The sequence below is a fragment of the Phacochoerus africanus genome, chromosome 10 (assembly GCF_016906955.1).
Source record: "Phacochoerus africanus isolate WHEZ1 chromosome 10, ROS_Pafr_v1, whole genome shotgun sequence".
In the NCBI taxonomy this organism is placed as follows: domain Eukaryota; kingdom Metazoa; phylum Chordata; class Mammalia; order Artiodactyla; family Suidae; genus Phacochoerus; species Phacochoerus africanus.
Window position 1 is genome coordinate 66,178,513 of NC_062553.1, and position 72,089 is coordinate 66,250,601.

Sequence of the window (72,089 nt, forward strand, 5' to 3'; positions counted from 1 at the left end):
ACCTTCCTGGATGGAAGGGAAGCTCTGGCTGGAGTGTGCTCTTCACTACCTCTTGTCTAGCTCCTTTAAATAATACACAATAATTATTACATAGTGGACCCCAAAATTGTGATACACATCAAGGAAATGTCTAATATGATCGGTACTGAAAATAGAATTAATCATTATGTTTCTAAGCCCTCAAACAGCATATCAGATTGTGGAACTGAAATTTAAAAAAGCACCAAGACTTTAATGGTAGAAAATTCCATGTATTTATTTATCATAAGAACAGATTATTTTAAATCTCAATTCTAAATTATGTAGCCTCTTTTTGGGTGAGCCTTTGATCTTCACCTGACAAGCTGAAAAGGGGAAAAGAACCTGGAAGAGGAATCTGTTCAAATCAGTGGCCGGATTAATTCAGAAGGATCCTACATTCTTCCAGCTCAATTGTTAAAACGACAATGACAACAATAACCACTACTCTCTCTTTTTCTTCTTTGCAGTTTTACCAAACTTTGAGCAACAAAACAGGAAACATTTAATGACCAGAAATATAATAGTTGCCACACAAGCCAGCAGGAACCCAATCACATCCAGAGAGTGGTACTGGTACCAGGTGAGGTCGTGGGAAGCTGGCCGCAGGTGCTTGGCTCCTTTGTGGCGCATGACAAACTCAATCCAGAAGACTGCTCGGTCCAGGGGCTTTATAGGTTGATCATGGTGAATTCTTGATAACTTCATAGCATTTTCTTTATAGCTAAAATTGAATATATAGATAGCAACTTGAAAAATTCATTATGAACACAATATACTTAAAATTTTGTTATATATTAATAAAACTATATTATGTAATTATATAATGAATTTTCATAAATGACATCACCAAGAGCAAAGAATACACATGAAAGTTTGTTACTATTTGAAATATTTCCATATATGGCTACCTATCACTTGGAATTTGTTGGATGTTTCATAGTCTCAGAAATGATTGGAGGTAGAGGAGGAAATAATTTCTAATTGGAAATAACATTTTCTAGATTCAGAAATAGGGATGTAACCTGAGACAGGATTTTGTCTCATTTGGTGAGTGTGGCATTGAGAACATGATAGTGAGAGGAAGCAACATTGAGGGGCAGGGCTATGAGAAAGGAACCTTCCTCCTGTCCCTCCACACTTCCCCAGGTTAGGTCTGGAGTGTCAGAGTTAATGAGAAGCTAGTTTTCAACAGTAGCTGGAAATGGCTTTGATCTGTGATCTTCATGCCTCTGACATTTCAGAAGAAAAAAAAAATTTCATGTGACCCTATGGGCAAGAAGTAACGCCTGACACTGAGTAGCTGCTGGAATCTTTGATTCAAGATACAGAAGGATGCAAATGCCAGTGGTGAGATGGAACAATGGCAATAGCTAGAATCCTAACCCTTCTAACTTCTGTTAAGGAACAGAAGACCAGGCAGGGTTTTGGTTTAAGGTTTTGACTGATTGACTTAGAAGAATGCTGGGAGCCAAGTTTCAAGAATGGAATCCACCTGATGACAAAGCCCAGGGGACTCTGAAGAAGGGAATCTGCCTGATGACAAAGCCCAGAATATTCTGAAGAAAGGGCTGCAAAACAACAGGCTTGCCAGACCCCGAAACTAGAGGACGTTATGCCTGAGGAAACATACCTTTAAGTTTCTGCTCTTTTGTAAACAATCTGTGCTTTGTTTACTGTACCTAACTCCCTGTCCCTTACCTCAAGAAAGGAATTTATTAACTTTTATTATCTTTGCCTGCTAAACCTCCAACTTACCTCCAGGAGAATAGCTCCCCACTGTCTACATTCAAATGGGTGTCTGATTTGGCTTCTGTTTTTCACAAGATCTTAGATAATATTGGTATGCGTTATTTAGTTAAAATTGTTTTAAGTTTTTAGTAAGTAAATAAGTAAGTTTTAGGAGTTATAGGTAGTTATTGATAATTATTGATTTATTGAATTAAGTATTTTAAGTATAGAAATCTATTAATAATAAAGTTAAAAATAAAATAGTTTTTAGGTTTATAATCAGATGATTGTTCTAAGAAAACAATATATTTGTAACTTTACAAAGGTCATGTGTGGCTTACGTGATTCCTAGTTCCTGCTTGATTGCTCTTTTATGGTGTTCAATTCTGTTTTATGCTTTTAGACTGCACTTACCCAAATCATGTGCTTTTTAATCTTAAAAGTTTATCTATGTTTTTTGGAAAATTTTGAGATATTGATCTTCCATTGTTTATGTCAGTTTTAGCATTTTCCCCTATATAATTCGCTGTTGTCCACCAATAAATTTGAGACTGCTTGAGCACTACTCGAGAGTGTCTGCGTCTCCATTATTCTTCCTGTGCCTGCCGCCCCTCCTCTTCGGGACATCCCCCTGAACGCTGGGGTGGGACCCTGGCAGAAGAAGGGTTTCCTTGGATTTGTGAAGGAGGTGAACGCCGAAGTGGAGTCTCCGTTCATGAAACGTACAAAATATTAAATTGTAGAAAATAGTTGAACAGCATGTGAAAGAGAAATTCCTTTAGCAATAGAAACACTAGGGTAAAATGCAAAGCGCATCATTACATCCATATGAATACAAAACTGAGGCTAAATCACATTGGATATTGTGGTCATGGACAAGATGTGTATGTTCTAAACTTTGATGATATTGTAATGATAAATGAGAAAATAGTATTTAAGATGTGATATTTTAAAAGACATGGACAGAAAGTTGAGAAGTGATTTCATAGTGAAAAGTTATGCAATATTGACAAGAATCATAAATATTTAAAAAATTATTTTAACCTTTAAGGTCAATATTTATTTATACATTTCTGTGAAATTTTTAGTAAGAATTTATATGATATTAAAGTAAAATTTATACAACTGGCAATTCTTTTAATTTTAATGTTGTTTCTTTTTTCATGAATATAAGCATTTAGTTTATATGAAATATAATAACATAATAAATGTAATCATCCTTTTTTGCTTTGTTTTGTTTTGTTTTGTATTGTTTTTGCTTTTTAGAGCTGCACCCACTGCAAATGAAAGTTTCAAGCCTAGGTGTCAAATAGGAGCTATAGCTGCTGGCTTATACCACAGCCACAGCAACAGGGGATCCAAGCTGCATCTGGAACCTACACCTCAGCTCACAGCACCATTGTATCCTTAACCCACTGAGCAAGGCCAGGGATCAAACCCACATCCTCAAGGATATTAGTCAGGTTTGTTACTGCTGAGCCACAGTGGGAACTCCCCGTTGTTGAGAATTTAAAAATTTGTTTATTATCACAGCTAATCGCCATACTGAACAAAATTCCATAGAAGATATTCATTTTATTATTGAAATGTATACCCTTTACCCAAAGTCTCTTCACTCCCCCAACTCCTAGACCCTAGTAAACACCACTTTATGTCTGCTTCTGTAAGCTGACTTTTTAGACTACACATATTAGCGATATTGTGTACTATTTGTCTTTATCTGATTATTTCACTTAGCATAATGATCCATTTTCACAAATGGCAGGATTTCCTTCTTTTTCTTTGCTGAATACTTTATTACATACATATACCATATCTTTTTTTTTCTATCCCTCCCTTTTCAGACACTTAGGTGTATTCACATCTTGGTTATTGTGAATGATGCTGCAAGGAAAGTGGGAGTGCAGGTATCTTTTTAATATTCCATTTTAATTTCCTTTAGACATATACCCAGAAGTGGGAGTACTGGATACGGTAGTAGTTCTATTTTTAATCTTTTGAGGAGCCTCCCTCCATATTGTTTTCCATAGTGGCTGCACCAATTTGCATTCCCACCAAGAGTGCAGTAGAGTTCCCTTTGCTCCATGTGCTTGCTAAACTTGTTATACCTTGTATTTTGATGTTGGCCATTCAAAGATGTGTGAGGTGATACCTCATTGGGATTTTGATTTTAATTTCCTGATGCTTAGTGATGTCAAGACTCTTTTCATGTATTTGTTGGCCATGTGTATGTCTTCATTGGACAAAGATATACTAAGTAACTGTGCTCATTTTAAAAAATGTTTTGCTATTAAGTTACCTGGGTTATCTATTTTGTGTATTAACCTCTTCTTAGATATGTACTTTATAAATATTTTCTCCCATTTTATAGGTTGCTTTTCATTTTGTAGATCATTTCTTTTGCTGTGCAAAAGCTTTTAAATTTGATGTAGTCCCACTTAGTGATTTTTGTATGTATTCCTTGTGTTGTTGGTGTCATAGCCATAAAACTGTTGCCAAGACCCTTGTAAAGGAGCTTTTAGTCCTGTGCTTTCTTATCGATGTTGTATGGTTTCAGGTCTTACATTTAAGTCTTTAATCCATCTTTGGTCAATTCTTATAAGTGATTTCTTACAGGGATCTGAATTTCATTCTCCTGCATATTCCAGTTTCCTCAGTACCATTTATTGAAGAGATAAACTTTTTCCTATTGAGTATTCTTGGCTTTTTTTCCAAATATTAATTAACTAATATGTGAGGGTTTGTTTCAGGGCTCTCAATCCTATCCATCGGTTTATGCATTTATTTTTATGTCACTGTCATACTTTTTGTTTTTCTTTTTTGGTCACACCTGTGGAAGTTCTCAGGCCAGAGATGAAACCTGTGGCACATGAGCCACCCTGGCCACTGCAATGACAACACCAGATCCTTAACCCGCTGAGCCTTAAGAGAACTCTGCCACCATACTTTTAAAATTACTACAGTTTTGCAGCATAGTTTGAAAGGAGAGGTGGAATGTCTTGAGCTTCATTCTTCATTCTCAAGACTGCTTTAGCTGTTTGTGATCTTTTGTGGTTTCATACAAATTTAGGATTGGTTTTTCTATTTCTGTGTCCCCAAAGGCCTTAAAAATTGGCCACTCAGCTCACTCTTCCTTTCCTAGTGAGGAATTCTTTCTAGCTGAGAAGCTCTCTCTTGGACCTAAGCAATGCTCCCTTGCATATAAGCAATGCTAGCTTGGGGACGATGAAGATAAAATAAAGCTGTCTTCATCCTGTTCTTATGCAATTATTCTCAGTTTTTTCCTTCTACTGTGTTGCTAAAAATTTTCAAGTGGTCTTCAGTTTTACACCTCTCTCAGAGATGTTTTTGTTCATGGGCAGCTTTCTAACTGCTGGTCTTTGTCAGGGGACAGGGAGGTCTTCTATGTCTCCATTTGGATCTTTCAGTTATTTATTTATTTTGCTTTTGTTTTGTTTTGTTTTGTTTGTTTTTTAGTGCTGCACCCGCAGCATATGGAAGTTCCTAGTTTCCCAGGCTAGGAGTCAAGTCAGAGCGACAGCTGCCAGTCTACACCACAGCCACAGCAATACCAGACCAGAGCCACATCTGCAACCTACACCACAGCTCATGGCAGTGCCAGATCCTTAACCCACTGAGCAAGGCCAAGGATTGTACCAGCATACTCATGCACACTAGTCAGATTCGTTTCCACTGAGCCATGATGAGAACTCTTTGATCTCTCACTTTTACTTCATTGCCTTTCTCTGGGTTTAAATTAAAATATGCCAGTATGGGAGTTTTTAAATTAACAAGTACCATGATTCCATTTTATAAAATTATTTCTATTTTTTTTCTATTTATAAATTAGCAAAAGAAGTATCTAGTATTTCTATGCTAATAGTTGGTTATAGCTACATGAGGAGAGTTAAGTGATTTTTCATTTTTACTTTGCCGTGTTTTTGTCATATTGCCTAAATTTTTATAGCAGTGATACCAGCAATTTTTAATGAAAAATAAGTATTACCAATGAAAATATTTGTGTCTCTTTAGCATTAGCTTGGTTTCTTTAAATAAATTTAATATTTCTTTGAGGTTGCAATTATTGCCCAGTAATGCTAAGTGACAAAATAGCTTCATAAAATTTAAGAAGTACAAAAAATCTTATTTGATATTATCTATGCTATGTAAAAGTAATCAACTTAAAATTAATGAAACTGATTACTCTTTTAAAATACAAGATGCTTCTTAGAAAATAATATACCCTATACTTACGAAGGGTTGTTAATAACTGCCTCCAAAGCATTAAGCAGATCAGAACTCGTCATTGTGTGCAAGTTTAATTCAACAGCTGCCCCTTTAGCTTGTAGACGAGCAATATTATCATGCTGATCACCAAACATGGGAATTCCCACCATAGGGATCCCATGGTAAACAGCTTCATAGATCCCATTGGTTCCACAGTGAGTAATAAAAGCTCTGGTTTGGGGATGACCTAAAGAGAAAAAATATATCATTATTCTAAGTTTTTAGAGTTTCAGAAACGGAAAATCATGACACCTGTATAACTCATTAATTCAATTAGGTGGCATCTTCTATATAATTCTGTGCCATGAGGCCATTTATAAATTATTATAGGCACTAAAGAAAGTAGCAATTAATTATTATGGGCTAAGCAACAATTAGTGATTCTGGCAATTAAGTCATCCCACATACAATGGAGAAGGTTCCTGCAGAGTATATTATGAAGAATATTTGCCACTGGAAAAGTTATTGGGGTGAGAATACATTAGTTAAAAGGAATGGAGGGATTGACATAACCAAGTGTTTGTGCAGGTGGAGAGGGGGAGTTGAGGTGTGCAAGGTTTCAGTGTGAGAATGCTGGCATAATGGGCTAGAAAGAGAGACAAAGTCAAGTTCATGAAGTACTCTGTTTAAGAAAATGGGATTTTGTACATAATTTTATAGTCATATGGAGCCACTTACAATATTATAGGTGGTGAGATAGTTTACCTGATTTTTTTTTTTCAAATAGTTACTATGGGGAAAAGAGAAGTGGAAGAAAATACATACACAGGGTTAAGAAAGTGCTTCAATATTCCATATAAAAGTTAATGAGAGCCTGATCTAAAGGTACTTTCCTTGACTCTGATTCTGAGGAAGGAGAAACTATATCATAAATAGAACAATTATATATTCCATATTTTTCTCAGAGCTTGACAAATATCCTATCCCTGACCAAACTCTAGTCAGAATCCTCTGAATACCCTACTCAACAAGGCTCTGATCTTGGAGCTTCTTTACCTCTGCATTGCCCAGTTTTATAAACACCCTACTAAGACAGTTGAGCTAGATTCTCTGGGCCCTGCTATCTGATTCCCTTTATGACTGTTGGCTCATCCTTCACTTTCCCTCGAGTGATGTCTGATCATCATAGCCTGCCTTCAGTAAAATCTAAGTTGCTTTTGTCAGGCTGTTCCCTTGTCCCTGACATTTCCTTTTAGTAATTTTCAATCCAGTGAACCCCACTCTCTTCTCTTTGGCTATAAATTTCCCACTTTTCCTTTTTGCCCTAAAAGTTGAGCCCAATCTCTATGTCATACTGTAAATGTCCATTGCAGTAGGAATTATGTTTATCATGATGGTCTTGAATAAAGCTTGTCTTGCAGTCTGTAACAAGTATCATGAATAATTTTTTCTTTAATGCACTCCCGAATAAATGGGAAGAAGACATAAAATTTTGTGGGGTTGTTTTTGCTTATTTTGAAATTAATTTCTAGGATTTATTTGTTATTGAGTAATCATTCAAATTATCTCTCATTTAGTTACATTACTTTTCTTCTCTTTGGTCTTACCAAGAAGATCATTCTGTGGAATCCATTCATATAGCCGAGTATTGGCTCCTAATGTTTCTGGTTTCTTCCCTGTGTACCTCCACAGAACCTGTAAAGATAAAGGCCTTTACTCTATTAGAAGATTTTTAGAACACATCCTCTTGGAAGGAAGCAGTTAATTATAGAATTAATCTAGTTCAATGCCTCCAGGTAACACAGGAGCAAATTGAGGCCCTAAGTGATTAAGCAATGCATGTATTTTAAACCACTGACACGACAACCTTGTTTTTAAATCTTTGCAGTTATCCTAATTGATAGGCTATCATCATCAGGTTATTTATTATTTAGAAGATGAAGAAAAAAAGACAATCTGTATCTTAAATAGTCACATATCAGTGTTACTGGGCCATTCTGGTAAAGGGGATTTTCGAAATAATGTTTTTAGAGACAAAGGAGAAGGAAGTTATTTCCCTCACTAAGAAGTTGTTAGTGCTTTGGCCTTTGTTATATGTTTGACAGTAACACAGAATCGAGCATTGTGTTTTTTATTATAGTAAAAGATACATGATGATATTTATCATTTTAAAGTATTGTAAGTATAGCGTTTAGTGCCATTAAATAATCCGTAATGTTGTATAACCATCATGACTACCTATACCACAAATATTTTCATCATCCCTAAATAAACTCTGCATCATTAAGCAATAGCTTGATCATCTCATCACTCCCTATCCCTTGGTAACCATTTCTAGTTTCTGTTTCCATAACTGTGACTACTCTAGACATCCGATATAAGTGGAATCATATCGTCTTTGTCTTTTTCTGACTTAACATTAATCCACGAGCATTATGTCTTCAAGGTTCATACATGCTGTAACATATCAGAACTTCCCTTTTATTTAAGGCTGAATAATTCTACATTCTCTCTATCTCTATGTGTGTGTATATATATATATACACACATACACACAAAACAATCTCTTTATCCTTTCATTTTGGTATTGTGACTAATGCTGCTATGAACATTGATGTACAAATATCTGTTTGAACCCACGATTTCAATTGCTTTTGATACATACCAAGGATGAGAATTTCTGTATCATATGATAGCTCCATTTTAACTCTCTGGGGAACTACAAAAATTTTTTCCACAGCAGATGCATCATTTTGCATTTTGCCCAGCAATACACAAGTTCCAACTTCTCTATAATCTCACCAACATGTCATTTTCCTTTTTTCCCCCCTGATAGTAGCTGTTATCTCTCTGCGATTTGATTTGCATTTCCTAAGTGATTAATTATATAGAAAATCTTTTCATGTGATTTTGACTTTCCTAAGTGATAAATGATATTGAACATCTTTTCATGTGATTTTGATTTTCATGTCTTTTTTGGAGGAACGCCTGTTCAAGTACTTTACCATTTTTCAATTCGGTTTTTGTTATTATTGTTGAACTGTAGGAGTTCTTTATGTATTGTACACATTAATTTTTTATCATATATAATTTTCAGTTTTTTTCACAATCTGTACATTGTATTTAATTTTCTTGGTAGTACTTTTTGATGTTCAAAAATTCTTCATTTGATGAAGTCAAATTTATTTTTTTTTCTGCTTGTGCTTTTGGTGTCTCACCTATGAAATCATATCAAAATTTAATGTGATGAAGTTTTTCTTAGGATTTTCTTGTAAAAATGTTATAGCTTTCCTTCTAAAATTTGTCTCATATATTTTGAATGAATTTTGGTATATATTATAAGGTAAGTGTTCAACTTCATTCTCTTATATGTGGATATCAATGTCTCTTTTACTCATCTTCTGGTGTTTCTCATCAATAGTTGCTTTGTAAAATCATTGCTCTTTTGGTGTGCCAGAGAGAAAAGGTAAACTAAGGGTCTTCCTACTCTTCCATCTTGGCTACACTTTCATCTTATTTTCTTATAACACTTTTAATCTCTGGAAAGCCATTAGGAATCTCCACAGGGTCATTTCTCATTTTAATTATTTGCATCTACTCATTTAAAAAATCTTTGCCAGTTTAGCTAAAGTTTTGATAATTTTGCTGATTTTTTCAAAGAACCAGCTTTTGGATTAATTTTTTTCCTATTTTTTTTATCTTTTGTTTTGTGTATCTCTGCTCTAATCTTCATTATTTCTGACCATCTGCAAGCTTTGATTTACTTTGTCTTCTTTGTATACTTCTTTAATATTACTGATTTTTAGATCTTTCTTCTCTTACAATGTAGGCACATATAGCTACAAATTTCCCTCTGAGGACTGCTTTCTCTGCATCTCTTGTTTTGATCCCTTGTGTTTTCATTAAAAAATGTATTTTTAATTGCTCTCAAGATTTATTCTTTGATCTATTGATCATTAACTTCAAAGCGTACAAAAACTGCTCCTTTATATCTCCATCCAACTAATTAATAATTTTTGTGCATTTTCTTTTAAATTATTAGGGAAATTAAAATAAATTGGAGTTATGACCAAAATTACTGGCTCTTAAAATTACTTTTGTCTTTACTTTTACTGAAGACCTTTATTTCTTCATATGATTTTGTGTTACTGTCTAACAGCCTTTCATTTCAGCCAGAAAGGCTTACTTTTGCAATTTTTACAAGGAAAACATAATGGTAATAATATCCCTCAGCTTTTGTTTATCAGGGAATCTCTTAATTACTTCATTTTTGAAGGAAATTTTGCCTGATAAAATTCTCAATTTTTTTTCCAGCACTTTGAACTGAATTTATCAACTTTCTGTACGTCAGGTTTTGATGAAAAATTTGCTGATCATCTTACTGAAGATACCTTTTATATGATGAATTTCTTCTTTTTTGCTGCTTTCAAGATATTCTCATTGTCTTTGACTTTCCACAATTTTCTTCTGATATGTCTTTGTCTATGTTGCTGTGATTTTATTCTATTGACTTTCACTAAGCTTCTTGGATTTATAGATTCATGTCTTTCATTAAGTTTTGAATATTTTAAGATTCTTTCTTTCTTTTTCTTTTTTTTTTTTTTTTGGACAGCACCCATGACAAGTGGAAGTTCCAAGGCTAAGGATTGAACCTATGCCATAGCAGTGACCTAGGCCACTGCTGTGACAACACCAGATCCCTGACTCACTGCACTATAACTCTCATTATTTCTTTAAATATCTTTTCTGCTTATTTCTCTCTTTCTGAGATTACCACAGTGTATATGCTCACACACAGGGTCATGTCCCACAAGTTCTTAGGCTTTGTTCATTTTTCTTCATTTATTATTCTTTCTCTTCCCCCAATTTGATAAATTCAATATCTTTTATTCAAGTTTGCTGATTCTTCTGCCTGCTCATGTCTGATTCGGAACCCCTGAGGTAAAATTTTCATTTTAGTTATTGTAATTTTTATAGCTGCACCAAGATATGGAAGTATCTTGGCCAAAGACTGAATCTGAGCTGAAGCTGTGACCTATACCATAACTGAAACAATGCTGGATCATTCACCTGCTGCACCAGTGTGGGGATCAAACCTGCACCACTACAGAGATGACATCGGATCTTTAACTTACTGTACCACAGAGAGAACAGCTAATTATTGTAATTTTTAGCTCCATTTTTTTGGTTATTTTAAAATACATCTTCCTCTTTATCAGCTTTTCATTTTGTTTCTACATAATGTTCTCTTTATTATTATCTTCCTTTAGTCCTTTGTGCATCTTTAAGGCAGTGGTTTTAAAGGCATTTTCCAATAATTCTAAAATCCAGTTTTCCTTAGGAATGGTTTCCCCTCACTTTATTTTGTTCCTTTGATTGGGTAATATTTGATTTAACTTTGTATGCCTATGATATTTGTTGAGAACCATACATTTGATTTTTATAAGGTTCTTTTTTATTTTTTCTATTTTTTATTTTCAGGGCCACACCTGTGGCATATGCAAGTTCCCAGACTAGGGGGAAAATCATAACTGCAGCTGTTGGACTACACCACAGGAAATCTACAGCAATCCTGGATCCAAGCTGCATCTGTGACCTATGCCACAGCTTGCATCAGTGCCAGATCCTTAACCTTTTGAGTGAGGCCAGGGGTTGAACCTGCATCCTCATGGATACTAATCAGATTCTTAACCCACTGAGCTACAATGGGAATTCCTGATTTTTATAATGTTCTAACTCCAGAAATCAGATTCTCTCTTTTGCTTAGGGTTTGATTTTTTTTTTTTGATTGTTGATAGGTTTATCTTTGCCAGAAATTAGACTCTCTCTGGTTAAAGATTTAGCTCTTCTCAATTCTTTTTTGAGCCTGTGTCTTTCACTAGAAATGTGCATAACTTTCTAAATTCCACTTAATGTGAGTTTTCTTTCTTTCCTTTTTTTTTTCCTGTAATTGGGCTATTTCTTTGATGTCTGGGTCCAAATGGAGAAAAAGGAAAAAAAGAAAAAAGAAAAAATACTGTTTAACCATTAAAACCTCTGGAAGTTGCTTTTGCTAATGAGGACTGAAACAACCGTGGCCAATTTCTCTGCCTACACCTCAGTGATCAAGGAAAGTAATCAGCAATAGAATGGTGAACCCCAATATTTGGAGGATAAGGTCTTTATTTCCCACACCAGCTCCACAGCAATGTTGGCTGCCATCAGGTTGGGTGATGGAAATTTTGAAGCTACTGCTCTGCTAAAGGGCTGAGATTTACCAGAATTAACTGCAATTTAGTAGTCTACTTTTTCCCCTGCAAGTTAAAAGTGCTCATACAGACTCACAAGTTCCAGTATGGTTACATGAGGACAGTTTCTGCTTGTACAATTTTATTTAGGTAGACAGATATTGGTGCTTCCAACTTTACCTTGATGTCATCTTTAAGCATTGTATTTTAATGCAGTGGAAAATCCAATATTTTTGAAGATTCTTTATAGATAAAATGTTTAAATGGATGCTGTTTTGACAAAAAAATTTGAAAGCAATTTGTATATAAATACAATAATTATCATAACCATTTGGAACTTAAATTTGCTGTAATTTTCTACTTTAACTGAAGCTAGAGAAAATTTATCCTTTGTTGTTTAAGAACAACCTCACTCAGTCATAAGCTGTAATTATATTAATTAAACAATTAAAAGTTTGTGGGAAATCTTAGAGTGAACTGCACAAATCTTTTACTGTGTAATTAAAGTGTTAGCTATTTAAATAGAAGAATAATTATTTAGAATTATTTCCAGAATCTAAATTCTCAGTTCTAGGATCAACTAGGGCCAGTTTCAAAATTATTAATTAGAAGAAAATATACTCCCAAAGCATCCTGTGAATCAAGGCTAAAATTTTGTATATCTGAACTTTATTCTCTGTCATGTTGGTTGTAACTTGTTTATTTGCCTCAGATTTAAAAAAAAAAAAAAAGAACAACCAAACAAGGTTAGATTACAGGACACTTTAAAACCTAGGCAAAAAGTTGACTGTTTAACAGCACTGAATGATTAAGTTTTAGCTCATTCTTTAAAGAAAATACTGCAATATACATTTTTCTGTTGGTAATGCCAGGTTTAAAGCAACAATCAAATATCCCTTTTAAGATTTATACATTTTCTTTATAGTTCTGTTAAGTTGACACTAACAATACCAATAGCTTTCCCTACATTTTTGAAGTACACTTCTAAGGAGCTCTTCATGGATTTTAAAATACCTGCCCCTCAAAAATAAGGTTACCTACCTTCTGTGGAATCTGGGCAAGGGCTGATGCAATCATATTAGACCTTTCTTCTGTGAGGTTCTTGATCATTGACCCCAAAGTAAACACAATGACTCCATCTTTTCCAGAGCTTTGAACAAACTCTTCTAACTCCTGTGAAGAAGACAGAAAACAGTCTTTGTAATTTGAAAGTTTATAGTTACAAGAATAAGATAGTGGGAATTTCTGTCATGGTTCAGCGGTAACAAAGCTGACTAGGATCCATGAGGAAGCAAGTTTGATCCCTGGCCTTGCTCAGTGTGTTAAGGATCTGGTGTTGCCATGAGCTGTGGTGTAGGACACAGACATAGCTCAGATCCTGAGTTGCTATTACTATGGTGTAGGCCAGCAGCTGCAGCTCTGATTGGACCCCTAGCCTGGGAATTTCCATATGCCATCAGTAAGGCCCTAAAAGGCCAAAAAAACAAAGCAAAACAAAACAAAAAACCCCAAAACCAAGAATGAGATAGTCACACAGTTTTCTCAATGTGACTGAATTATTAGAATAATTCTGTTTATTCATATATTAATTATTTCATAGCATAAGATAGGACCTAAAATCTTTGGTTACTAGGGAAATTAAAAATGATTTAATGTTTTATCAGGTCAGTCTCCCAAGGAAATAGAAATAAAAACAAAAATAAACAAATGAGACCTAATCAAACTTATAAGTTTGCACAACAAAGAAACCATAAAAGAGGACATGAAAGATAGCTCAATATTGCTAATTATTAGAGAAATGAAAAAAAAACCACAACAAAATACCACCTCACATTGGTCAGAATGGCCATCTTTAATAAGTCTACAAATAATAAATGCTGGAGAGGGTGTGCAGAAAAGGGAATGCTCCTAAACTCTTGGTGGGAATGTAAATTGTTAAACTATTATGGAAAACCATAGAGGTTCCTCAGAAAACTAAACATAGAACTACCATATGATGCAGAAATCCAATTTCTGGGCATATACCTGGACAAAACTATAATTCAAAAAGATACATTCACTCCTATGTTCATTACAGCACTATTCATAATAGTCAAGACATGGAAACAATCTAAATTTCCATTGACAGATGAATAGGTTAAGAAGATGTGATACATATAAACAATGTAATGAGACAACCATAAAAAGGAAAAAAATAAGGCCATTTTACAGTGACATGGATGCAACTAGAGTTTAACCATATTAAGTGAAGTAAGTCAGAAAGAGAAGGACAAATACCATATGATATCACTTATATGTGGAATCTAAAATATGGCACAAATTAACTTATCTACAAAACAGACTCGAAGATATGGAGAACAAAGAGACCTGTGGATGCCAAGGAGGAGGTGGGGAGAGAGTGGGATGGGCTGGGAGTTTGGTGTTAGTAAGTGCAAGCTATTACATTTAGAATGAATAAACAACCAGGTCATACTGTATAGCACATGGAACTATTTCCAATCTCCTGGGGTAGACCATGATGGTGGAAAATTATATATACTTAAAAAAAAATATATATATATGTATAACATGTGTGTGTGTGTATATATATATAAAACATGTGACTGAGTCACTTTGCTGTACAGCAGAAATTGGCATAACATTGTAAATCAACTATACTTTAATAAAAAAGTCAAAAAATTATTTAAATTGCACATTACTTTTCAGGATGTTTGAGGTGTGTGTGTGTGTTTACAAATTATTTACTACATGTTATCTTCTGTTACATGTATCATTTAGCTTATATATGGTAACCTTAAGAGATATGTATACATTTGAAAATGAGAAAGCTATTTCAGTAAGACTAAGTAATTTGCCCAAAGCTACACAGCTGTAGTTGGCAGAGCCAAATTTTAAGTTAAACTTGTGGATTGTAAAGCCAGTGATTATTTTCACTATTGGCTTCCAGCACCCTCTCCACAATGCTCCAAAGGAAGAACATTTGATTTCTGTCTTAAATGAAATAGTGCTGTTGCTTTACTTCACCTTTAGCTTTGGATGCCAGTAAGATTATCTTTCACTTTTCTGCTAAATTATGGTCACTGTAATGACATACTTTTGGTATATTTACTTTGTTCTCTTTTCCAAACTTTGATTTTTTTTAATTTGTTATATTTATCTATGTATAAGCTTCTACAAACAGATTTAGAAATGAGGTAGCCACTTAAAATTCCTGGTCAGATAAATAAGGCATAAATATTTATAATGTATATTCTGAGGATGAAAGTAATATAATAGAAATATATGGCTTTGTATCCAAATAAAAGTAGTATAGTTAATAATGGTTAAGTAAAAGGAAATATTTTCATCCTATTTTTGCTACTAACAAAATTAAGTCAATTGTATAAGACAAGAAAATGCATTGTAAGGCTTGAAATTGAAAGCCAGGGAAGAGATTTATTTTAAGTAATTGGCTTACATGATTATGGAGGCTGACAAATTTAATCTGCAGAATAGGCCATCAAACTGGAGACTCAGAAAAGAGCCACTGTTGTAATTCAAGTCTGAAGGCTGTCTACCAGCAAAATTCTTTTTGCTTGGGAGAATTGAGTCTTTTGTTTTATTCAGGTCTTCAACTAATTGGATGAGGCTTACCCACATAATAGAAAACAATTTTTTTACTCAGGGTCCACATATTTAAATATTAATGTCGTTCAAATAATGCCCTCATGGAAACTTCCAGAGTAATGTTTGGCTAAAGAGATGGGTTCATGATCCAAGAGAGTTGACACATAAAATTAACCATTAGACTATGTTTATAGATGGATTGACTTAACATGTAAAGCTATCAATCTCTATAGCACAGTTTATTTATTTTCAATTATAGCACAGTTTTCTTAAGATATTGGAACATATTTTAAAATTTATGTAGAAAAATACATATTCATAAATAATGGATGAATTCTGAATAAGAAAATACTGAGGACTACTTCAATCAGATAATAATACATAAAACAAAATGAAAGCTACTAACCTACTTATTATGGTATACTAGTCTAGGAGAATAATGGACATTAATTTCTGTGTCCATGTTTTCAGTTTTAGGATCAAACACTATCAATAATAAGCTAGAAATCATTTCAAAAGATAAATACTCAAAAAGAAAAATAAAAAGCACATTTAATGACCTTAGGTAAGGGCTTCGCGGGCTTGCAGTGCAGTCCTCCAACAAATTCCAAATTAGGCAAGGAAGGGTAAGGAAATTCAAAATCCCAGGAGGTTCGAATCAACCACATTTCAGCTTTTCCCATAGTCTCACATAATGTGGTAGGTTTTCCTGAATAGAAATGAAGAATGACAGAGAGAAAACAAACTGATATTTTAAAAGTGAAATGTTTCTTCATTAATTTTATAAGAAAAATCATTAATACTAATACTAGGCCTATATAACCCATATTACATGAATTGACCTTTTCCTTCCAAGAGTATGTAATGGTAAGTTTACTAATAACCAAATACTGATTTAAGTATGGAACAAAGTCATAGCTGCTTGTTTTCTGTCAACAGAGCCTTTCTACTTGAACTAATCCTGAGCCCTACTCCATGCTCAGAATGGGCACATGCTCCTAGCAAGGAACAAGAAACTCAACCAGTCATCCTCTCCTTGCTATGGGAGAGTCATCTGCTCTTCTGGAATTTTAATTTATATAATCCTTGTTGCTCCAAAAACTTCTAGTTACCCTAAAAAAGAGCTTTCATAATTTATCCATCTTTTTTCTCTAGTGTTTTCAGGTGTGCTGCCACAACAAGTACATCCTGACTACCTTTGAAAGAATTTTATAGTGATTATTTCCTTTGGTAGAGAAAATGAAATTTCCTATCTTACCGTATTTTATCTTCTTTGTGAAGATACAGCACTGTATAATAATCTATTGGTGAAATATTTGCTATTTTGACATATTTTGCTGACAAACAGTACACAGGAGTAGCTTTCAACTCAGGAGGTGACCAAGTGAACATTAACAGAATAAGAACTCAAATTAGTGATTCTGAATTAAATTAAGAAAGCCAGAGGTTCATTTATAAATTCTGTTCAACTCTGGGGGTCTAAGGAAGCTTATCCAGAGTTTGGAGTCCTTTTGAATACATAATTCAGTTTCACTGATATGAGGAAACCATAGCTATATGGTTTTTCTTCATACGGCTTTTTGAGAATTCACTTTGATGTCCAAAGTAAGCTAAGGTTTGGTTAGAAACTGAGGGATTTTGAACTGACCAGGACAATATATCTGCATGAGAGATCACAAGTAAATTTTAGCAATTTAGGAGTTTGAATGACAAAATCCAGTTTCATACTCAGCACATATTCCATTTTAGAACCTTATTGACATCAGCCATTGAATACTCATTTGCTTTCTCAGGCAGCATACTTCATTTAGAAGCTCTCATGTTGACTGTGAGTTATTGAAGAAATAATTTCTCAGAGGAAATTTAGAACAAATACCCAAAAGAAGGAAAATAGAAGTGGTTATATAAAACAAATGTCATAACTATAAAACACTTTTAAAAAATTTTTAAGAAATTAATTTGTACTAATGATAGGATTTTAGACATACATCTGTTAAAATTAGTAACAGGGAAAATAATTTTAAAATTCATATGGAACTGCAAAAGACCTCAAATAGCCAAAGAAGTCCTGAAAAAAAGGAACAAACTCAGAGATACCATACTTACTGATTTCACGCAATTATAAAGCTGTACTAATCAAAACCATATGGTAAAGGAATAAAAACAGACACATGGACCAAAGGAACAGAACCAAGAGCCCAGAAATAAACCCATGCATATATAGTCAATTAATATTTCACAAAGGAGCCAGAAATAGTCAATGGAAGAAGACAGTCTTTTAAATAATTCTTGCTAAAAAAATTGGATATTCATATGCATGAGAAAGAAAGTAGACCCCAACCTTACTGCACTACAGAAATTAACCCGAAATGAATTAAAAACTTACATGTAAGACCTGAATCTATAAAATTTCTAGAAGAAAATGAAAGGGAAATACTTCTTGACATGGGTCTTGACAATGGATTTTTTAATTTAAAAAAGAATTTTTGGTGTTCCTGTCGTGGCGCAGTGGTTAATGAACCCGACTAGGAACCATGAGGTTGCGGGTTCAATCTTTGTCCTTGCTCAGGGGTTAAGGATCTGGCATTGCCTTGAGCTGTGGTGTAGGTCTCAGACGCATCTTGGATCGGGCATTTCTATGGCTCTGGCACAGACTGGCAGCCACAGCTCCGATTAGACCCCTAACCTGGGAAACTCCATATGCCATGGGTGCGGCCCTAGAAAAGACAAAGAAGACCAAAAAAAAAATTAATTTTTAAATTAAAAAACTTTTTTTTTGTCTTTTTCGGGCTACACCAGCAGCATATGGAAACAATTTCTTCCTGGAGCCAGCAAGGTGTTTTATGATATAACATTTCTTCTTTAATGACCCCTTCTTTAAGGGGTCACAGTGACACACTGCTAACATTTTTGGAGCATATAAATGCCAATATATTGCTTGACTGTATAAATCTTTGATGAATAACCCTTGCCCTCAAGAAATTATATAACTGTGCTTTGACTTCTAATGTGCAGAACATTCTTCAGAGCTTCCCAACAGACTCTCTTCAGGATTATAACCCTCAGGTGGGCTTAAGTCAAATTTTTCACTTCCTTCTTAGGTTGACTATTGATTACTTTTTGTCAAAATCTGAAACAAATACAATGTTGTATATAAATAAAACCTGAAAAAACTAAATAATGTCAGCAGGATACTGCTTTCTCAAAGATAACTAATCTCTTATGCAAAATTTCCTTAACAAAATTATATGGAAATAAACTCAAATAAACTCAAAATGGCTTGACTTAAACGTAAGATAATATACCATCAAATTCCTAGAAGAGCATATAGGCAAAACATTCTCTGACATCAACTGTACAAACGTTTTCTTACGTCAGTCTCCCAAGGCCACAGAAATAAAACCAAAAATAAACCCATGGGACCTAATCAATCTGGCAAGATTTTGCACAGCAAAGGAAACCATTAAAAACCCCAAAAGACGATCTACAGAATTAGAGAAAATAGTTTCAAATGATGCAAATGACAAGGGCTTAATCTCCAAAATACGCAAACAATTTATACAACTCACCAGCAAAAAAAACCAACAACCCAATTGAAAAATGGGCAAAAGATCTGAATAGACATTTCTTCAAAGAAATATACAGATGGCCAACAAGCACATGAAAAAATGCTCAATCACTGATTATTAGAGAAAGGCAAATCAAAACTACCATGAGGTACAAGCTGTCAGAATGGCCATCATTAATAAGTCCACAAATAACAAATGCTGGAGAGGGTGTGGAGAAAAGGGAACACTCCTACACTGTTGGTGGGAATGTAAATTGGTGCAACCACTATTGCAAAGAGAAAACTCAACATACAACTACGATATAACCCAGCAATCCCACTCGTGGGCATACATTCAGACAAAACTTTCCTTGAAAAAGATACATGCACCCAGATATTTATTGAGGCACTGCTCACAATAGCCAAGACATGGAAACAACCTAAATGTCCATTAACAGATGAATGGATTAAGAAGATGTGGTATATATTCACAATGGAATACTACTCAGCCATAAAAAGAACAAAATAATGCCATTTACAGCAATATGGATGGAACTAAAGACTCTCATACTAAGTGAAGTCAGAAAGAGAAAGACAAATACCATATGATATCAGTTATATCTATAATCTAATATATAGCAAAAATGAACCTTTCCACAGAAAAGAAACTCACAGACTTGGAGAACAGACTTATGGTTGCCAAGGGGGAGGGAGAGGGGGAGGGAGTGAGATGGACTGGAAATCTGGGGTTAATAGATGCAAATTATTGCATTTGGAATGGATAAGCAATGAGATCCTGCAGTATAGCATAGGGAACTATATCTAGTCACTTGTGAGAGAACATGATGGATGAAAATGTAAGAAAAAGAATATATACATGTATGACTGGGTCACTTTGCTGTAAAGTAGAAATTGACAGAACACTGTAAATCAACTATAATGAAAAAATAAAAATCATAAAAAGATAACTAATCTCTTATGCAAAATTTCCTTAATGGAATTACATGGAAATTTTTAAATCAATTATGCAAAAAGAAAAAAGAAGGTGTAAATGAAATTTCTAAAATAGAAAAAAAAACACTTTATTCTCCGGACCAAAGCTCACTAATTGACCTGTAGTACAATTTTTAATATAACAACAAGAACAGAACAATGGTGTAAATTTAAAAATCAGGAAATATGATCCTTTAGAGAAAATAAATCTTCCTTTTGTTTCAATTTTGGAAGACAATAGCAGATGAACCCAAGCTATATGTACATATTTTCTAGTTTCATGCTTATCACATGCTTAGCCTGGCAACCAATCAACCAAGACTTGATAGGATGCAAAAAGAAAGCCTAAAAACAGCAAGTTAATCAGAAAGAACTAAAAGTGTATAAAAGAATAAGAGAGTAATCCAAGGTCATAGAAATTAAGCACACTGTCACATTTGAGTTTTCTAGACACTCCAAAAATATCTATAGAATCAAGAAGGATTTAGGCATAAATAGAAAATGCCTTCTCTGATATATTGTCAATACTCAATCATCTTAAACAAAACAGAAAAAGAAAAAAGAAAAAATGAAGTGTTATTTTATTTTTCCTCCAAACAGTTTAGCAAGAGGAAGTCAGATTCTCACTTAATATCTGTTGAAAGTTTTCATACAATTGGATAAATATTTACATTTTTCATAAGATATAAGAATCCTTATTATATGAAAATTTCTCTTACCTAAAACTTGGCTGTAATACTCATCCCACTCTGGAAATACATAGTATGAATACAGCACATCACTTATTGTATACAATAACCAATTCTTCAGCCTCTGCATAAAAGTCATCTTGTCTGTCAGTCTTGACATGCTGCCAGGAACATAAGAAGAAGGCATAGGAAGTCCAGCACACAATCTCTCCAAGACATAACCATAGGAAAACCGAAACGTGTATACAAATGGAATACTGAGGAGCTCAGCCACCAGCTCCCCACAAAAGCTTAACGGGTCTGCAATACAGACATCAAACTTTGCTGCCTGCAGCCTGTTGAGTAACTCCTTGTTTGTGACAGCACTGTCACATACCCTTTTGCCTATTAATGAAAAGCTCTTTACTATTTTTGTCAGTTCTACTTGCATGTTCCACCATGAGAGATTCTGCAGTTCAAAAGAAGCTGTATAGAGAATGATATTGAGCTCCTCTATAAGAGTTTCTTTCGTTATTGGAAGTTGGAGGATCTCCACGTTAAAAGGAATCTTAGTATGATCAAGGAGAAGATTTGGTAAAGGTACTAGGATGGTTATTTCATGCCCACGAAGATGGAGTTCTTCCAGAATAACTTTTAAATTAATCCAGTGACTAAAATCCACAGGCCATACAAGTATTTTCCCAGTTCTTGCAGAGTCAAAGAAGCATAGATGCAGCATGAAAAGGATGCAGAAGCCTTTCACAGTCTTCATGATCAACTTTTGCTTCAAACGGAAATCTGATCTTAAACCCAGTGGCATGAAACTCAAAATCCAAAACCTCGCTTTGACCCTCCCAATCAATTTGTAGTAGATGGCACTGAACTTTGAAGTGTCATCTTTAAGTTAAAGATTAAAATGAAGTACAAATTGTTTTGAAGGAAAAAAAAAGGTTGATGAACTCAATACACTGTGTTAGGAAATAAATACTCAGGATGATAGATCCCAAACGTCTTTTAGAGTACATCACAATAAATACACTTGATGTTAAAGCAAATCCAAGAATAATGGATAAAAAAAAATCATTTTCCACATGATGTTAGAAAATCCATTACTGTGTGATAACTAGATTTTTCACATATTTTTCTCCCGGTTTTATTTGAATGTTCATTGAACAAATGATCTCTGTAGTGTTTCTCTTATGGATAACTCCGCTAAATACTCTAGATAGAAAAGAGGCAATCACTTACTGCCAGAGGAAGAGAGTATGCATGCTTTAAGAGATGTTACTGCAGGGAGATTTATATTGAAAAATTCTGATGCTAAATTCAGTGACCTTTCTGCTACATCACAACTATCTTTTAAGAGAAAGAGAAAATATATTTTTACTATTGCTGCAGATGTGAATTCAAGTTCTGCCTCTGGTCATATTAATGTTTGGTTGAGAAGCGATGTCTTAGAATGGAGAAGGCAAGTCTTGAAAAATGTAACGCAATGATCTTACCCTTCCTTCTAGCCCATCCAATTCTATTTGCTTTGCTTTCTTTTTCTAAGATTTTTTGCATAATCGTTTTTTTTGTTTGTTTGTTTTTTGTTTGTTTGCTTGGCTCTTCGCAATTGGAGGCCATTACCCTGTGCAGAAATGGATCCAGTGACATCTAGGACAGTAACCTTATCTGTAATGCTTTTGCTGAAACAGGCCTCAAGCAATTAAGCAATAGGAGTATATGATGATCATATTAACAAGAGAATAACTGGCTCTTAATAAAATAAAATCTAAATAACTGTTTAACTGCTTACTATACCTATACATTTTATACTACCCACAAATCATAAATCAATCTATTTTCCTTTGCAGTCTTCACTACCAACAGTCTAACCCTAGTCATTTTCATATCTAACTTGGACTTACTGTAGTAGCCTTCCAATATCCTTGCTTCAGTTTTGCATACATGTGTGCAAATTACACTCCATAGAGAAACTTGTCTGATTAAAAAAATCTATTTCAGAAAATATCATGCTTGAGGGAAATGCTTTAATAACTTTATTCTTAGGTTTGTTGCAATCTATCTTCTGCCCCACTGGATGAAGTTAATGTGATAGATGTGTAAAACTGAATATTATTTATCTATGAGATAGAAGGAAATCTTTCCACTTGCCACAACATGGATGGAGCTTGAGGGCATTATGCTAAGTGAAATACATCTGACAGAGAAAGACAAATACCACATGCTATCACTTCTATGTGGAATCTAAAGAAAACTGATCTTATAGTAACAGAGACTAGAATGATGGGTTCTGAGGACTAGCAGTTAAGGAAAGGGGGTAGGTGATGGTTCAAAGGCACAGACCTCCAGTTACAGGACGAATAAGTTTTGGTGACTTTAATGTACAGCATTGTGATCTTTGTTACTAATAGTCTATTATTGTGGAAGTTGCTAAGTGAATAGATTTTCAATTTTCTCACCACAGGTGAAAAGAGTAGTAATTATGCGAGATCTTAGAGGTGTTCATTAATACTGAGGTGGTAATCATTTGCAATATATAAGCATTTCCATATATTTCCACCTCAAACTTATGCAGTGTTATACGTCATTTATAATCTCAATGAAATTTGAAGGAAATTAAGATTTTAGGTAATGTTTGGCTATCATCAAATTTTTTCCTATGTGAATGATTGTTTTCATTGCATTGCTCTGATGTGGTATATTCTAAGGGTGTGAAGTGATATCTTATTGTGGTTTTGATTTTAATTTCCTAATGCTTGGTAATATCAAGTCCCCTTTCATGTAACTGTTGGCCATTTGTACGTCTTTGAAAAAATATCTATTTGGCATCTCTACTCATTTTTTTCCTTGAGTTATATGAGTTTTTTTTTTTTAATGTTCTGTGTATCAATCTTATCAGATACACAGTTTAAATATTTTCTTCCATTTTGTAGATTGCTTTTCATTTTTAAAATCATTTCTTGGTGTGCAGAAGCTTTTAAGTTAGATGTCGTCACATGCATTGGTTTTTGCATTTGTTCCTTGTGCTGTTTGGTGTCCTATCCAAAAAATTTTTGTCAAGACCCTTATCAAGGAAGTTTTTCCCCTACATTTTCTTCTAGGAGTTGTATTGTTTCAGGTCTTATCTTGAAAGTTTTAATCCATTTCGGGTTACTTTTTGTAAATGTTGTAAGATGGGGTCCTATTTCATCCTTCTCTGTGTGATTATGCAGTCTCCCTGGCACCATTTATTTAAGAGGTTGTACACTTTTGTTGAGTCTCTTGGTTCTTTCATCAAATATTATTTGACCTTATAGGTGAGAGTTTATTTTTGGACACTCAATCCTGTGGAATGGTCTATGTATCTATTTTTATGCCAGTACCATACTTTAAAAAGTACCAGGAGTTCCCGTCGTGGCGCAATGATTAACAAATCCGACTAGGAACCATGAGGTTGCGTGTTCGATCCCTGGCCTTGCTCAGTGGGTTGAGGATCTGGCATTGCCATAAGCTGTGGCGTAGGTTGCAGACATGGCTCGGATCTCACGTTGCTGTGGCTCTGGCATAGGCCAGTGGCTACAGTTCCAGTTAGACCCCTAGCCTGGGAACCTCCATGTGCTGTGAGAGTGGACCAAGAAATGGCAAAAAGACAAAAAAAAAACTACAATAGCAACAAAACAAACATAGAAAAACAACTTGTAGCTGTAAAGTAGCTTCAACCTAGGATTCATTTTTCTATTTGGGTGCCCTGAAAGGCTTTAGAAATTGGTGACTCAACTCACTATTCCTTTCATGGCGAGGAACCCTTTCTGGATGGCAGGTTTCCTCTTGGTGATGAGCAATGCTGGCTTGTAGATGGGACAAGGCAGGTGGAATAAAACTATCTTTGTTCTGCTCTTGTGTAATTAGTCTCAGGTGTTTTGTTTTGTTTTTACCCCATAGTGTTGCTAAAACTTCATAAGTGGCCTTCAGACCTCTCCCAGAGATGTTTCTGTTCATGGGCAGCTTTCTAACTGCTGGTCTTTGTCAGGGGACAGGGAGGCTGGGGTCATCTATGTCTCCATTTGGACCTCTCAGGTTTACCTCTCTGTCTTTCTCTTGTTTTAAATACACAATTATAGGACATGTTAAGTTAACAAACAGCATGATCTCATTTGTATAGAATTGTTTCTATATTCTCTCTCTCTCTCTCTTTATTTTTTTCACCTTTTTAGGGCCATATCCATGGCATATGGAGGTTCCCAGGCTAGGGGTGGAATTGGAGTTGCAGCAGCAGGCCTATGCCACAGCCACAGCAATGTGGGATCTAGCCAAACCTGTGACCTACACCACAGCTCATGGCAACGCCACATCCTTAACTCACTGGGCAAGGCCAGAGAGCAAACTCACATCCTCATGAATCCTAATCAGGTTCATCAATGCTGAGCCACAATGGGAACTCCTATCATTTTTTTTTCTATTTATAAATTGGTTCAAGGAAATAGCTGAGGTAAGTTTTCTATATTGATTGACAGTTTTAGCTGCATGAGGAGAGTTAAGTCATTTCTCATTTTTATTTCTCTGTGCTTTTATCATTTAAATTCTTTACAGTGTTAAAATTGGCATTTTAAGAAATAAATAAGATTAACTAATAAAAATGTGTGTCTCTTTAACAAGAGCTTAATTTCTTTAAATAAATTTAGTATTCCTTTGAGATGGGAATCTATTGCTCAATAGCAGTGGGAGAATCTAAACGATTGCATAGAATTTGAGAAGTCTAAGACAGTCATATTTGATGTTAGCTATTTCATGGTGATTATGTAAAAGTAAACACTTTAACTGAGTAAAACAATTTACTCCTTTTAAAATACCAAGGCTCCTCCAAAGACAATGTATCTTATACTCAGGAAGGGTTGTTAATAATTGCCTTCAAGGCCTTAAGCAGATCAGAACGAGCCATTGTGTGCAGGTCTAATTCAACAGTTGCCCCTCTGGCTTTCCTGTGAGCAATGTTCTCATGCTGGTCCCCAAACAGGTGCTGATTCCCATCATAGGGACCCCGTGATAAATAGCTTTGTACATCCCATCGGTTCCACAGTGAGTCATAAAAGCTCTGGTTTTACGATGACCTAAAAAGAAATAATTAGTCTAAGTCATAAGGCTCTCAAGAACAGAAAATCATAACACCTGTGTAATTCATTAATTCAGGTAGGTAGCATCTTCTATATAATTCTGTCAATAGGCCATATGTAAACTCCTGTAGTCAGTACAGAAAGCAGCCATTGATTACTCCAGGCTATGTAGCGATTAGCGATTCTAGCAATTAAGCCATTCCACAAAAAACGGAGAAGTTTCCTGCAGAGTATATGATGAAGAGTACGTCCCACTGGGCAAGTTATCAGGGTGGGAATACATTAATGAAAAGAAATGGTTGGATGTAAGGAACCAAGTACTTGTGCGAATGGAGAAGGAGAAGTGAGATGTGCAGTTTCAATGTGAGACTGTTGGCATAACGGGCTAGAAAGATAGACTAGGGAAAGTGCATGAAGTATTCTGTTTAAGAAGATGGGATTATGAACTTGATTTTAAGTAATCTGGACCGTTTATAATATAGTTGGAGAAACTGTTTATTAGACTTTTTTTTCCAAACAATTACTGAAGGAAAAGGAGAAGTTACAAAATGGATACGAAGAGTCTGAAGGCTGCTACAATATTCTGCACAAAAATTAATGAGAGCCTGATCTAAAGGCACTTTCCTGGACTCTGATTCAGAGGAGGGGGAAATTGTATCATAAAGACAAGAATTATAAATTCCATATTTATGTGAGTGCTCCACAAAGATTCTATCCTTGACCAAATTCTGGTCGGGATCCTCTGAACTCTCTTGTCAATGAGGTACTGATTTGGGGGCTTCTCTATCTCTCCATTGCCCAGTTTTGCAAGCATCCTACCAATTCAGTTTAGCGAGACTCTCTGGGCCCTGCTATGTGATCACCCTTTTTAGCTGTTTCCTCGTCCTCCGCCTTCCTCCAAGCAATGACTTATCACCTTAGTCTGCCTTCAGCAAGAACTGGGTCAGGTTAGTTTTGTCAGATCTCCCTTTCCCTGGTATTTCCTTTGTAATTTTCCATCCAGTGTTCCCCCAACTCTGTTCTTCTGTCATAAATATCCCATTTCCCCTTTTGTACTCAGAGTTGAGTCCAACTCTGTCATACTGTACAAGTCCATTGCAGTAACACCTATGCTTATCACGACGGCCTTGAATACAGTGTGCCTTACAGTCTTTAATAAATGTCATGCATAATTTTTTCTTTAACAAGCACCAGGAGAAATGTGAAGAAGATAAGATTGTTTTCTTGTTTGTTTGTTTTGAAATCAGATTCTTGGGTTTATTTGCTATTGAGTAATCATTCAGACTCTTTTTCCTTTAATTCCATTACCTTTTCTTCTCTTTGGTCTTACCAAGTCATTCTGTGGAATCCATTCATACAGCCAGGTATTAGCTCCAAAAGTTTCTGGTTTCTTCCCTGGGTACCTCCACAGAACCTGTAAAGATAAATGCCTCTACGCTATTAGAAGGTTTTGAGAATCACATCCTCTCAGAAGGAAGCGGTTCAGTTAGAATTAATTTAGTTCAATGCCTCCAGGTAACACGTGAGCAAACTGAGGCCCTGAGTGATTAAGTAATGCATGCTTTTAAACCACTGACACTACACACATATTTTCTTTTCTATTCTCCTTTCTAGCAAATAACCATTTTTAAAATCATTTTTTAAACTTTTTTTTTGACTTTTTCTCTTTCATTTCTATTTTTTTTTTCTTTAGGGCCACACCCACAGCATATGGAGGTTCCCAGGCTAGGGGTCAAACCAGAGCTGTAGCTGCCAGCCACAGGATCCGAGCCGCATCTACAACCTCCACCGCAGCTCATGGAAACACTGGATCTTAAACCCACTGAGCAAGGCCAGGGATCTAACCTGCCTCCTCATGGATGCTAGTCAGATACATTTCAACTGAGCCACGATGGAAACTCCCTATTCTTTTTATTATACTTGATTTGCAATGGTTATTCAGTTTCTGTTGTATAGCAAAGTGACCCCATCACACACAGCTCCTGGTGTTGTACAGTAGGAGCCCATTGCCCATTCATTCCAAATATTACAGTTTGCAGCACAAACCCCTGTGTCTCACAGCATTCAACCATATTTTCGAGTGCTTGCAATAATCCTAATCAATAGGCTATCAACATCAGGTCAATTCTCACTCAGAAGATGAAGGCAAAAAGACAACCTGTATCTGAAACAATTACATATGGGTGTTAGTAGGCCATGCTGGTACAAGGGAGTTTTGAAACAAAGTCTTGAGAGACAAAGAGGAAGGATGTTATTTACTTCGCTGACGAATTGTTAGTGCTTTGACCTTTGTCATATACTTGGCAGTAACATAGAATCATTGTCTTTTTATTATACTAAAATATATATAATGACATTTATCATGTTAAAGGACCATAAGTACAGAATTTGGTAGCATTAAACACATCCACTGTGGTGTATGTATGTATGTATATGTGTATGTTGTGTAACCATCAGCACTATCTAGATCCCAAGTATTTTCATCATCCCTAATAGAAACTCTGTATAATTAAGTGATAGCTCCACTCTCTAACTCCTGGTAAGCTCTATTCTAGTTTCTATCTCTATGAAGTTGACCACTCTAAGATATCTGATATAAATGGAATCATATGGTACTTGTCTTCTGACTTAGCATTATTTTTCTTAGTCTTATGTTCATGGGTCATACCTGTTGTAACATATCAGAATTTCCTTTCTTTTTAAATCGGAGTCATATTCCATCTTGTGTATATGCCACATTTTCTTTACCCATTTATTTTGCAGTTGTGAATGAACTTGCAGTGATCACTGTTGTATAAACATCTGTTTGATTCCATGATTTCAGTTCCTTTCAACATGCAGCCAGAATTGGGTCATATGAGAGCTATGTAGATGCATTGGTTTGTACTCCTATAAATATAATAGGGAGGAAAAAAATCTGACTCCGTATTAGATCTGTTTCCTTTATTTTAATCTCTGTACTCTGCTGTTTGTGCTTAGTCATGCTGGCTCTGCACCTCTTGTAAAAGAATGTTGCCTATGACCTGAAACATTAGGCCATAGCCTAGCTCAAGTCCCTGACCTTTAAGAGTTCATTTATATAGAGATAAAAAGTTGCATAACAGAGAATAACATTTGTTTTGTTGGAGGTTTACAGGAACACCCTGACCTGACCTGAATTAAGTGGAGAGCTGCAAGAACAAAGGATTACTACACCAAGAAGTTGCAACAATAAACCATGTACCTTTCTCGCCTTGCTTTTGAAAGTGCTTTGCTGAAAGAAACCCTTCAGGGAATTTGGGGGTTTGGGGGCACAAGCCACACTTTTCCTTACAAGGCCCAGCAGTAAACTTTTCTCTGCTCCAAACGCTGATTTTTGGTTTGTTTGGCCTCACTGTGTTTCAAGCACATGAAATTGCATTCAGGTAACAATATGGTGAGGTCAGCCCAGGATTCTGTGCCCATGGCAGGTTGACCCCAGAGGCAGCGCCTTCCCTGAGTCTCCAGCAGCTGCTGGAGCTCATTTTGCTCTGAGCTACTGGAAGGACTCTCCCTGACAGCCACTGGTCCCCCTAGACACAAGGCTGTTTGGAGCTGAGAAACATCCAGAACAATGGTCCATGTTTAGTGCCCCTTGGGAGTAAGTTGCTCCAGCTTGTGCAGGCTGGGAACCCTCTCCATTTAATTTGGGTTCATCCCCTTTCAGGAAGTGAGCCACTCTGGGTCTGTTCTGTTTGGACAGCTGGGCCAATCTGGTTGGAGGCCTCTATCTGGGAGAAGAAGTGGAATTCTTGGAGCATAGTTCCTTTGATTTTCCTGTGACTGTAGCTTATTTGTATTTTGGTTGTTTCATTTTGGGATGAGACTCTCTGGATCCATTCTCTTTGAGGAGTCATGCCACTCTGGAGGCTCCTGTTTCTGAATGGAAGTAGAATTTGGGGGGCTACACCTTGTCGGATCCTTTGTTTGTGGGTTTGTGGGTATGTTTTTATGCGTCTGTCTCTATACTTGCATTGGCCAGTTGTGATGTCTTTGGTGAATAATGGGGCTCACCTGTGACAACACAGGGTATCTATCCCTACTGCATTAAGCTTCACCTATGACAGAAGTGAACGATAAATATATTTTGAGTAAAAAGGGGGTTTGTGCCTGGTTGAGCTGAGATTAGATTACGTTTTAATAGGAAAATGGATTTTGTTTTTAAAAGTAGGTTGCTGCCGTTAGTTCTTCTTCTGGGGTTTTAACGTGTGGCTTCATTTGGAACATAGTCCTCTGTCACCTCATTTCATCTTCTGTGTTTTATTTTTATGTATCTGGCAGGAGGTTGGTCACATTTCCTGACCTTGGAGACATCCAATGCATCCAAGCGGTGCACCATCCTTGGGTCCTCAGAGCTATATGCTCTAGGGGTGGCCCTATTTGTCTGCATGGGCGCTTCTGTTGTGGCAGTTTGACTACCAAGAGCCCTCAGCTCTTCCAAAAGTAATCTGCATTGGCCTTCAAAGCCCCTGTCCTGGGGGCCTGACTTCCTAGTGCAGAACCACTGGGCTGGGGAGCCCTGTGGTGGGCTCAAACAATTGGCTCCTTGGGGGTGTGAGTCTTGACTATACTGATTCTCCATCATGCTCCATGAGTCTCATTGTGGTTCCCTTGTGAGTTATAAGTGCTCAGATAGACTCCAGAGCTCCAGTAATTATTTCCAGAGATTTAGGGGCAAGAAAGGATGCAGAGCACGAGGGATTTTGAGGACTATTGATCTGTATGATAGTGTAAGTGTAGATACATGTTCTAAACATTTATCAAAACATGTAATGCACACACAAAGAATGAACCTTATAGGATGAATCTCATTGTAAATGATGGATATTGGTTCACATTAATATGTAAATGTTGGTTCATAGGCTGTAGCAAATGTACCACACCTGTGTGGGCAGCTGTGTATGGGAGGAAGCAGGAGATGGGTGGGAAAACGTGGTAAGAAGTTTTTGGGATCAGTTCTGCTGTGAATGTAAATATCTAAAAAGAGTCTATCAATTTTAGAAACGGCAAATACTGCATAATCTGTCCCTTGAGATTAGACAACGTATTTAATAGCTGCTTGCCAGATACTGCATTGTACCTCATTCCGCATCCCCTCCCCAATATGAACAAGTAATTTTTCCCTCACAACTGCTCCCCTTTACTTCTTCTCCTTAGTAAATGACAATACTCTCTACTAAGTGGCTTCTACCAATCAATACAGAAATACGTAAATGCATAAAGGGATGACGTATACATCGTTGTCACATACAACAAGAGCCAAGGAATAATTTTGGAATACTGTCACTTAATTTCCACTTCCAGCCTATCAGAAAATCCTATTGATTTTCTTTGCAAATACTCCCTGAATCTCTCCATTTATACTAAAAATTGCTATCATATTGTAGTTCGGATCTCTAGAAAGTCTTGCAGGAACTATTGCACCTATATTTCAGCTCATTTCCCTGCTTTAAATCTTGCTCCATTCCAAATAATTCAATACTCAATATTTATGATAGTGTGAGCTGTGTCACATTACTGCTTAAAAATTATACATTGATCCCTCATTGACCTTGAATTTGAAGTAAAGATTACTCAGGAGTGCCCATTTGTTTTTTCATAACTGATTCTCTGATCATCTCTCCAGGCGAATTTCTCTCCTCTATTCAAACCAAATAGTTCATCATGACTGAACTTCTGCCCAGACTTTGGGTGGGCCATCACATCTCTGTTTGAATTATTTTCCTAAAAGTATTGTAATTTCCCCGCTATTGATTATTCCTTCGACAAGACTTTGCTAAATAACGTGACATTCCAAAATCTCGGGGGCTTATTTCTTCTCATGCCATGTGTCAATATATTCAGCAGCAGCTATTTCTTACATTTCTTCAACAAGGACTCAGCTTGACAGAGCAGCCAGTTAGGAACACACTCCCATTGACAGAAGAGAGGGAAAGAGACCTCTGGACTATCTGGAGACTGATAGTTAAGCGTTGAACCTGGAAATGATGCACTTCAGCTCATACTCATTTCCCATGGAGTATTGGACAGTTATCCCAAACTTGGCGGCTAGAAATACTACTTTCGTCAAGGAGTTGGCATATTTGCGGAACACCAGTGGCTACCATGATTATGTTATTAATACTCCTGGTCTTATAATAGCCCACGTGGATCATTCCCATTGATTCCTATGTCCGAGTTTTCAATTTGAAGGCCAAATACTGTAAGTAATAAACTAGAAGTCATTCCAGGAGGTAAATACTCAAACATGCAAAACTAAGCACATTTAATCATCTTAGGTAGGGGCTTCAAAGGCTTGCAGTGCAGTCCTCCAACAAATTCAAAATTAGGTTAATAAGGGTGAAGAAATTCAGTATACCGATAAGTTTGAATTAACCACATTTCAGCTTTCCCCATAACCTCACATAAGGTGGTAGGTTTTCCTGAACAAACTGAAAGATGATGGAGCAAAACCAAACTGACAGGTTAAATGGAAAATGTCTTACCAGTGAATTTCTAAGAAAAATCCTTAAAGAACCAATATTGGTCCTATGTAACCGATGAGAAATCAACTGGGCTTTCCCCGTGACTACACAATACTGAGATGATGAATAACCACACACAGATGTAAGTATGGAACGCAGCCAAAAGCCTGCTGCTTTCTCTCTGCCAATAAAGCCTTTCAGCGTGAGCCAACCTGAGCCCTACTCCATGCTCAGACTCCTCACCTGCTCCTAGCATGGAACAGGACACTCAGCCAGTGACCCTCAGCCTGCTATTGTAGTCTCCTCCTCTCCTGGAATTCCAATTTATCTCATCCTCCTTGCTCCAAAGCTCTCTGTGTCTTCAAAAAAGAGCTTTTATAATTTATTCATCTTTTTTCCCCTCGTGTTTGGAAATGTACGGCCACAAGTAACTATATCGTATCTAGAATGGAAATCTTTTAATAAAAATTTAAAAGCGATCATCTTATTTGGTATTCATAATCATAGTGCCTTTTCCCAAGACCCTGCCCTCCTTAGTGAAGATACACCCATCCATAGTCACCTAGTGATGAAATATTTGCTGTGTTGACATATTGAGCCTACGAGCAGTACAAAAGGGGTCCTTTGACCTGAAGTGTCTACCAAATGAACTTTAGCAGAACAAGAACTCAAGTTAGTGATTCTGAATTAAATTATGTTCCTTAGTTTGGTACCAGAGCTCACTTCTGAATTCTGCTCAGTTATTGTAGTGGATGGAACCTTGCCTAGAATTTTGGTGTCCTTTTGAACTGTGTACTCCATATCACTGATACCAGGAAACCATAGCTACATGGTTTCTCATCACACGACTTTTTGAATATTTTCCTTGATGTTCTAAGTATGCTAAAGTGTTGATTAGAAAATATGAGGGGTTTTGAATGGACCAGGAGCATCTATTCACAGTAGAGACCATGAAAAATCTCAGTTAGTTAGGGGTTTGATTCTGGTAATGACAAAGTTATCATATCCATTTCCTAATCAGTGCATATTCCATCTCAGCACCTTGTTGATGTCAATCATGTGTATAACCTTATTCACTCTGTGAAATGCTTTATTTTACTCCCACACCAATTTTATGGCTGCTTTGTTGCGAGGAAATTTATGTGCCATGCCATTACATAACAGCTGTGTAGTATTTTTAGTATAATTTGTAACATTGTGAAACAATCAATACTATTACATTTTAGAAATTTTCATTTCCCCCCCCCCCGAAGTCCTATACCCATTGGCAGCCATTCTCCTTTTCTCCCTCGTCTCAGCCCCTGACAACCACTAATCTACTTTCTTTCTTTATTTGCCTTTCCTAGAATGAGCTTGTTTCACTTACTTTAAATGAAATCATATCATGTGGTCTTTTGGGCTCCCTTCTTTCACTTAGCATATTTTTTCCAAGTTCATCCATGTGGTAGTATATATCAGTACTTCATTCCTTTTTGAATAATGTTTTTAAATGGATAGACTTCATTTTGTTTATTCATTCATCAGGTGATGAATATCTGCATTGTCTTCACATGTGCCTGCTATGAATAATCGTGCCCTGAGCATTCAAGTGTATGTTTTATGTGGACACATATGTTCGTTAACCTTAGTCATAAACCTAGGAGTGGAATTGTAGCATCACATGGTTGATAGAGTGGATTTCCATTGAAAGAATGGATTTACATTCTTTCCATACCGGATATTTTTTTTCCTTTCATTCTTCACCTCCTTCGTGCTTAATCTAGATTCCTAATGCATTTTATTGAGATGAAGACCATATAGCAGGAAAGCTAAGAAATACAATTGACTGGATAAACACCATTTTTAGAAACTTATTTCCAAAAGCAATACCACATTTGATATCATGCTGTGGCAATTTGTTGAATACGGAAATATTAAAGGTATATTTGCCCCTTTAGGAAAATGTGCCTATGTTTTGCTTTGTTATTTAATATTGATGTCTGGGTTAGATACTGTGAAGTTAAATGTTAACTTGCCTATTTGTATTTTGTAGAAAAGATCATCCCCCTACATTAAGATATTTTTGCCCCCTATAGGAAATGAGTCATTTTTGGTGTCTATCCTAATAGTACTATCCTCACATTCCATTTTCTCCAAAATCTATTTATAAATAATTCCTCAAAATATTTTTGAAATAGATGCCATCTTACTAGTTTCCTCTTCAGTTATTTGAATGTATCCATTACATGATTCAATTGGCAATTCGTGGTAAGTTTATGAGTTATACTTTTAAAATGTTGAAAAAATATGCTTGGAATACACTATACAAGGGAGATCCTAAATTGATCCTGAGCCGGCAATCTCTATCTGATAGCATTTTAAAATTTATGGGAGTGAAATAAATGTTTGTCTTCTATTTATTGAGCCTTTATTCTTCTTTCTCAGGTTATTGATATGTTTCCCAAAGAATATTCTAAGGTGCCAAGAGCTAGGAAGGACGAAGAGACAGAATCAATTATCCTATCACCACTAATGCTTCACTATAAAAGAGAGACTCCAGGACTAGGATCAAACTTCTGCTGGAACCAGAAGTACACAAACAACTTCGATCCAGCTGTAGATCAGTCACTGCTTGGTCCATGACTCGGACATTGTCACCAGGGTGAGATTTAAGTTTATCCTTTCTCAGTTTTGCCTTTTGTAACTTGGACTCCTGAATGTAGGTGAGTGACGATAGGTGCAGTGGTTTCTGTCCCACATTTTTAGGGTCTCATGCTGGGTTTTTTGGTCTTTTTTATTTGGGGGGTGCACGCCAGTATATGGAGGTTCCCAGGCTGGGGTTGAATTGGAGCTGCAGCTGCTGGCCTACACACAGCCACAGCAATGCCAGATCTCAGCCATGTTTGTGACCTTACACCACAGCTCACGGCAACACCAGACCCTTAACCCACTGAGCGAGGCCAGGGATTGAACCTGCATCCTCATGGATGCTAGTCAGATGTGTTTCCACTGAGCCATGGCAGGAACTCCAGGGTCTCATATTGTTTTTGAGTTGTTGAAGAAATAATTTCTCAGAGAAAATTTAGAGCAGATACTTGAAAAAAGGAAAAGGGAAGTGGTTATGTACAACAAGAGACCACAACCATAAAGGAAATTTTGAATTTTTTAAGAATAGATTTTTAGAGTAATGATAGGGTAACAGAGATACTTCTGTGAAAATAGCAACAAAGAAAACAATTTTCAAATTCATGTGGAACGACAAAAGACCCCAAAGGGCCAAAGCCAACCTGGCAAAGAAGGAAAAAACAAAAGAAAAAAGTAAAACAAAACAAAACCTGCTATTTCCCAAGGGCATAAAAGGTAGTCAATGAGGAAAGACAGTCCTTTAAATAACTCTTGCTGAAAACATGTGACATTTACATGCAAAAGAATGAAAATAGACCCCCATCTCACTGCACTACCAAAATTAACTTGAAATCAATTTGAGACTTAAGTGTAAGACCTGAAGCCAGAAAATTCCTCACACAGAGAAGAAACATTTCTTGACATGTGTCTTGCCAATGAGTCTCTAAATATGACACCAAAAGCATAAGCAATACAGTTAAAAATAAATGGAACTCCTTTAAAATAAGGTGCTTTGGCTCAGCATAAGAAATGATCAACAAAATGAGAAGGCAACAGGAGCTTGGTTGCTCACTTAAAAACACCTTCCGTCACTTTTCATACAGTCAGATAAATATTTACATTTTATATGTGAAGCAAGAAACACGATTACATGCAAAGTAATCTTCCCTAAAACTTTGCTATAATACACATCCCACTCCAGAAATATATAATATGAACATATCATTGCACTCATTGTATAGGAAAGCCAGTTCTCCAGCCTCTGCAGAAGGTCGTCTTGTCTGTCAGTCTCGACAGGCTGCCAGGAACATATGAAGAAGGCACAAGAAGTCCAGCACACAATCTCTCATTGACACCACAGGTCACGGCAATGCCAGAACCTGCACCCACTGAGCGAGGCCAGGGCTGGAACCTGTGTCCTCACGGATGCTCTTCAGATTCGCTTCCACTGAGCCACAGTGGGAACTCCAGACATTCCCATAGGAAAACCGAAAAGAGTTTCACATGGAACACCGAAGAGCTCAGCCACCAACTCCCCACAAAAACTTCAAGGGCCAGAAATGCAGACATCAACCTTAGCTGCCTGTAGCCTGCTGAGAAACTCCTTGTGTGTAACAGTGCTGTCACATACTTTTTGTCTGATATTAGTAAACTGCTGATCAGTTTTGTTAGTTCTACTTGGGTGTTCGACCATGAGAGTTTTGGAACTTAAAAAGAACTTGTACAGAGACCACTACCAGGCTCTTCCGTGAAAGCCTCTTTTGTTACTGGCAGTTGGGAGATCTCCACCTTAAAGGGGATCTTGGTATGATCAAGCAGAAGGCTTGGTGGAAGTACTAGGATGGTGCCTCGTGCCCACGAAGGTGAAGTTCTTCCGGAATAATGTTTAAATTAATCTGATGGCTGAAATTTGCAGGTCATACAAGTACTTCCCCAGTCCTTCCGGAGTCAAGGAAACATAGATGCGGCATCAAAAAAGACCCAGATGCCTTTCATAGACTTCATGATCAATTCTTGCTCAAATTAAATCTGGGCATAAGCCACTTAAGTGCATGAAACTGACAATCCAAAGGTCCTCCCTTGACCTGCTCAATCAGTTTATAGTAGGTGGGGCTGAACTTTGAATTGTGTACTTTGTGGTAAAGATGAAAATGAAATACCACTGTTTCGAAGGAGAAAAAGAAGGGGATACATTTAATAAGTTAGAAAAAAAAAAAACAACAACCAAAAACTTCCCAGAATGAGAGTTTCCAAATTTCTTTTTGAGAGTATCAAAAGAGGCGGCTTAAAGTTAAACACAAATCCATACTAATTTGTAAATAATGTTAAGAAAATGCATCATCATGTGATGTACAGTCAATTAAGGCTAGATTTTTGGATTTTTCCTCTGGTTTTATTTGAATGTTCATGTGATCAGAATGATTTCTCTTGTATTTCTCTTACTGGTAATTCTGCTACATGTTCTAGACAGGAAAGAAGCTCTAAAGAGCTAAAGAATCTCTTAGCTCCAAGAAGGAGAGGATATGTCCACTTTAAAAGATGCTAAAGCTGGGAGATTTAAATATAAGTTTTCTAATTCTAAATAAAGTTCATGGAGTCCCCGTCATGGCTCAGCAGAAGTGAATCTGGCTAGCATCCATGAGGATGCAAGTTCAATCCCTGGCCTTGCTCAGTGGGTTAAGGATCCCGTGTTGCCATGGTCTGTGGTTTAGTTTGCAGATGGGAATAGTCAGCAGCCTGCATATCTCTAGAGGTGGCCATTTGGGGAAATCTGGCCCCACCCATCAGTGCTGAGAAGCCCCAGGACAAACTACAATCCAGGTGGGATCACAGCCCCACCCCTCCGTAAACAGGAGGCCTAAAGACCCCCCAGGCACACAGCCACCTCTAATCTCACCCAGAGACAAAGCCCCACCCACCAGAGGGATAGGAATCAGCTCTACCTACCAGTGGGCAGGCATCAGTCCCTCCCATCAGGACGCTTATAGCAAGCCCCCATACCAACATCAGCCACAAGGGGGGCAGACACCAGAAGTAGGAGAGGCTACAACTCTATTATCTGTATAAAGGTCACCACATCAAAAAGCTATAAAAATGAAAAGGCAGAGATCTACAACTCCAATGAGGCAGAAAGGAAAAACCCCAGAAAATCAGCTAAGGGATCAGGAGATTCTCAGCCTCCAGGAAAAAGACTTTAGATTGTTGATGCTGAAGATGATGCAAGACAGTGGAAATAAACCGGAGGCAAAGATGGATAACTTACAGGAAACACTGAGCAAAGAAATACAAGATTTAAAACTTAAGCAAGAAAAGATGCAAAATACAATAACGTAAATAAGAAAGTCATTAGAAGCAGCCAACGGCAGAATACAGGAGGCAGAAGAACGAAGAAGCAAGGTGGAGGACAGATTAGTGGAAATCACAGATGCAGAACAGAAAAGAGAAAAAAGATTGAAAACAAATGAAGAGAGTCTCAGAGAACTCTGGGACAATGTTAAATGCACCAACATCTGTATCATAGGGGTGCCACAAGGAGAAGACGGAGAGAAGGGGATGGAAAAAATATTCCAAGAGATAATAGCCCAAAACTTCCCTAACATGGGAAAGGATCCCCTCACTCAAATCCAGGAAGCACAATGAGTACCATATAATATAAACCCAAGGAGGAATGCCCTGAGACACATATTGAAAGCTGGAGTAGCAATACTCATGCCAGACAAAATAGACTTTAAAATGAAGAATATTTTAAGGGACAAGGAAGGTCACTACATAATGACTGAAGGATCCATCCAAGAAGATATAACAATTTTAAATATCTACACACTCAACCTAGGCTCACCACAGTATATAAGACAACTGCTAACAACCTTAAAAGGACAAATCAACAATAGCACAGTGTGAGTGGGGGACATGAACACCCCACTTACAGCAATGGACAGATCATCCACCCAGAAAATCAATAAGGAAACACAGGCCCTGGATGAAGCATTAGACCAGATGGACTTAATAGATATTTATAGGACATTCCATCCAAAAGCAGCAGAATACACATTCTTCTCAAGGGCGCATGGAACATTCTCTAAGACTGATCACATTCTTGGTTACAAATCAAACCTCAGTAACTTTAAGAAAACTGAAATCACATCAAGCATCTTTTCCGACCACAACAGTCTATGACTGGAAATCAACAACAAGAAAAAAACCGCAAGGGGGAGGCAAGATGGCGGAAGAGTAGGGGGACAGCCTCGCCCTCTCCCACAAACACACACACACAAAACACATCTACAGGATAAACGACTCCCACAGAACAGCAACCAATCGCTGGCAGAAGAACCTAAACTCCAATAATGGCAAGAATCTCGGGACATTACTAGGTAAAATAAGAGAAAAGCAGAGAGTGAAAGAAGGTGAATCCGAGCCGGACGAGCGCTCCCGAAAGGGAACTGTGGAGGAGAAAGGGATCCCACACCCTGGAAAGCCACCTACTCGACGGAAAGATCAACCAAAGCGGAGGAATCTGCAGATGCAGAGAAGAGTGTAGCAGTAAGTCGGAGTTCCGAAAAGCAAAGCAAGAGCTGAACAGATCATCTGAACTACTGGCACAGTCACCAAAAATTGAGACACTTGGGTGGGGGCTGGGCATCGAGACCTCGGCTCTGGAGGTTAGTCCCCAGGAAAGGGCTGTGGGCAGGGTGGAGTGGACTGCTTGGGAGGTCCAGAAACCAGTCTGTCAAGTTTGATGGGACAGAGACTGTCCTGGGAGCCTAGAAAGCGGAGCGTCACGGGGGGAGGGAGCAATATGCTAAGGGCGGGGAAGTGGAAAGCCACATCAAAGGGAACCTGGGAGAAGAGCTGGGTCCGCACCAGTGTTGGGGAGGGGAGAGAAGAGGTGGGCCCCCATAGAATACTCCCCATGCCACAGAGAGCTTACTGGCCCACCAGCTATCAGAAAGCTATGCTTCCCAGGGCATCCCCCACCCTGCCACCCCTTACGCACGCATGCACCAGACCTGGGGCTGCCTGCCATCCAGGAGGGCTGGCCTCAACAAGTGCTGGAAGCCTACCACCACAGGGGCTCTCCCTGCCCTGGCCTGCTTGCCCTTTGGAAGGGGCTACACCACCGCAGAGCAGCACCAAACACTGCCAGCTCCCAGAAAAAGTCCTGCAGCCCAGAAAAGCTAGAACAAGCTTGGCTGGGCCGTGAAATGAGCTGCCTACATTCTCGGACAGTCCTTCCGTGTGGGGATGCACTGGGGAACAGCCTCTTGGGTTCTCAGTGACCCAGATAGCTGCTCCAGCCCTTGGGCGGCGCTACACTCCTGTGGAACAGCTGCCCAGCACCGCCAGCCCCCTGCAAGAGCCCCACAGCCCCAAAACACCTGCCTGGCTGAGTGAAATTTTCTCCCATCGTAGTGTGGACCTCCCAGTCCTGTCTGCCCTCAGGAAGTCCTCCTTTGCTTCAGAGACACCCTGTCAGTCCTGCCCACCCTCCAGAAAAACCACACTGCCTCAAAGAAGACCGACCAACAATGCCAGCCCTCTGGAAACATTCCACGGGAGTGGCAAGGCAAACACTGCCCGGCCACGGAGAGTACAACTCCACCAGGAAAAAGAAAACAACAAGCAAGTTGAAGAACTCACCTAAAGCAGTCAATGAAGACACACGTCTCTGCAGTCTGACAGACCTGGAGTTCAAAAGAGAAATAGTCAAAATACTGAAGGAATTAAGAGAAGATATGAACCGTAATGCAGACTCCCTCAGAAAGGATCTAGAAAATATAAGGAGGAGCCAAGAAATACTAGAAAATTCATTTGCAGAGCTACAAACTGAGCTAAGGGTGGTAAAAACCAGAAGGAATAATGCAGAAGAATGAATCAGTGACATGGGTGATAGAATAATGGAAATCACCCAATCAGGTCAGCAGACAGAAAACCAAATCAAAAAACAGGAAAGCAATATAAGAGACCTATGGGATAATATAAAGTGGGCCAATATACGCATAAGAAGAATTCCAGAAGGAGCAGAAAAAGATAAGGGGATGGAAAATATATTTGAAGAAATTATTGCTGGAAACGCCCCAAATCTAAAGGATACTGTGTTCAAGACACAGGAAGCACAGAGGGCCCCAAACAAATTGAACCCAGATAGACCCACACTAAGACACATTCTAATAAAAATGGCAAAAGTTAGTGATAAAGAGAGGATCCTAAAGGCAGCCAGAGAAAAGCAGAATGTTAACAACAAGGGAACCCCTATAAGGTAATCAGCTGATTTCTCTACAGAAACACTACAGGCCAGGAGGGAATGGCAAGAGATATTTAAAGTGCTAAAGGAAAAAACTATGCAACCTAGAATACTCTATCCGGCAAGAATATCATTTAAAATAGAAGGGGAAATAAAATTTTTTTTCCAACAAACAAAAGCTAAAAGAATACAGCAATACAAAACCCAGGCTAAAAGAAATACAGAAAGGGCTTCTCTAAACCAAAAAGAAAGGGAGGAAAAAGAAAAAGAAAAAAAAAAAGAAGAGGAAGAACTAGGATTGAGGAAACCATAATCAGAGAGCAGTCACTCAAATAAGCCAGCATACAGATTTAATCGTGAACATGTTTAAAATAAAATAAAATTAAAAACAAAAAAAAGAGTCATCAAAATCATAAAATCTGGGCAAGGGAAATAAGGAAATAAATAGACTCCTTTTAAAAATTTTTTTCTTTTTTTTTTCTTAATTTTAGAATGGTAATGAAGTGTTTGAACCTACAGGAGTATCAGGCTAAAACACACAATTATAGGAAGGGGTTAACATACTTAAAAAAAACAGGGCAACCACAAGCGAAAACCAAACATTACATTTACAAAAAATGAAAAGAAAAAGCCTCAAGCAGAAAATAATCTGAGACTATCCAACCAAAAAAAGAAAGGAAGAGTGGGGAAATCATAGAGTTAACTGGAAAATGAGGTTTCAAATGGCAATAAATAATCATCTATCAATTATCACCTTAAATGTCAATGGACTGAATGCTCCAATCAAAAGACACAGAGTGGCTGAGTGGATAAAAAGGCAAAAACCTTCAATATGCTGCCTACAAGAAACTCACCTTAGGGCAAAGGACACATATAGACTGAAAGCGAAGGGGTGGGGAAAAATATTTCACGCCAATAGACATGACGGGAAAGCAGGAGTTACAATACTCATATCAGACAAAATGGACTTTAAAACAAAAGACATAAAGAAAGACAAAGAAGGACACTATTTAATGATTAAGGGATCCATCCAAGGAGAGGATGTTACTATCGTCAACATATATGCCCCAAATACAGGAGTACCCAGATACATACAACAAATATTAACAGACACAAAGGGAGAAATTGATGGGAAAACAATCATAGTCGGAGACTTTAATACCCCCCTCACACCAATGGACAGATCCTCTAGACAGAAAACAAATAAAGCAACAGAGACCCTAAAGGAACAATAGAAAAATTAGACTTCATTGATATCTTCAGGACACTACATCCAAAAAAATCAGAATACACATTCTTCTCAAATGTACATAGAACATTCTCAAGAATCGACCACATATCAGGGAACAAAGCTAACCTCAACAAATTTAGGAGCATAGAAATTATCTCAAGTATCTTCTCTGACCACAATGGCATGAAACTAGAAATCAACCACAGGAAAAGAAATGAGAAAAACCTACTACATGGAGACTAACCAACATGCTACTAAAAAACCAGTGGGTCAATGAGGAAATCAAGAAGGAAATTAAAAAGGACCTCAAGACAAATGATAATGAAGGCACAACCTCTCAAAATCTATGGGACACCACAAAAGCAGTGCTCAGAGGGAAATTCATAGCCATACAGGCCTTCCTCAAAAAAAGAAGAAAGATCTCAAATTGACAACTTAACCCTCCACCTAAATGAATTAGAAAAACAAGAACAAAAAAGACCTAAAGTCAGCAGAAGGAAGGAAATTATAAAGATCAAAGAGGAAATCCATAAAACAGAGATTCAAAAGACAATAGAGAAAATTAATAAAACCAAGAGCTGCTCCTTTGAAAAGGTAAACAAAATTGACAAACCCCTGGCCAGACTCACTAAAAGGAGGAGAGAAAGAACCCAAATAACCAAAATTAGAAATGAAAAAGGAGAAATCACAACGGACACTGCAGAAATACAGAAAACCATAAGAGAATACTATGAACAACTATATGCCAACAAATTTGACAATCTGGAAGAAATGGACAACTTTCTAGAATCTTACAGCCTGCCAACACTGAATCAAGAAGAAACAGACCAACTGAACAGACCCATCACTAGAAATGAAACTGAAGAAGTCATAAAAACACTCCCTAGAAATAAAAGTCCAGGACCAGATGGCTTCACAGGTGAATCCTACCAAACCTATAAAGAGGATCTGGTGCCCATCCTCCTTAAACTCTTTTAAAAGGTTGAAGAAGAAGGAATACTCCCAAAGACATTCAATGATGCCACCATCACCCTAATTCCAAAACCAGACAGAGATACCACCAAAAAAGAAAACTATCGCCCAATATCATTGATGAATATAGATGCAAAAATTCTCAATAAAATCTTAGCCAACCAAATCCAACAACATATCAAAAAGATCGTACAACATGACCATGTGGGGTTCATCCCAGGTTCGCAAGGGTGGTTCAACATATGCAAATCAATCAACGTCATACACGACATTAACAAAAGAAAAGTCAAAAATCATATGATCATCTCAATAGACGCAGAAAAAGCATTTGACAAAGTCCAACATCCATTCATTTTAAAAACTCTCAAAAGTGGGTATAGAGGGAACATTCCTGAACATAATCAAAGCGATTTATGACAAACCCACAGCAAATATAATACTCAACGGGGAGAAACTGAAAGCCTTCCCACTCAAATCCGCAACAAGACAAGGATGCCCACTCTCACCACTGCTCTTCAACATAGTTTTGGAAGTCCTAGCCACAGCAATTAGACAAACAAACAAAAGAAATAAATGGGAAGAGAAAAGACAAAACTGTCACTGTGTGCAGATGACATGACACCATGCATAGAAAACCCGAAGGACTCAGCCCAAAAACTACTGGAACTGATTAACAAATTCAGCAAAGTAGCAAGATATAAGATTAACATGCAGAAGTCAGTTGCATTTCTGTATAGCGCCAATGAAATATTAGACAAGGAATACAACAATACAATACCTTTTAAAATTGCACCTCAAAAAATCGAATACCTCGGAATATACCTGACAAAGCAGGTAAAGGACCTATATGCCAAGAACTATGAAACATTAATCAAAGAAATTAAGGAAGATGTAAAGAAATGGAAAGATATTCCATGTTCATGGATTGGAAAAATCCATATTGTAAAAATGGCCATACTACCTAAAGCAATCTACACATTCAATGCAATCCCTATCCAATTACCCATGACATTTTGCACAGAACTAGATCAAACGATCCAAACATTTATATGGAACCACAAAAGACCCAGAATCATCAAAGCAATCCTGAGAAGCAAAAACCAAGCAGGAGGCATAACTCTCCCAGACTTCAAGGAATATTACAAAGCCACAGTCATCAAAAGAGTGTGGTACTGGTAGCAAAACAGACAGACAGACCAATGGAACAGAATAGAGAACCCGGAAATAAACCCTGACACCTATGGTCAATTACTCTTTGATAAAGGAGGCAAGAGCATAATATGGGGGAAAAAGGTCTATTCAGCAAGCATTGCTGGCAAACCTGGACAGCTGCATGCAAAGCAATGAAACTAGAACACACCCTCACACCATGCACAAAAATACACTCAACATGGCTGAAAGACTTAAATATACGACAGGACACCATCAAACTCCTAGAAGAAAACATAGGCAAAACACTCTCTGACATCAACATCATGAATATTTTCTCAGGTCAGTCTCCCAAAGCAATAGAAATTAGAGCAAAAATAAACCCATGGGACCTCATCAAACTGAAAAGCTTTTGCACAGCAAAGGAAACCCGAAAGAAAACAAAAAGACAACTTACAGAATGGGAGAAAATAGTTTCAAACGATGCAACTGACAAGGGCTTAATTGCTAGAATATATAAGCAACTTATACAACAACTCAACAGCAAAAAAGCCAATCAACCAATGGAAAAATGGGCAAAAGACCTGAATAGACTCTTCGCCAAGGAACATACACAGATGGCCAGCAAACACATGAAAAAATGCTCAACATCGCTGATTATAAGAGAAATGCAAATCAAAACAACCATGAGATACAACCTCACACCAGTCAGAATGGCCATCCTTAATAAGTCCACAAATAAGAAGTGCTGGAAGGGTTGTGGAGAAAAGGGAACCCTCCTGCACTGTTGGTGGGAATGTAAACTGCTACAGCCACTATGGAGAACAGTTTGGAGGTACCTTCGAAATCTATACATAGAACTACCATATGACTCCGCAATCCCACTCTTGGGCATATATCTGGACAAAACTCTACTTAAAAGAGACACACGCACCCGCATGTTCATTGCAGCACTATTCACAATAGCCAGGACATGGAAACAACCCAAATGTCCATCGACAGATGATTGGATTGGGAAGAGGTGGTATATATACACAATGGAATACTATTCAGCCATAAAAAAAGAATGACATAATGCCATTTGCAACAACATGGATGGAACTAGAGACTCTCACACTGAGTGAAGTGAGCCAGAAAGACAAAGACAAATACCATATGATATCACATATAACTGGAATCTAATATCCAGCACAAATGAACATCTCCACAGTAAAGAAAATCATGGACTTGGACAATACAGTTGTGGCTGCCCGACGGGAGAGGGAGGGAGTGGGAGGGATCAGGAGCTTGGAGTTATCAGACACAACTTAGAATAGATTTACAAGGAGATCCTGCTGACTAGCATTGAGAACTATGTCTAGATACTCATATTGCAACAGAACAAAGGGTGGGGGGAAAATGCATACATGTAAGAAGAACTTGATCCCCATGCTGTACAGCGGGAAAAAAGAAAAAGAAAAAAAAAAGAAAAAAACTGCAAAAACCACAAACACGTGGAGACTCAACAACATGCTATGAAACAACCAATGGGGAGTTCCCATCGTGGCGCAGTGGTTAACGAATCTGACTAGGAACCATGAGGTTGCGGGTTCAGTCCCTTCCCTTGCTCAGTGGGTTAACGATCTGGCGTTGCCATGAGCTGTGGTGTAGGTTGCAGACGTGGCTCAGATCCCGCATTGCTGTGGCTCTGGCGTAGGGCGGTGGCTACAGCTCGGGTTGGAACCCTAGCCTGGGAACATCCATATGCCATAGGAGCGGCCCAAGGAATAGCAAAAAAGACAAAAAAAAAAAAAAGGAAAGAAAGAAAAAAGAAACAACCAATGGATCACTGAAGAAATCAAAGAGGAAATTTAAAAATACCTACAAGCAAACAACAACAAAGATATGACCCTCCAAACCTATGGGATGCAGCAATAGCCGTTCTAAGAGGAAAGTTTATTGCAATGCAAGCCCACCTCAGGAAACAAGAAAAAAGCTCAAGTAAACAAGCAGACTTTACATCCAAAGCAGCTCGGGAGAGAACAGACAAGACCTAAAGTTAGCAGAAGGAAAGAAATCATACAGGTCAGAGCAGAAATCAAGGAAATAGAAACAAAGAAAACCATAGGAAAGATCAATGAAACAAAAAGCTGGTTCTTTGAAAAGATCAAGAAAATCGATTAACCAATATGCAGACTTATCAAGAAAAAAGAAAGAGGACTCATATCAATAAAATTAGACATGAAAAAGGAGAAATAACATGCAGCTGGAGGAATCGGGCTCCCAGACTTCAGACTATACTACTAAACATCAGTCATCAAAACCATGGGATACTGGCACAAAGACAGAATTGTAGATCAGTGGAACAGGGGAGAAAGCCCAGAATTCACCCCACGCACCTACAGCCAACTAATCTATGACAAAGGAGGCAAGAACATACAAGGGAGAAAAGAAAGCCCGTTCAATAAGTGGTGCTGGGAAAACTGGACAGCCACATGGAAAAGAATGCAATGAGAACACTCCCTAACACCATACACAAAAACAAACTCCAAATGGATTAAAGACCTAGATATAAGACCAGATACTCTAAAACTCTTAGAGGAAAACATAGGCCAAACACTCTCTGACATAAAAGACAGCAACATCTTCTCAGGCCCACCTCTTAGTGTACTGACAGTAAAAACAAAAAGAAACAAACGGGACCTAATCAAACCAAAAGTTTCTGCACAGCAAAGGAAACCCTAAACAAAATGAAGACGTAACCCACAGAATGGGAGAAAATCTTTGCAAATGAATCGACTGACAAGGGATTAATCTCCAAAATTTATAAGTACCTCCTACCACTCAATAGCAAAAAACAAAGAACCCCATCCAAAAATGGGCAGGAGATCTCAACAGACAGCTCTCCAAAGAAGACATGTGGATGGCCAAAAAAACACATGAAAACATGTTCAACATCACTCATGATTAGAGAAAAGCAAGTCAAAACCACTATGAGGTACCACCTTACACCAGCCAGAATGGCCATCATCCAAAAGTCTACAAACAACACGTGCTGGAGAGGGTGTGGAGAAAAGGAACCCTATTACACTCTTAGTGGGGTTGTAAATTGGTGCAACCACTGTGGAACACAGTATGGAGATTCCTCAGAAAACTCGAAATAGAACTCCCATTTGACCCAGCCATCCCACTCCTGGGCATCTATCCAGACAAAACCATGACGCGAAAAGGCACACGTACTCCAGTGTTCACTGCAGCACTATTTGCGATAGGCAAGACAAGGAAACAACCTAAATGTCCATCCACAGAGGAGTGCATCCAAGAAGACGTGGTACATATCCACAATGGAATGCTACTCAGCCATTAAAAGGAACAAAATAATGGCATTTTTAGCAACATGGATGGACCTAGAAATTAATCATGCTAAGGGAAGTCAGTCAGACAATGAGAAAGCAACTCAAATGCTATCACGGACATGTGGAATCTGAAAACAGGACAGAATGAACTTCTTTGCAGAACAGATACTGACTCACAGACTTTGAAAAGCTCATGGCTTCCAAAGGAGGCAGTTTGGGCGGTAGGGCGATGCGCTTGGGGTCTGGGGGTGTGGGATGGAAATAAGACTGGATTGTGATGATCACTGTACAAGTATAAATGCAATAAATTCATTGGGTGATAAAAAATAGAATGAAAGAAATCAAAGAGGACACATTTTCTTTTCACTGCATAATTAAACAAGTATAGGGATTTACTGGCCTAGAAATATACTGTCTCAGTTATCTGGAGTTTGTAATACACAAATAGGGGAATGAGTCTAATGACACTTTGACTATAGAACCACTGCAGAGGCAAAGATATATTGTTTAGATTCATAACCTTCCAACAAACATAACTTTGTTCTCTGTGTAAAATTAAAAGTCCTTGAGTATTTTGCACATTTGAACCCCAGAATCCTGAAGGTGTACTGCCAGTTTTTTCCTAAGAAAATGTGCATATAGGGTGTAATATTCAGAGAAGTACAAATTTTCCTTTCCTATTTTCTTTTTGGGGAAGACCCACTGCATAATGTGAATTGATGGGGAAAGCTGGAATGTGCCAGATAAGAAGCTACTGGAATTTTGAATGTCTTCTTTCTTTCTACACCTATGTGGATTCCATGAACCTGGTAGAGCCACTGTAAGAACTGAAGGTAAATCTTAGCCTATCACTCAGTCGTATGTGTGCCCGCTCTTCCTTTTGAACCATAGCGGTGTTTGGTGTCTCCGGAGATCAGGGCCAATTCAAAGCATGCTTAATAGCCTCTAGAGATTTAAGTATTTCTCTTACTCCAGAAGGCAAACATCATGGCAAGAAACTCTCTGTAATTTACTCAGAAATGATCTCTGAATTGGAATTGGAATTGGAATCAATTTCAGATGTGTTTGAGATACGTTTTGGCATTAAAAAGTGGCTAAGTAATTAGGAAAGAGATGTGCTAAGAACTGCTCTGAGGGCAAACATGCAGGTCAAGACTAAGACTGTGTTATACTCATTACAGAAAAACCCAATAGCACCTCATAGCAAGCTCATATATGGACCCAGAAATGATGGATAGGTCCATGATCAAGTCCACATTCATAATCCTTCTGCCACGAACATGACTGGTTAGTGGACCTGTTGTCTGTAATAAACACTGGTAGATAATATACTCCATTTATCAAAGTTTGAGCCTCTAAGAATAGCAACTAACTGGGCAACAACATTCCACACCATGTGGCCTTGTAAATATTCAGAAGGAAAACCTATAGAAGAAATGGGTGAATTCCCATTTCTGATTTTAGGGTTCTGCAGAGGTATGGCATTGGATTTTGTGAAGAATGGAAAGGAAACTGGCCACTACTTGCAAAGGGATGGTGCAGGCGTCATAGTGGTTTCCTCTACTTGTCACACAGGTAGTATGGTACCCTTGTGACACCTGGAGAGTGAATCCTCCCTGGGTTCCTCATAATTATTAATGACATTTCTGTTTGACATCAATAAAGGAAGAAAGATCTACTTTTAGGATCTCTCCTCCATGAGTTTTAGGTCTCCCTACGATTCCCTGCACGATGAGATGTTATGTCCACAAGGACTGGAAAACAGACAAAACCAAACTGAAGCATGTTGATCACAGAAGAGTATCTTTGTACAGTGGCTTCACTTCCCTTCATGAAAGAATCATGATTTTTACCATCTGACAACTACTTTAAGGGTGAAAGTTAAGTGCATGCGATCACTGGGCCATATAGAGAGATCATATGAGAAGGGATTACCTCTGGGGGTATAAAAAGGTCGTCTCTGAGGGAAATTAATGGCAGGAACTGAATGTGAGAGATTAGAATCTCAGCCTGTTTGTTCAAGTTTAGAGTCAAAATCTAGAACCAAGGTAAAACCAGAGTGGGGTTCAGAAGCAAAGAGCCCGGGGAGGAAATGAAATTGAGACACCGAAAGGAAGCAGTTATTCAACATGCGTTGCAGAACTTACGGTTGGTTCTCTGTTTTATAGGCAGCAGACCATTCTAAGTCCCAACTGTATTGCTGTTTAAATATTACAGTTGACAGTCTCATCACTTTAAGGAATGGGGTAGATCTGAGCCTGCAGACGAGGAATTATTTTGGGTAGAATATATGGAACAAAACAGAAATAAATATTTCCCTCACGAAAGGCAAGCAAGTTTAAAAACCCTAACCTACAACTCTAGGAACCACTTTTTACTTACATAGAACTTGATTTTGTGATCACATGTGTATGTATGCATGTACACATGTAGCAAGTACGTGCATCCACCTATGAACATTTTCAATTGTCATGATACATTAGAAATTTGAGCCTGATTTCATAATGTAGTTATAGATGACTTACAAGTAGGTTAAAAATACATTATTTTTAGAATGTTATTCTAGCTGAGTAGGAAAGCCAGAGGTCCTCAAACTCCAGAAAAGTGTATTCTTTTTAAAACTCAAACTGAAAAAACAGAATTTATTACAAATGTTTAGCCTCTGCATTCCTAAATTTATGACCATACTGTTAATATATTTACCATACTGATTTATAGATGAGTCAAGTAGGTCAGTATTTGTGTTTAACAAAGCTCTGGACTCTACAAGATGGCATGTACTCATTCATTTGTCAGGGTAGTTCTTAGGAATAAACTCGGAAAATTGAGGGGCCAAGCTGTCTAAATCTTGACTTACTTAAACTCCTTTATGTTAACATCATTTGCTATTATGAAAAAGTAAAGGGTTATCTTGTCTTTGCCGTCAAATGACCAACGATTAAAACTCTAAAAGACTTTTGTAGGAAAGGACATCATCTTCTTGCCAGAGTAAATGATTTAGCACTATCATAAATCATTGTTTGATCACATGGATTAGATTTAAAACAGGCAGAATTAGGGCTGACAGTTTCAAAATTCTATGCCTAAAAGTATACTAACTACTTATTTCAAACCTCAGAAAATTAAGACAATCCCCTTTTTGTCCTCATTTCTCTCTAATTCCCCACTTTGGAATACACATATGTTTACCTTGTTCTTATTTTTACTACTATTCCCGTAAAAAAAAAAAAAATCAGATAAATGTCCAAATGATTTTTATTTTTCCTAAGACATTTTTATATTTCTTCCAAGATAATTGTATATTTGATGGACTTACGTGTGTTCTGACATAGGACTCTTAGGTCCATTTTGCTTGGGTTATAAATATCAAGGCCTCTAGTCAACTATTTTTGAACTTGGTTAATCATGATTATATTGAATAACTTCTGACATCATCAGCAAAGTATTGGCCAGCACATTGGAATAGACTTTTCAGAAATGAAATCAAGAGCATCTTTGTCTTTTTAAATGGAGAATTTGGAGGAATTTCAAAACAAAGTCATTGCTGGGACCTCCCAAAGTTGACCACGTACGGTCAGAGAAGAAAGAAGGGGAATATTCTTTCTTTTTTTTAAAAGAGACATAGTTGTAGTAGCATTGAATGGGTATTTTCATGTTCACTGCAGATTTCTGGCCGATGTGTCTTAAGAAGGAGGCCCGGTACTTGTGCCTGGCTTCATGTGTACAGAATAGTTTATAAGACCAGAGAAAGTGATGAGGTAAAAGAAAAGGAAGAAATGAGAAAACTCACCGACTTTCTGATTAAATGGAGAAATCAAACTCCCTTCTGAGAAGTGCCTTCCTCCCCTTAGGTCCCTGCAGTGTAGCTCCAAGTTTGCTTCTCCTGTTCAAATGTGTACATTATACGTAAACTTAATGTGAGAGAGAATTTGTAAAAATTAAGTTACTTTAAAAGGTTGGGTATTAAATTCCAATCTTTTACTTTATTCCATCATACCATTGATCATGCTAACTTATCAAAATCATCCACATCTCTGAAGCCATGGAGTGTTACAATACAAATGAAGTACTATTATTAACATCCAAACAAAGGACAATCTTCACATCAAAGACACAAAATAGTGTGTTGCATTTCTGGGGGGACAAATTCAAAAACATGTCATAGGAAAGGATGCATGAAATTGATGTCTGAAATGTGCTTTGCGGCAGAGTAGAAACCCTAACAGTCTCCCGACCTTCCTGGCTGGAAGGGAAGCTCCGGCTAGAGTGTGCTCCATGCTATTTCTTGTCTAGTTCTTTTGGAGAATATGCACTAATTATTTCATACTGGACCCAAAACTGTGGTACACATGTAGAAAATGTTCGGTATGATCAGTACGGAAAATAGCAGGAATCCTTATGTTCCTGAGGCCTCCAACAGTGCATTAGTTGGTTAAACAGAAAGCAAAATAAAGCAGTAAGTCCTTGACGGTAGCATCTTCCATGTGTTTATTTGTTTAGCATCTCTTTTCAAGGAATAGATTATCTTAAACCTTAATTCTAAGTCACATGGCACATTGTAGGGGCGATTCTTCGATGTTGCATGTGACAAAGCTGAGGAATGGACAGGCACCCAGAAGAGCAGGAGCGGAATCTGGTTCCAATCCATGGCCGAATGAATTCAGATGAACTCTGTACATTGTTCCAGATCAACCGGTACACACACAAACAAAAAACCTACTCTCTCTTTTTCTTCCTTGCAGTTTTACCAAACTTCCGGCAACAAAACAGGCCGCATTTAGTGACCAGAAATATAATCGTTGCCACACAGGCCAGCAGGAACCCAATGACATCCAGAGAGTGGTACTGGTACCAGGTGAGGTCGTGGGCTGCTGGCCGCAGGTGCTTGGCTCCTTTGTGGCGCATGACAAACTCGATCCAGAAGACCGCCCGGTCCAGGGGCTTCAGAGGTTGATCGTGGTGAATTCTTGATAACTTCATAGCATTCTCTTTATAGCTGAAATTGAATACATAAATAGCGACTTGAAAACTTTGTTGAAAACCTGACATGCCAAAAATTGTTTTGTATCATTATAAGTGTATGACCTAAGGATTAAGACACTGCATCATACACGGTATTCCCGAGGGTGTAGAATGCCTATGGACGTTTGTTTCCTCTTGAGCTATTTCTACCTATGCTGGCCTATCAGGTGGAATTTGTCGGATGTTTCACAGCCTCTGTAATGATTGGAAGTAGGGGAGAAAATAATTTCTAATTGGAAATAGCACTTTCAAGGTTCAGCAATAGGAATGTAGCATGTTCTCCTCCTACTCGGAAGTGGAGTCTTCATTTACGGAGACTACGGAACATGGAATTGTAGAAAATAGGGGAACAGCATGCAAAAGAGAATTGCGAACCAGAAACAGAGAGACAAAGCCTGTTTCCCTTTGGTTTACAAAAGAAAACCCAAGACAGACCTTTCTTAAGGTACAAGAATTTCAGGAATAAGTCCATGTGGCTATATCTCAGGAAGACAAGGAGACAACAGCAACAAAACCCCAAGACACGGAAACAAAATATTTGTCAGGTAAAATGTTGAAAAAAACAGACTCCTTCAGCAACACAAGGGCTGTACTGAAACATAAATGTCATCATTAAATCCACATAAAGAGCAAACTAATGCTAAAGAAAACTGGCAATTGTGGTGACAGATGTTCTGCCCGCTGGAAGCAGTGAAAATGTTACAGTTAAAATACGGCAATAAAAGTGATGATATGCCATTTAAAACGCAGATGGACTGAAAGTCCATAGACGACTTCATAGTAAAAGTCTCTCTAGATTGACCAACATTGGAAACACTAATGAATTCAAATCCTTAATATCAATATTTATTCATAGATTCATATGAAATTTTAGTAAGACTTTTCCTGCTTTTAAAGAAATATTTATCCAAAGCCTAGCAATTTTTAAACGTTTAACATATTTTTTTGCATGATAGATTGACTTGATTTTTTGGAAAAAGGACAACATAACAAATGTAATCATTCATTGCTGGGAATTTCTTTACTTATGATTACAGTAATCTACATACTGTACCAAGTACCGTGCAACTTATTCATCAAAATAAGTTTCAGCTTATCGGAAGCCTGTCCTGTTGTGTGACACCTGTCCACTTCTCCAGCTCCTACCTCCTGGTGACCACTGCTCTGCTGTTTCTGAGTATTTGACTTTGTATATATAAATATAAGTGATATCAAGCAGTATTTTTCCTTCTCGGTCTGGCTTAATTCAGTTAATTCACAATGTCATCTTGTCACAAATGACAAGATTTCCTATTTTCTCCTTACTAACTGGTAGTTCTTTCACATACACATAAAACATCTTTTTTATCCAACAGACACTTAGTTGTTTTCACATCTTGGCTATGGCTAAAGATGCTGCGGTGAATGTGGGCGTGCAGACATCTCTGCCAAATTCTGTTTTCTTTTCCTTTAGATATATACCCAGAAGTGGGATTACCGTACAGTGCAGTTTTCATCTTTTTTCTTCTTCCTTTCATGGCCCCACCTGCCACACGTGGAAGTGTCTGGGCTAGGGGTTAAATCAGAGCTGCAGCAGCTACTTTACTCCACAGCCACAGCAACACCAGAGCCAAGTCACGTCTGTGACCTACACCACAGCTTGGGCAGCTGCCAGATCCCTAACAACTGAGCAAGGCCAGGGGTCCAGCCCACATCCTTAGAGAGACAGCGTCAGGTTCTTAACTCGCCTAGCCACAATGGGAACTCCTGTTTTTAATCTTTTGAGGATTTCCGTACTGTTTTCCAGACTGGCTGCACTAATTTGCATTCCTAACAAGAATGTACTAAAGTTTCCTGCCGCCTATGGGAGCTCCCAGGCTAGGGGTCCGATTGGAGCCATAGCTGCCTACCTACACCACAGCCATAGCAATGCAGTATCCAGGCCGCATCTGCAACCTGCACTGCAGCTTGCAGCAAGACCGGATCCTTAACCCACTGAGTGAGTTCAGGGATCGAAGCTGTATCCTCACGGATACTAGTCGGATTTGTTATCACTGAGCCACAATGGAACTCCTCTATTTATAAATTAGCACGAGGAGATATCTGAAGAAATATTTCTTTACTGGTAATTGGTTACAGCTACATGTGGAAAGCTAAGTGATTTTTCATTTTTTATTTCTCTAGGATTTTGTCACATTGCCTAAATTCTTTATCATTCAATTTCTGCAATTTTTAAGAAATTATAAATATGACTAAAAATATGTGGGTCTTTTTAACAACGGCTTAGTTCTTTATGTTAATGTCATTGAGGTACTCTGTTACCCAGTAGCAGTAGGTGAAGCTAAATGTTTTCATAGAACGTGACAAAGTAAAAGGCAGTTGTATTTGATATTAACTATGTCCTGGTGATTATGCAAAATGAATCAATTAATTGAATGAGACGATTAATTCCTTTTAAAATTCTGATGTTTCTCAGAAAATAATATGTTCTATACTCACGAAGGATTGTTAATAGCTGCCTTCAAAGCATTGAGTAGGTCAGAACTCGTCATTGTGTGCAAGTCTAATTGAACAGCAGCCCCTTTAGCTTGGACACGAGCAATATTATCAAACTGATCACCAAACAGGGGGATTCCCACCACAGGGACCCCGTGGTATATAGCTTCATAGATCCCATTGGTTCCACAGTGAGTAATAAAAGCTCTGGTTTGGGGATGACCTAAAAAGGAAAAAAAAAAATCATCATTCTAAGTCGTAAGAATTTCAGAAATAGAAACTCATGACGCTTGTATGAATCAATCATTAATTCGGTTCAGTAACCTTGTCTGCATACTTCTGTGCCATCGGGCCATACATAAATTTCTAGAGTCTGTAAAGAAAGCAGCAATTGCATATTCCATGTCCAGCAGCAATTAGTGATTCCAGCAATTAGGTCATTCCACAAAGCTCAGAGCGGTCTAAGGGTGGAGTTAAACGATGGAGAGTAATTGCCATTGAAGAAGTACTTGGGGGTAAGAACACATTGATAAAAAGTGCTGAAGGAGAGTTCTCTTGTGGCACCGTGGGTTAAGGACCCAGCATCGTTTCTGCAATGGGTTGGGTCACTGCTGTGACTCGGGTTCAATCCCTGGCCTGGGCACCTCCCAACTGCTTGTGTGAATGGGGAAAGGGAAGGGAAACGTGCAGGGTTTCACCGTGAGAATGTTGGCATAACAGACTAGAAAGACAGACTTTGGCAAGTGCATGAAGTACTCTGGTTAGGAAAATGGGATTATGACCTTGATTTTTTGGTTTGTTTTTAGGGCTCCACCCAGGGTGTATGGAGTTCTCAGGCTAGGGGTGGAACTGGAGCTGCAGCTGCCAGTTTACATCACAGCTGCAGCAATGGCAGATCCGAGCCGTGTCTGCGACGTACCCCACATCTCAAAGCCACAGCAGATGCTTAATCCACCGAGTGAGGCCAGGGATGGATGGGTTCATTACCACTGAGCCACGACAGGAACTCCAGAGCTTAATGTTAAGTGATATGGAATCATTTTTAATATTATGATCAGTGAAATGGTTTATAGGTTATTTTCCAGATAGTTGTATTCCAGAAAAGAAGAGAGAAAATGGATACAGAGGATCAAGAGGGCACTGCACCAGAGCCTCATCTAAAGGTGTGCTCAAGTTAACCAGAGCCTGATCTAAAGGGGCGCTCCTGACTCTGAAGCTGAGACGGGAGGGACTGCATCATAAATGGGAGAAGCCTAGGTTCCATATTTATCTTAGAGCTTGACAAAGATCCTATCCTTGACCAAACTCTAGCCAGAATCCTCTATATTCCCTTCTCAAGGAGGCTCTGATTTTGGAGCGTCTGTACCTCTCTGCATTGCCCAGTTTTATAAACATCCTACTAAGGCAGGTGAGCTAGGTTCTCTGGGCCCTGCTATCTGATCCCCTTTAGGGCTGTTGGCTCATCCTTCACCTTCCCCCCAAGTGATGTCTGATCACCCAGGACTGCCTTCAGGAACAGTCCGATTGCTTTTGCCAGTCTCTTCCTTTTTCCCTGTTGTGTCCTCTTGGTAATTTTTCACCCAGTCAACCTTACACTCTGCCTTTCGGCTACCAATGTCCCACTTTTCCTTTCTGCGCTCAGAGTTGAGTCCAAGCCCTCTGCCTGACGGTTCACGTCCGTTGCAGCTGTAGCTATCCTTATCCCTGATGGTCTTGAATACAGTGTGCCTTACAGCCCATGAACATGTTTTTCTTTAACATGCTCCAAAAGAAATGGGAAGACATTACATGTCTGGGGCTTTTTTTGTTTTCATTTTTTTGCTTATTTTGAATACAAATTCCTCGGTTCTATTTGTTATCGAGTAATCATTCAGATTATTCCTTATTCAGTTCTATTTACTCTTCTCTTTGTTCTTACCAAGAAGATCATTCTGTGGAATCCATTCATATAGCCGAGTGTTGTCTCCTAAGGTTTCTGGCTTTTTTCCTGAGTACTTCCACACAACCTGTAAAGGGAAATGCCTTTACTCTACCAGAAGATTTTTAGAAACACACTGTATCAGAGTGAGGCAATTAAGTTAGAATTAATCTTGTTCAATGTCTCCAGGTAACAGATGAGCAAACTGAGGCCCTTAGTAATTAAGCAGTGAATGCGTTTGAACCATTGATACTACAACCATGTTTTCAAATGATTTCACTAATCCTCATCAATAATCTATCATGTAATCCTAATCAATAATCTGTCATCCTCAGGTTGATTCTCACTTAGAAGATGAAGAAAAAAATGATAATCTGTATCTGAAACATTACATATTGGTAACACTAGGCCACTCTGACAAAGTGGATTTTTCGAACCAAGTTTTCAGAGGCACGGGGTGGGGGGGAGGAAGTTACTTACCTCACAAAGAAATTATTACTGCTTTGATCTTCATTATATACTTGGAAGTAACATGGAATTAAGTTTTGTGTTGCCTTTTTTATTATAGTAAGATACACAGAATGATATTTATCACTTTAAAGTATTGTAAGTATAGAACTTGGTGGCATTAAGTACATCCCCAATATTGTGTGACCATCAGCACTATCTAGACCCCAAATGTTCTCATCATCCCTAACATAAACTCTGTGTCATTAAGCAGTAACTCTTTATTTCATCACTGGGTGCCTTATATCTCTTTTACCAGTGTAATTCCCAGGCTAGGACTTCTAATATAATGTAAAGTAGCAACAGTGAAAGTAGACATCCATATATCATTTACGAGATTAGGAGGAAAAAATTTCTTTTCTTTTTTTTTTTTTTTTGAGGCCCACACCCATGGCATGTGGAGGTTCGCAGGCTAGAGGTCCGGTCAGAGCTGTAGCCGCCGGCCTACACCGGGGCCACAGAAACGTGGGATCCCAACTGTGTCTGCAACCTAAACCACAGCTCATGGCAATGCCAGATCCTCCACCCACTGTTCGAGGCCAGGGATCAAGTCAGTGTCCTCATGGATGCTAGTTGGGTCTGTTAACTGCTGAGCCACAACGGGAACCCCAGGAGGAAAACTTCAATTTCCACCACTGAGTATGTGATAACCTGTGGGTTTTTCAGAAATATCCTAGATCATATTGAGGACTTTGCTTTTTATTCATAATTTCTTGAGATACTTTATCAGGAGGAATGGTTGGATTTCGTCAACTTCCTTTTCTGTGTAAGTTGAAATGATCAGTTTTTCCCCTTCGTTATATTCCTGCCAAGTATTATATTGACTGATGTACTTGTTGGGAACTGCCCTTGCATAAGTAGAATAAATACCATTTTATGATGGTAAATATGGTAAATAAACCATTTCAATAGTCTCGTGGATTTGATCTGCAAGTAATTTCTCGAGTGTTTTATTATCTATATTAGACATGACCATGAGCTGTAGTTTTATTTGTTTGTGATGTCTTTATCTGGCTTTTGTATCAGGGTGAATCTGGCCTCCTAGAATTATTTAGTAAGTGTTTTCCTTTTTTCACTTTTTTGAAGATATGAAAAGGATTATTTTCATAATTTAATTATTTAAATGTATAAAAGAATGTATCAGTGATGTTATCTCTCCAGGACTTTTCCTCTTTGAGAGGTTTTTGATGCTTCCTTTGTTCTTTTCTATTTTTTTTTCTTTTTTTTGTCTTTTTAAGGCCACACTCATGGCATATGGAGGCTCCCAGGCTAGGGGTCAAATCAGAGCTATAGCTGCCAGCCTGCACCACAGCCACAGCAACACAGGATCCGACCCATGTCTGTGACCTACAACAGAGCTCATGGCTATGCCGGATCCTTAACCCACTGAGGCAGGCCGGGGATTGAACCTGCGTCCTCATGGATGCTAGTCAGAATTGTTTCCACTGAGCCACGATGGGAACTCTGGTTTTTAATGTTTCTAGCTGTGGCTTTTTCAGTCTCACGATTGAAGTCTCCTTAACACTTTTTGTAAACCTGCTTTGGTGGGGCTGAATTCTTTTGGCTTTGCTTTGCTTGTAAAACTTTTGAGCTCTACATCAAATATGAAGGGGAACCTTACTAGGTAGAGTTTACTTCGTTATAGGTTGTTTTTTTTTCCTTGCATTATTTTCAATACATCATGCCATTCCTTCTGGCCTTCAGACTTTCTTCCGAAAAGTCAGCTGACAGTCTTACAGGAGTTTCCTTGTACTTCACTTATTCCTTTTCCTCTCTGCTTTTAAAATACTCCTTTGATTTTTAATTTTTGCCAGTTCAATTACAATGTGTCTTAGTGTTATCCTAATTGTGTTTATCCTGTTCAGGACTCACTTTGCTTCCCACACTTGCTTGACTCTTTCCTTTCCCAAGTTAGGGACCTGTTCATCTATTATGTTTTCAAATAAGTAATCTACCCCCCTCTCTCTTTCTCTTGTCTTTCTGGGGCCTCTAGAAGGCTAATGTGAATATGCTTGATGTTGTCAAGGAGTTCTCTAAAACTTCTCTCATTTCTTTAAATTCCTTTTTTTTTTTTTTTTCTGTTCAGCTTCAGAGATTTCCACTACTTCCTTTTTCAGCCCATAGATCTGTTCCTCTATGTTGTCTAATCTGTTGATGATTCTTTCTGGTGTATGTTCCATTTCAGTTATGGCAGTCTTCATCTCTGGTTTTTCCTTATGTCTTCTTTGGAGAAATGTTTATTTAGGCCATCTACCCCTTTCTTGATTGGGTTGTTTGTTTCTCTGTTGTTGACTTGTAGGAATTATTTGCGTATTTTGGAGATTAAGCCCTTGTCAGTGGCATTGTTTGCACCTATTTTCTCTGGCTCCATAGCTTATCTTTTCCATTTTCATGGCTTCCTTTGTTATGCAAAAGCTTGTAAGTGTGGGTAGCTCTCCTTTGTTTATTTCTATCTTTATTTGTATCCCCTTGGGAGACTGACCTAGTCAAACATGTGTAGAGTTATATACAAGAATGTTTTGCCTATGTTCTCCTCTAGGAGTTTTATGGTATCTCATATTATGTTTAAATCTTTGAGCCATTCTGAGTTTATTTTTTGTGCCTGGTTAAGAGTGTGTCCTTATTTCATTGATTTACATGCAGCTGTCCAGTTTTCCGAGCACCACTTGCTAAAGAGACTTTCTTTTCCTCATTTTATATTCTTGCTTCCTCTGTTGAAGATTGACTGACTGTAAGTGTCTGGGTTTACTTCTGTGCTATTTACTCTGTTCTGCTGGTCCATATGTCTATTTCTGTACCCTGCTGTTTTAATTGCTGTAGCTCTGGAATATCGTCTGAATTCTGGGAGAGTTAGACTCCTGCTTTTTTTTTTTATTTTTTTTTTCCTCTCTCAGGATTGCTTTGGAAATTCTGGGTCTTTAAGGTTTCCATACAAATCCATATAAATATTTGAATTATTTGTTCTAGTTCTGTGAAAAGTTTCATGGGGAATTTGATAGGGATCAGATTAAATCTACAGACTGCTTTGGGAAGTAGGGCCATTTTAACAACATTACTTCTTCCAATCCAGAAGCATGGGATATCATTCCATTTCTTTGAATCCTCTTTAACTTCCTTGATGAATGTTTTATAGTCCTCAGAGTATAAGACTTTCACCTCCTTGGTGAGGTTTATTGCCAGGTTTTTTTTGGCGGGGTGTGATTTTGAAGGTATTGTTTTTTGTGTTCCTTTCCTAATATTTTATTGCTAATATACAAAAATGCAACCAGTTTCTGAATGTTAATTTCATATACTGCTACTCTGATGAACTTATCGATCATATCAAGGAGATTTGTATGGAGACCTTAGGGTTTTCGACATATATTGTCATGTCATCTGCATAGAGTGACAATTTTACCTCTTTTTCACTTCAGATACCTCTTATTTTCCTTTCTCTCTTTCTTTTCTTTCTTTCGTTCTTCATTTCTTTCTTTCATTCTTTTCGTCTGATTGCTATGGCAAGGATACAAGCAAGATAAAGCAAGCTAGTAATAAAATAGTCTATTTTGACATTTAATTCTTTGTCTTTATAGTTCCTTTAAATTGATATTAATAACACCACTAACTTTTCCTACATTTAAGCACATTTTAAGGAGATCATCATAGAGTTTTAAATTAGCTACCCCTCAGAAGATAAGATTATCTGACCTTTTGTGGAAGCTGGGCAAGAGCTGATGCAATCATATTAGACTTTTCTTCTGTGAGGTTTTTGACCATTGACCCCAGAGTAAACAACACAACGCCATCTTTTCCAGAGCTTTGAACAAACTCTTCTAATTCCTGTGAAGAAAACAGTCTTTGTCATATGAAAGCTTATCGCTACAAAAAGAAGACGGTCACACAATTTTCTCCATGTGTCTGAACTATTAGAACAAGTCGGCCTTTTCATATTTTAACCATTTTTTGAGTATAAAATATGATTTGGAATCATGTGTTATTGAGCAAGTAAAACTGATTTACATTGGAGGTTTCTTGCAGCATATTAGAGGAGCATGCATATGTGTTTGTTTGCAAGTTACTGACATGTTATCTTCTGCCATGTGTTGAATTCTTTAAATGTATTATTTAACTTAGATGTATGGTAATTTTAAGAGGTCTGTATCTGTATACATTTGCAGATGTGATGGCTATCTCAGAAAGGTCGAGTAATTTGTCCAAGATGACACAGCATTAGCAGGCAAAGACAAATTTCTAAATTTAGCTTTTGATTATAAAGCCAATGATTATATTCAGTACTCTCCACTGCCTTCCAACATCTCCTCTACAATGCTCCAAAGGAAAAGCATTTGACTTCTGCTTTAAGTGAAATAGTTCTGGGGCTTTGCTTCATATTTGTCTCTCATTTTTCTGCTAAATTACTGTCAGTATAATGACCTACTTTTGTGGTATTTACTTTGTTTTCTAAATTTCAATTTTATTTTATTTCGTTTGTATTTGCTCTTTGTATAAGATTCCACAAACACACTTTAAAATGGGGTAGGCAGGTAAATTTCCCAACCAGACAAGTAATGCAGAAATAATTTTAATACATACTCTGAAGATGACAGTAATATCCTGGAAATATATGGATTTGCATACAAAACAAAAATAACATATTTAATCACAGTGAAGTAAAAAAAAAAATTCATTCCCATGTATAACTACTAACAAAACTAAGCCAAAGACAAAAAAAAAAAAGTGTGACCCTTGAAATGGAAAGACAGGAAATATATTTACTTTAAAGAAATGGCTCATACGATTGTCTAGGCTGGCAAGTTGAAAATGTGCCAAATAGGCCACTAGGCTGCAGACCTGGAGAAGGGCCACTCTTGTAGTTCAGGTCTGAAAGCTTGTCTATAGGCAGAATTCTTTTTTGCCTGGGAGAGTTCAGTCTTTTGTTCTATTCAGGTCTTCAGCAAATTGGATGGGGCTTACCCACATAATGGAGAACAATTTGTTCACTCAAGGTCCGCATGTTTCCATGTTAATGTCATCCAAAAATACCCTCAAAGTAACTTCCAGAATAATGTTTGGCCCAAGAGCTAGGTTCATGAGCCAAGAAAGTTGACACATAAAATTAACCATTAGACTGGAGATGGGATTAAGAGGGAGGAATAGAAGGACTGGAGCTCAACTTCTCTCCTAAAAACAACAAAATTCACAACTAAAGACTGAGCAATCTCCACCCAAATGGACTGGAAAGCCATACCCTACTCCAGAAGAAAAAGAGGAGGCCATATCAAGAGGTAGGAGGGGTGATTTCATGATATAAACAAGCCCATACCTCCCGGGTGGGAAGCTCCACAGACTGAAAACTAACTGGTTCACAGAGCCTCACCTACAGGAGTGAGAGTTCTGAGCCCCACATCAAACCCTCTCATGCTGGGATCTGGCACTGGGAGAAAGAGCCCCTGGATCAGCTGGCATTGAAGGCCAGCGGGGCTTGTGCACAAGAGATCTAGAGGACTGGGGAAATGGAGACCCCATTCTTAAAAGGCGCACACAGACTTTCACATGCACTGGGTCCCAGGGCAGAGCGAGGTCTCCACAGGAACCTAGGTCAAACCTGACTGCAGTTCTTGGAGGACATCATGGCAAAACAGGGGTGAACGTGGCTTGTTGTGGAGGAAGGACATTGGAAGCAAAGCTGTTGGGAATAGTCAGCAGCATGCCTATCTCTAGAGGTGGCCATTTGGGGGAAATCTGGCCCCACCTGTCACTCAGTGCTGAGAAGCCCCAGGGCAAACTACAATCCAGGTGGGATCACAGCCCCACCCCTCAGTAAACAGGCTACCTAAAGGGCCTCAGGCACACAGCTGCCCCTAATCCCATCCAGAGACTAAGCCCCACCCACCAGAGGGATAGGAATCGGCTCCACCTACCAGTGGGCAGGCATCAGCCCCTCCCATCAGGAAGCCTACAGCAAGCCCCCATACTGACTTCAGCCACAAGGGGGGCAGACACCAGGGGTAAGAGAGGCTACAGCTCTATCATCTAAAAAAAGGTCACCACACCACAAACCTATAAAAATGAAAAGACAGAGAACTATAACTCGGATGAGGGAGGAAGGAAAATCCCCAGAAAATCAGCTAAGTCATCAGGAGATTCTCAGCCTCCAGGAAAAAGACTTTAGACTCTCGATGCTGAAGATGATGCAAGACAGTGGAAATAAACTGGAGGCAAACATGGATAACTTACAGGAAACACTGAGCAAAGAGATACAAGATATAAAACTTAAACAAGAAGAGGTGAAAAATACAATAACGGAAATAAAAAATGCACTAGAAGCAGCTAACAGCAGAATACAGGTGGCAGAAGAATGAATAAGTGAGGTGGAGGACAGATTAGAGGAAATTACAAATGCAGAACAGAAAAGAGAAAAAAGATTGAAAACAAATGAAGAGAGTCAGAGAACTCTGGGACAATGTTAAACGCACCAACATCCGTATTATAGGGGTGCCAGAAGGAGAACAGAGAGAGAAGGGGACAGAAAAAATATTCCTAGAGATAATAGCTGAAAACTTTCCTAACATAGGAAAGGAACCACTCACTCAAATCCAGGAAGTGCAATGAGTACTATGTAAAATAAACTCAAGGAGGAATACACCGAGACACATATTAATCAAACTGACCAACATTAAAGACAAAGAGAAAATCTTGAAAGCAGCTAGGGAAAAGAAACAAGCAACATACAAGGGAACCCCAATAAGGTTATCGGCAGATTTTTCAGCAGAAACTCTGCAGGCCAGAAGGGAGTGGCATGATATACTTAAGGTGATGAAAGAAAAAAAAACCTCCATCCAAGATTACTCTACCCAGCAAGGCTCTCATTCAGATTTGAAGGAGAAATCAAGACCTTCTCAGATATAAGCCAAAGCTGAGAGAATTCAGCAACACTAAACCAGCCTTGCAACAAATACTAAAGGAACTTCTCTAGGCAGGAAAGAAAAGCCCACAACAGGGAACAAAAATGCCACAAATGACAAGGCTCACCAATAAAGGTATATATACAGTAAAGATACGAAATCATCCATGCACAATTATACCACCAAAATCAGAAATCATGAGAAGAGGTGGGTACAAATGCGAGACAGCGGAGATGAACTTGCAATTAAGAGAACAACAACTTAAAACAATCTCATACACATATAGACGCTTACATCAAAACTTCCCAATAACTGCAAACCAAAAATCTCCAATTGATACACAAACAAGGAATCTCTGGAGAAGAAATATATCTCATCGTAAATAAGTGCATAATCCACCATGAAGGGGGTCATTTGACATCATTCTTGGAATGATGAAGTCTTACACCTGATTCTGATTTCCTCTCCATCAAAGAATTTATGATAATTATAATGAAACAATGCCACTGTACAATTAAATGAAAAAAAATTAACCATTAGCCTATGTTTAAAGATGGATTGACTTAACATGTAAAGCTCTCAATCTCTATACATTTATTTCCAATCATAGCATAGTTTTCTTAAGTAGCTGGAACATATTTTAAAAGTTATGTAGACTAATACATTTTCATAAATAATTAATGAATTTTGAATAAGAAAATAGTGGGGACTACTTCAATCAGATGATAATACATAAATAAAATGGACACTACTATCCTATTTAATATAGTATAAGAGTCTAAGAGAGTCATAGACACTAATTTCTGTGTCCATGTTTTCTGCTTTAGGATCAAACACTATCAATAATTAGCTTGAAATCATTTCAAAAGATAAATGCTCAAAAAGGAAAATAAAAAATACTGTAAAGAAAAACTAGATTTCAAAAGCAATCCTATGGTTACCACAGGTGAAACAAACCATTAGGGGAGGGAATAATCGGGAAGGTGGGAATAACACACACACACTACTGTACAAAATAGATGACTACTGAAAACCTACTACATAGCACAGGAAAATCTACCTCATAGTTTTCCGTAACGTATAGGGGAAAAAAAAGAATGGATGTATTTATATGTACGACTGATTCACTTTGCTAGCCACCCGAAACTAATACAACATGGGAAATCAACTACATTCCAATAAAATTTAATTTAAAGAATTATTCCAGGAAGTAAATACTCAAACAGGCAAAAATAAGCACGTTTAAAGACCTTAGGCAGGGGCTTCGCAGGCTTGCAGTGCAGTCCTCCAACATATTCAAAATTAGGCAAGGAAGGGTGAGGAAATTCGAAATCCCAGGAGGTTCGAATCAACCACATTTCAGCTTTTCCCATAGTCTCACATAATGTGGTAGGTTTTCCTGGATAAAAATTCATAAAACATGAAAACGGGAAAACAAACTGATATTTAAGTAGGAATTGTTTTGTTTCACCATTGAAATTTCTAAGAAAAATCTTTAAAGAACAAATACCGGTCCCATGTAACCCATGAGAAATCGATTGTCTTGCCCCACGGAGATTACATGATAGTGAGATTGTGAGTGACCAAACACACATTTACATATGGAACAAAGCCCAAATCCTGCTGCTTTCTCTCTGTCAACAGTCTTTTGTCTTGAGCTAACCTGGAACCTATTCCATGCTCAGAATCCACACATGCTCAGAGTTTGCTGAACATGAAGCTCAGCCAGTGATTGTCAGCCTGAGTCTCCTCCTCTTCTGGAATTCCAGTTTAGTCTTGTCTTTATTGCTCCAGAAGCCTTGGATATCTTTAAAAAAGATTTTGTAATTTATCCATCTTTTTTCTTCATAGTGTTTGGGAGTCAGCTGCCCCAAGTAATTAGATCCTATCTGGAATGCAAAGCTTTAATAAACAGGGCGTCTCTTTAATAATAAAGGGATGCTCTCCCTTGGTATACAAGTTCCTCACAAGACTTCTTTTCTCTTTGGTGAAGATATCGCACTGCCTGAAAATCTGGTGGCAAAATATTTGCTATTCAGATATATTTAGCTGACAAACTGTACAAAGGGGGCTCTGTCCACTGAAGTGGAATTCAAGTGAACATGAACAGAGTAAGAATTCAGATTAGTGTCTTGAAATAAATTGTTCTCATTAGCTTTGAGTCAGATCTTTATTTCTGAATTTTATTCAGTTATTGTGGTATGGGCAAACTTACCTAGAGTTTTGGGACCCTTTCGAAATACGTATTTAATAACACCGATATAAGGAAAGCATAGCTCTCCTGTTTCTCGGCACATGACTTTTTGAATAGTCTCTTTGATGTGCTAAGTGTGCTCAAATGTTGATTAGAAAATGTGAGGGATTTGAACTGAGCGGGACAATCTTTCCATGTAAGAGACCAAAAGAAACTCTCGGTAATTCAGGGGTGTGATTCCCGTAATGGGAAAGGTATTCGATCTTCATTTCATACTCAGTGCATATGCCATTGTGAAGCCTTAGGGGTGTCAGCCATGGGTGCAATCTTATTCTCTTTGTGTGATGGTTTAATCCCACAGCCTTTTAATAACATTTTATTGAGATATAATTGATATGTCATATGCTTCTTCCTTTTGAATGAACAATTCCGTAGCTTTCAGCATATTTATAAGGATGTGAAACCACCCCCAGTATTCAGTTTTAGAAAACTTCCTTCCTGCCAAAAGAAATCCTGTATCCATCGGCAATGTTTCTCCATCTCTCTCTCTTCCCAGCCCCTGACAACTACTAATCTACCTCATTCTTTGTCTGTTTCAGAAGAGTCTTATTTCACTTAACGTAAATGAAATCATACACTAGGTGGTCCTTTGTGCTCCCTTCATTCACTTAGCATAACTTTTTTTCAAAGTTCAGCCATGTGGTAGCATAGATCAGTACTTCATTACTTTTTGTGGCTGAATGATATTTCTAAAAGGATATACTTCATGTTGTTTATTCATTCATCAGTTGATGTGGATTTGAGCTGTTTCCATATTTGTCTACTATGCATAATGGTGCTATGAGCATCCACGTGTATGTTTTATGTGGACACATGTTCAACTTTCTTGATTATAAACCCAGGAGTAGAACTGTGGGGTCATATTGTTGATCCACTTTCCTCCATATTAAGATAATATCCTTTTCCTGTTAAATCTCCTCTCCTGAGTGAGAACTCTAGTGTGCCTAACGCACTCTTTTGCTATAAAAACAATATAGTAGGAGAAGTAAAAAATTTGATTTGGATAAGGAAACTGTGAGAAAATATCTGAGGCTGGGTAAAGCATTTCCAAAAGCAATGCCGTATTTGATATGTTGGGGCATTGTTGAATACTGAGTGATTGAAGAGTTACTTACCCCTTTAGGAAAATGTGCCTATATTTAATTTGTTATTTCTTGTTGATATACTGTGGATGTTTGTATTCAGATACTGTGAAGTTAAATGTTAACTTGCCTATTTCTATCTGGTAGAAAAGATCATCCTCTAAATTAAGATTTGATTGCCCATAAGAAATTAATCATTCTTGTGTCTACGGTATTATCCTACCGTTCCTTTTTCTCCAGAAGTATTTATACATAGTCCTCAAAATTTGTTTTGAACCAGATACGATTATACTGGTTTTCTCATCACTTATTAGATCATATCATCATTTCATGTTCTGATTAATAATTATATAAGTTATGACTTATACTTTTAAAATTTGAAAACATATAGTTGGAATACATTGTATAATGAAGATCTGAAATCAATCCTAAAAGACAATATATGCCTAATAGAATATTCAAATTGATGAGAATCTCTAGTTGTATCCATATTGCTATGGATGGCACTACTTTGTCCTTTTGATGGTCCAATAATATTCTATTTTTATGTATGTACCACTTCTTAATCCATTCATCTGTCGATGGACATTTAGAGATTCTCATGTTAAGCAACGTCATAAAGAGAAAGATAAGTACCATATGCTATCACTTACAGGTGGAATGTAAAATATGGCACAAACGCACCCATCTACAAAACAGAAACAGATTCACAGACATAGAGAACAGAACTGCAGTGTCCAAGGGTGGCAGCATAGAGGGGGTGGATGGGGAATGATGGGGAGTTTGGGCTTGGAAGAAGCAATAACATTTAAAATGGAATAGCAATGAGGTCCTACTCTATAGCACAGGCAACCATATCCAGTCTCTTGGGAGAGACTATGATGGAAGATAATATGAGAAAAAGAATGTATATGTGTGTGTGTGTGTGTGTGTGTGTGTGAATGACTGGGTCACTATGGTGTACAGTAGAAATTGACACAACACTGTAACTCAACTATACTCTAATAAAAATAAATAAATAAAATTTATGAGTAAAAAAGATGTTTTTCTTCTACTTACCAAGCCTAGATTCTTCTTTCTCAGATTACTTTGATATAGTCCTCAAAGGAATATTCTAAGGAAAGGAATATTCTAGGAAAGAATCAGTTACAGTGTTATGTCCTATCACTAATGTTTCACTAAAAAAGAGGTTCTAAAACTAAGCACTAAACTGCTGGACCCAGGAGTAAGCAAACAACCTACTTCCAGCTTCGATCAGTCACGGCTTGATCCACGACTCAGAAATTGTCACCAGGGTGAGATTCCAGACCTTTAAATTTCTGCCCATTTTAAAAAGTGTTATGTCTAGAGAAATAAGCATCTGCTTCTGCCACAAAATGCCCAGGAAAAGATCTCAGTGGAACATGTTAACCTCGATTAGGTCATATGCCTTTTTGAACATATGACATATTCCTGGGCAGAAACCATCATAATTAGCTCTCATATTGTTTGTGAGTTGCTCAAGAAATCATTTCCCAGAAGAAATTGTGAAGCAATGCCCTAAAAAAATGAAATGAGAAGTAGCAATATAAAACAAGAGATTGCAAATGTAAAGGAAAATTTTAATTCTTAAGAAGAACCATAATTTTTAGTAGTATTTTCAGAGATACTACAGTTTAAAATGGCAAGAAAGAAAACAGTATGGAAATGCAAAGCACCACAAATAGAAAAAGAAATACTGAGAAAGAACAACAAAGCCAGGGCATTGACCTGTCTGATTTTCAAGCACTATTTTAAAGCTGTAGTGAAAAAAAAATTACATGGTACTAGCACAAAAACAGACACATGGACCAATGGGACTGAATCAAGAAGGCAGGGAAAAGAAACCCACAAACATGCAGGTATGCTCACCTGATACTTTGAAAGGGACCCAAAATATTCAATGGAAAATACAGACAGTCTTTTAGATAATTCTTGATGAAAAAAATTAGATATTCACTTGCAAAAACATGAAACTAGATCCTAATTTAACTCCCCTACAAAACTAACTTGTAATGGATTAAAAGTATAAATGTAAGACCTGAAATCATAAAATTCCAAGAGAAAGATATAGGGAAAATCCTGACATGGCTCTTGGCAATTTTTTTTAATATGACAACAAAAGCGTAAGCAATAAAATTAAAAAGAAAAAGTGAAGACTAGGAGTTCCCATTGTGGCTCAGCAGGTTAAGACCTCAACTAATATCCTTGGGGATGTGGGTTTGATCCCTGGCCTGAGTCAGTGAGTTAAAGCTCTGGCATTGCCATGAGCTGTGGTGTAGGTTGCAGATGTGGCTCGGATCTGGCGTTGCTGTGCCTGTGGCTTAGGCCTGTAGCTGCTGCTCCAATTCAACCCTTAGCCTGGGAACCTCCACACTTTCATGCAGGTGAGCACCCCCCCCAAAAAAAGAAAAGTGATGTCTACTTCAAATTAAAAAACTTCTGTGCAGCAAAGAAATGATCTATACAATGAAAAGGCAATGTATAAGATGAGAGGAAATATGTGAAAGGTATAATTTTGATACAGGGTTATCATCTAAAATGTCTAGGGATCTCATACAATTCAATAGCAAAAATCCAAATAATTCAATTAAAAAAAAAAAAAAACCAGCAGGAGTTCCCATTGTGGCACAGTAGAAACGAATCTGACTGGGAACCATGAGGTGGCGGGTTCGATCCCTGGCCTTGCTCAGTGGGTTAAGGATCCTGCACTGCCGTGAGCTGTGGTGTAGGTTGCAGACGTGGCTCAGATCTGGTGTTGCTGTGGCTCTGGCATAGGCCGGTGGCAACAGCTCCGATTAGACCCCTAGCCAGGGAATCTCCATATGCCATGGGTGTGGCCCGCAAAAAAACAAACAAACAAACAAACAAAAAATCTAGCCAAGGATGCCTATAGAGATTTTCCCACAAAAGAAATTCAAATGACCCACAAATACATACAAATGTGCTCAATTTACTAATCTTCAGGGAAATCCTTATCAAAACCACAGTGAGGGATCAGCTCACACCTATTAGACACTGTCATCAAAAAGATAAGAGATAACACACACTGGTGAGGATGTGGAGAAAAAGGGAACCCTCACAGACGGTTGGTGGTAATGTAGGTCGGGGCTGCTACAACAGAAAACAGTGGGGACGTTCCTGAAAAAATTGAAAATCAAACTACTACTGGCCCTCCCCACCCCCATGGTCACTGTATCATCATGTACAATAGCCAAAAAGTGGAAACAATCGACCTGCTTTCCAATAGCTGAATGGATAAAGAAAATGCAGTTTTATATACAGGAGAATATTATTGTGTCATGGAAAAGGGACAGCTACCATTTACCTCAAAGTGGATGGGACTTTAGGACATTATGATAAGCGAAGTAGGACAGGCAGAGAGAGGCAAACACTGTTTCTATCACTTAAATGTGGACTCTCAAAAGAAATAACAAATGCAGAAACAGAGAACGGATTGGTGGTTGCCAGATGCTGGAGGTTGGAGGGGGGGCACATTACCAAGGTAAAGACGATCAAAAGGCAAAACTTCCAGTTCCAAAAAAATACATCTCGAGGGTGCAATTTACACCACGATGGCTATAGTAAATCATACTGTATTGTATATTTGAACTGTGCTAAGAGAGTAGGTCCTAGAAGCTCTCATCTTAAGATAAAAACAGATTTGTAGCTATGGGTGGTGTCGAATGTTAACTTGAGTTACTGTGGTGATTATTTTGCAACACATACACATATCGAATCATTACGTTGTACACCTGTTCTGACACAAACTGAATTTAAGGTAGAACGAGAAAAATTC

At 37.8% G+C, this 72,089-nt stretch overlaps 2 protein-coding genes and 1 pseudogene across 4 annotated transcripts; all 3 read right to left on the bottom strand.

Annotated features, from left to right (window-relative positions):
- Positions 1-235: 235 nt before the first annotated feature.
- On the bottom strand, positions 236-21,796 carry LOC125138160 (UDP-glucuronosyltransferase 2C1-like). Its single transcript, XM_047799423.1, has 6 exons — positions 21,069-21,796; positions 16,370-16,518; positions 13,245-13,376; positions 7,584-7,671; positions 6,004-6,223; positions 236-742 (listed from the first exon to the last, which is right to left on the bottom strand). The coding sequence occupies exons 1-6, from the start codon at positions 21,787-21,789 to the stop codon at positions 463-465; spliced, it is 1,590 nt and encodes a 529-aa protein (XP_047655379.1). The 5' UTR covers positions 21,790-21,796; the 3' UTR covers positions 236-462.
- A 10,590-nt stretch (positions 21,797-32,386) lies between these two features.
- On the bottom strand, positions 32,387-37,203 carry LOC125137435 (UDP-glucuronosyltransferase 2C1-like; annotated as a pseudogene).
- Positions 37,204-52,093: 14,890 nt separating this feature from the next.
- On the bottom strand, positions 52,094-69,798 carry LOC125137979 (UDP-glucuronosyltransferase 2C1-like). Of its 3 annotated transcripts, XM_047799175.1 has the most exons (7): positions 69,515-69,798; positions 69,332-69,403; positions 66,187-66,335; positions 61,740-61,871; positions 57,546-57,633; positions 55,631-55,850; positions 52,094-53,126 (listed from the first exon to the last, which is right to left on the bottom strand). In XM_047799175.1, exons 3-7 carry the CDS (start codon positions 66,307-66,309, stop codon positions 52,847-52,849), a joined length of 843 nt encoding a protein of 280 aa, XP_047655131.1. In that variant the 5' UTR covers positions 66,310-66,335; positions 69,332-69,403; positions 69,515-69,798; the 3' UTR covers positions 52,094-52,846. The 3 variants fall into 3 exon arrangements, with proteins under 3 accessions (XP_047655131.1, XP_047655130.1, XP_047655129.1); XM_047799174.1 differs by having other exon boundaries at positions 69,332-69,798; XM_047799173.1 differs by lacking the exons at positions 69,332-69,403; positions 69,515-69,798 and having other exon boundaries at positions 66,187-68,621.
- Positions 69,799-72,089: the final 2,291 nt, after the last annotated feature.

Excerpts from the sequence above, each read along its gene's own strand:
- LOC125137979 (XM_047799173.1), bottom strand. The coding sequence starts at position 66,531 with ATGTGTGTTTGGTCACTCACAATCTCACTATCATGTAATCTCCGTGGG. Across the intron at positions 57,634-61,739 it reads TTGCCCAGCTTCCACAAAAG|GTTGTGTGGAAGTACTCAGG; the intron begins GTCAGATAATCT and ends TTCCCTTTACAG. Across the intron at positions 53,127-55,630 it reads GCAGCTATTAACAATCCTTC|CTATAAAGAGAATGCTATGA; the intron begins GTGAGTATAGAA and ends ATTCAATTTCAG.
- LOC125138160 (XM_047799423.1), bottom strand. The coding sequence starts at position 21,789 with ATGAAGACTGTGAAAGGCTTCTGCATCCTTTTCATGCTGCATCTATGC. Across the intron at positions 6,224-7,583 it reads TCCACAGAATGATCTTCTTG|GTCATCCCCAAACCAGAGCT; the intron begins GTAAGACCAAAG and ends TTTTCTCTTTAG. Across the intron at positions 743-6,003 it reads GCAGTTATTAACAACCCTTC|CTATAAAGAAAATGCTATGA; the intron begins GTAAGTATAGGG and ends ATTCAATTTTAG.